At 35.0% G+C, this 71,446-nt stretch overlaps 5 protein-coding genes and 1 long non-coding RNA gene across 7 annotated transcripts; 2 read left to right on the top strand and 4 right to left on the bottom strand.

Moving 5' to 3' along the window:
- Positions 1-24,535: 24,535 nt before the first annotated feature.
- LOC136814403 (uncharacterized) lies at positions 24,536-58,128 on the bottom strand. 2 transcript variants are annotated; one of them, XM_067070954.1, is made up of 14 exons: positions 58,014-58,128; positions 57,072-57,178; positions 55,067-55,290; positions 32,876-33,242; positions 31,624-31,759; positions 31,132-31,249; positions 29,870-30,069; positions 29,404-29,525; positions 28,862-28,962; positions 28,197-28,393; positions 26,349-26,474; positions 25,464-25,607; positions 24,933-25,089; positions 24,536-24,579 (listed from the first exon to the last, which is right to left on the bottom strand). In XM_067070954.1, exons 4-14 carry the CDS (start codon positions 33,215-33,217, stop codon positions 24,555-24,557), a joined length of 1,668 nt encoding a protein of 555 aa, XP_066927055.1. In that variant the 5' UTR covers positions 33,218-33,242; positions 55,067-55,290; positions 57,072-57,178; positions 58,014-58,128; the 3' UTR covers positions 24,536-24,554. The 2 variants fall into 2 exon arrangements, with proteins under 2 accessions (XP_066927055.1, XP_066927047.1); XM_067070946.1 differs by lacking the exons at positions 55,067-55,290; positions 57,072-57,178; positions 58,014-58,128 and adding an exon at positions 48,353-48,403.
- LOC136814394 (uncharacterized) lies at positions 35,502-48,934 on the top strand. Its single transcript, XM_067070935.1, has 9 exons — positions 35,502-36,505; positions 37,676-37,905; positions 38,760-38,878; positions 39,134-39,299; positions 39,823-39,957; positions 40,476-40,601; positions 41,466-41,615; positions 42,114-42,267; positions 48,406-48,934. The coding sequence occupies exons 1-9, from the start codon at positions 35,667-35,669 to the stop codon at positions 48,425-48,427; spliced, it is 1,941 nt and encodes a 646-aa protein (XP_066927036.1). The 5' UTR covers positions 35,502-35,666; the 3' UTR covers positions 48,428-48,934.
- On the bottom strand, positions 42,677-47,108 carry LOC136814387 (uncharacterized). The gene is made up of 3 exons (XR_010847631.1): positions 46,744-47,108; positions 44,339-44,401; positions 42,677-43,785 (listed from the first exon to the last, which is right to left on the bottom strand). It is a non-coding gene; the product is annotated as an uncharacterized lncRNA (long non-coding RNA).
- On the top strand, positions 49,882-55,180 carry LOC136814419 (properdin-like). The gene is made up of 8 exons (XM_067070967.1): positions 49,882-50,138; positions 50,990-51,108; positions 51,364-51,529; positions 52,053-52,187; positions 52,726-52,851; positions 53,688-53,837; positions 54,338-54,491; positions 55,121-55,180. The coding sequence occupies exons 1-8, from the start codon at positions 49,994-49,996 to the stop codon at positions 55,140-55,142; spliced, it is 1,017 nt and encodes a 338-aa protein (XP_066927068.1). The 5' UTR covers positions 49,882-49,993; the 3' UTR covers positions 55,143-55,180.
- Positions 58,129-59,977: 1,849 nt separating the features above from the next.
- On the bottom strand, positions 59,978-66,668 carry LOC136814380 (uncharacterized). The gene is made up of 3 exons (XM_067070916.1): positions 66,067-66,668; positions 61,129-61,827; positions 59,978-60,641 (listed from the first exon to the last, which is right to left on the bottom strand). The coding sequence occupies exons 1-3, from the start codon at positions 66,473-66,475 to the stop codon at positions 60,253-60,255; spliced, it is 1,497 nt and encodes a 498-aa protein (XP_066927017.1). The 5' UTR covers positions 66,476-66,668; the 3' UTR covers positions 59,978-60,252.
- Positions 66,669-68,904: 2,236 nt separating this feature from the next.
- LOC136814370 (uncharacterized) lies at positions 68,905-70,604 on the bottom strand. The gene is made up of 2 exons (XM_067070904.1): positions 70,364-70,604; positions 68,905-70,145 (listed from the first exon to the last, which is right to left on the bottom strand). Exons 1-2 carry the CDS (start codon positions 70,432-70,434, stop codon positions 69,368-69,370), a joined length of 849 nt encoding a protein of 282 aa, XP_066927005.1. The 5' UTR covers positions 70,435-70,604; the 3' UTR covers positions 68,905-69,367.
- Between the last annotated feature and the right edge of the window lie 842 nt (positions 70,605-71,446).

The raw sequence follows: 71,446 nt of genomic DNA, 5'->3' as shown, positions 1-71,446 counted from the left end.
AACTGATGACGTTAGGCTCAGACTGGAAGCTGAGATGGTCATAATTTTCCACAACCATATATGTTCTTGGGTTACTATATTCCAGTATTTTAAAATTGGATACATGGGGTATACAGTCATTGCTATCAGACCATCACAATAGGAGAGTGAAATCAAGATGCGATCAATTTTATTATCTTTTATTCGATTTTTTCTTCGTAATGCCATACCAGAGATAACATTTCCAAAAGTTCCGGAAACAAATAATATAGTCCAAATTACAGTCATGATGACTCGTGTAGTACAAGAGGGTTCTAAAAAAGACATCTTTTAATCAATGATTAATTTCATCGTCCCATCATTCCATACTTCTATGAGATGTCAATAGAATCAAACTTCGAAAATAATCTCGGTGTAGTTAGCAATTGTTTTTTCTTTAACTTGAAAGTGACCTTGGGGCTTTATAGTCCTGGTGCAAAACAAATAATCAAATATGTTAAGCTATCATTATCTGCTGTAACTTGAGAGAGTTCTTGAAAAAGGTCTGGATCGAAGATACCTCTTGATGTTAATGCTTGTAAACAACTCATCAAGAGTTTTTCAAACTTTTTATGTGTTATCTCATATATATTAGTACATCAAAGAACGCGCAATCTTCGGGGGATGGGGGAAAGATCGTTTTAGCCTTTACAAGAAAAAGAGAGGCAAAAGACAAAACTTATTAAGAATTATTAATTTTTATAATTGACATGATATGAGGTTATCGTTAGTATTTTCACGTTTTTCGCTTACTCTTTTTTATATAGGAACGTTAATTCTTTTTAAAGCCTTAGGGTGTTCTTAACATTTTAGGTGACAAGCCAAATTCTTTTCTTATTTTCAGCATTTTGACAGTGGTTTTAAGATTACAAAAACGCTGGGTGTTTCACTTCACCGCGGGAAAGGTTAGCTTGAAATATAGTGTTACAAGAAAGAACTTCCATCTCTTTTCTGAATATCGAATAGACTGGCTATAGTTTACTTAAAGTTTATTAGGTTGCATTTAGTCTCGTGACTATTGTGGTGTTAATCTTTATTAATTTATCTTTATATTACTAATTTTTTGGTTTTAGAAAAGTAGAAAAAAATGAATTTCAGCAAAAAAATTAAAGAGCATGGAATGGAAAGTGCATTTTATTTGTAAAACTATTTGAACTGCATTTTATTTTATCGAATTCGTGACCATATCGAAAAATTTAGTTTCAATGCGTTCAAATATCGAATGGAAGTTCCATTTTATTTGTAAAACTATTTGAACTGCGTTTTATTTTGTCAAGTTCATGACCATATCGAAAGATTTAGTTTCAATGCGTTTAAAAAATCGAATAAAAAATGCATTTTATTTGTGAGAGCATCTGAATTGCATTTTTTTTAGTGAATCCGTGGTTCATATTAAAAATATAATTCTACTACGTTTAAAAAAGTTAATGGAAAATGCATTTAATTGAACCAACATTTGAATTATATTTTCTTTACTAAAGTTCAGCGTAATCTTTCATTAAATATTTTGTATGTATTTAAAGTCTAGAATTTAAATACATTTTTATTCCCAATGAATTAGAAATTCATCAAAGTTTTGAACCTAGAATTTTATTATATTTATTTATTATTCAATATTCGTTTTCAATGGAATACGAGCATTTAGTTTCCGTAAGGGTATTTTTAGTTTTATTTCCTAAAGGCCGTGATACACTGGTCAATATTAAATCAATATTCAAAAACGGTTACTATATATGGATATAAATCTAAAATTGATCGCTTCCTTACACTTATCAATAATCTAAATTATATTCAATCATAGAATATTGATCTGATATAATTTGGGCCCTTACACTTGCTCAAAATAAGGTAGTATTGCAAATAATAGGAACACTTGCCCTTTGTTCAAGAAGAGAAGTTTCTCCTCTCTCTCTTGGAGAAAAAATGAATGAAAGTATTTGTTTACATAAGCGAAATCAATAGTTTTTCCTTTCTTTCTGTTGTTACTCTAGGGGCTGAGTTAGGTCCCGTATGCGCATCGGCGTATAGTCATTTTTTCTTTTGATCATGAAAGTAGAGTCCTTAAGAGTCAGAAAACGTGTGTGGCGTTATTTGGATCAGGCTCAAATTTCCATAATGGCGGATTTTAGATTTTCAACCCTTTTCAGCCCTCTTGCTTGAAAAAAATTTTTCTTTGACTTTAAACATAGACATATTATATACCAATCGATCACAAATTTTATGCTGATTGAGAAAAAGGTCAGAATCACGGTCTGAAAATTTCGTTATCTGGAGATATGAAGCACTTTCGATTTCGATTTTTTGAAATGACTACTTTTGGTTCCAGATTTACGTGGCTGTAACATTTGATTGGCTTACTTGATTTACTTGAAATTTTCGGAGGGTCTTGCCTGCCGTTCAAATTATAAAATTCAGAAAAATTTATTTTCTACATGAATTTCGAAATCCATAATGGCGGATTCAAAACTTTCTTTCGTCACATTGGCTATTAGGCTCTGCTAGCCTAAGAAAAATATTTTTTTGAGCTTAAAACCCTGCATATTATATACCAATCGATCAGAAATTTTATGCTGATTAAGAAAAAGGTCAGAACCATGGTCTGAAAATTTCTTTATCAAGAGATACGAAGCACTTACATTTTCTAAGTTTTGAAAACGAAAGTACTTCATAGCTCGACATAGCAAAAAATATTTTTCTTAGCCTAGCAGAGCCTAAGAGCCCATGTGACAAAAGAAAATTTTGAATCCGCCATTATGGATTTCGAAATTCATGTAGAAAATAAATTTTTCTGAATTTTATTATTTGAACGGCAGGCAAGACCCTCCGAAAATTTCAAGTAAATCAAGTAAGCCAATCAAATGTTACAGCCACGTAAATCTGGAACCAAAAGTAGTAATTTCAAAAAATCGAAATCGAAAGTGCTTCATATCTCCAGATAACGAAATTTTCAGACCGTGATTCTGACCTTTTTCTCAATCAGCATAAAATTTGTGATCGATTGGTATATAATATGTCTATGTTTAAAGTCAAAGAAAAATTTTTTTCAAGCAAGAGGGCTAAAAAGGGTTGAAAATCTAAAATCCGCCATTATGGAAATCTGAGCCTGATCCAAATAACGCCACACACGTTTTCTGACTCTTCAAGGACTATACTTTCATGATCAACAGAAAAAAGACAATACGCCGATGCGCATACGGGACCTAGCTCAGCCCCTAGAGTTTGTCGAATATTGACTGGAAGGGGAATTAAATTGAAAAATTTCAATTTAAATCAACTCTCGCTCAATAATTGAACAATAGAGCACTTTCATAAATTTGAACATCATTTAAATTCAACTTTTTACCTTACATTCAGCAATATTAGCTCAATAAAATTGTTCATCTATTTATAGTAACACTTTTTGAATATTGATTTAATATTGACAAGTGTATCACGGCCTTAAGAATTTGAACGTTTCAGAGCAAAATTCTATCCAACCAATATCCAATTTATATATTTTTTTCAAAATCTGCAGTTTATTTTATTGAAATTTATGATTAAATATAAGACTGAAAGTTAACTTACTTATGTCAGACAATCAAGCTAATCGGATATTTATTTCCTTATTAAAATCTCGCAGGGAAAACCGTACTACAGTACTAGAACATTGCTCATGACATTTACTGGTTCTTATTATAAAAAAATGAGAATCGTTACTGCAGGTGACGGAAAAGTTTTTTCATTTTTAGGTTAATTAAATTTTTAAACGACATCAATTAAGGCTATTTATCAGAACAAAACAAGCAAAAAAACTGAGATTTCTTTTAAAAATTTTACCGACTCAAGTGGTCCAGGTAAACGTTTTTTATATAAGAATAACCTATCATAAGAATAACCTATCATAAGAATATCAAGCTTCCAATTTCCAAAAATTTGACAACATTCTCAGAACATTTTGATTCTCGGGTATATTCTAAAACTTAAAATTCTAAAACCAATTATTAACATAATACTTAAAATAAGAAGAGGAGGCTTGATACACAAAAAGTTAGGAATCCATTAAGTACACGTTTTTTTCATAAGAACATCTAAAATTTTTGAAGCCTTGGGATATTCTTAACTTTTTGAGTTTTAAACCTAAAAATGTTCTTAACATGTTCTTATCTTCGCCATTTTTTGAATATTTTCGTCCATTTTCTTTTGAAATCGAGTGTTTTCAGTTCCCCAAAGCCTTAAAATGTTCTTAACTTGTTCTTAACATTTTGGTCATCGAAGCTATTTGTTCTTATATAGTTTGTTCTTATATAAAAAAAACGTGTATTCAAGGCTTTTAATACTTTTAATGCTTTAATAAAAACAAGTGATACTTTTATGGACCTACCTGGTTATATACAGGTACGAGCCGGGAAGTATCTTATCCATTTGGTGGACTAACTTTCTTGGGGTTTTTCTTGTTCCTTATGGTAATAAGAATATTTTAAGCTTCTGGGCCACCTGGATTTCTCACCTGGGTATCCATAATGGCGGATTTTTAGTCATGTGACCCCCGTAGGCAAAACTGAAAATTCTTCCAACCCAAATATAGGCATATCATATATCAATCGATCGGAAATTTGATACTGATTAATTTTGAGATACAAAGTTGGGTCTGAAAACTTTCCTATCTCGAGATATAAATCACTTTCGTTTTCTCAGGTTTGCTGCAGTTGTAGGCGGACTTTCATGGAGTGAGGCAATTCTTTTAGTCATATCTCAAGAAATATGCTTTTAAACATATCAAAACTTTATGTGCTCCTAGAAAAGGCATTAAAAATTGTTTGTGCAAATTTTCAAAAATTTTGCAGTAAAAATGTGTATTTTACAGACCAGAGTACAATTTTCTTACCGTCGAAAAAAGATCTTTTTCTCTCAAAATTGGTCTTTTTGTCTGAAATGAATTAGTGAAATGATGCTTAATAAGGTTTAGAGCCACTCGATTCTTCATATTATACTCAGAGAGGTACCTGGGGAATATATAAGGGCTAAGTGTGTCTGGTCAGCACTTTATAAGTATGATTTACGGTAAGACATGATCCCGAAAACGGTGAAATTTCCAAATAATTAATGAAAAATTCTCTCATTGCATCTCAACATTTTACGCGAACCTTTTGTTCTTTAGATTGACTAATGCAAAGAATTATGAATAATGTAAATCGTTACAGTGTGTATTTTACAGACAGGATTTAAGTGCTTCTAGGAGCTTGTCTTGTTCTAAAACGCTTTAGATTACTACAGAAATACCCAAACTTGAGAATTTACTGAGTTAATCCGTCAAAATTCGCCAATTCCTTTATCTGTATTGTTCATGCATGAAACGAGATTTAGAGGGCTTAGAATCTGTGTTGTCTGTAGGACCAAAAAACATCGGCATAATATGGCTTCGAGAGGCTAGTGATGGAGCCATATTTGTGAACCTGCTTGGGGCTATTCTGGTTACTGTTACAATTATAAGAGGCGTATAATGGTCCAATGCATCATTGTGTATCCGCTTTAACTACATAAATGCAACACAAAGCCTTCAGCTAGTTGAAGAAGACAGACTGTAGAAATTTTAATTTAAAGCGCTTTAAAGAAGTTATTGCCATATAAAATAATGCTTTAAGCTACATGTCCAAAATATCCCCGTTTTCTTACAAAAATCTAAGTATAATATTAAGAAATCTTGATTTTAAAATTCTTATTTGTTTTGGACATGGCTTGCTGATGGTGATCCCATTTTCCTTTCCCCTCATGAGGTTTGAAAGTTTTAGAATAATCTGGTCTCTGTGGCTTTGTCAGAACATGAACAAACGACTGGACATCCTTCTCCTTCGTAAGCACTGCTAGCTTCGTAGCCACCTCGTTAAAACATAAAATGAAACAATAGGTTTTGATGATCTACCTTGGGAATACCTTGCTAACAACGTCAAAACTTACACAAAGTCCATGTTGTTCTACTCTTCTCCAGTCTTTTATCTATATCATAACAAAGATAACAGATGCGAAATCATCGTCATTTTTCAAAACTCCGATGAAATAATATCGAGTATACAGGGTGTCCCTAATTAAAGTATCGAGTTTGAACATGCGATTGAGTAGAAAAGTTTGTACGGTGTTATCGCTAAAATATAAGAACGTTCTCCATCACACAGGCTTATTACAAAAGGTAGTTACAATGTATAAATTAATCGTAATGACAAAGAAAAAAGAGGGAGAGCTTAAAATACAATTTTGTGAACACGCACATAAAACTTTAAAAAACTAATAGCGCGTCGTGGTGCAAACGTCACGATTATTACTTCTCTCATTTGAGATGCCTTGGAGTTTTTACAAGATACTTCACTAATTGGTCATTTAAAGTGATAGAGATGACGCTTTCTTTAGAAAAAGTAATAAGATTCTTTTATTACATCTTAACGACCAACCAAATCAAATATGAGCTTGTAAAAACTCCCGCTTGTCCCTCTCATTTGACCGAAATTCAATCCCACAATCCTTTTTTGTTTTAATTCGAGAGTCGTGAAATTTATTACTTTTTCTTTGTAACTGAGTGTAATTTGCGTGCAAGCATAATTGACGCAAAGGTTGACGGGATTGAATTTCGGTCAAACAGAAAAATCAATGTCTATTTTTAGATTCGCTACGGTACGCTATTGGAATGACAAAAGTGATTCAAAAGTATACACGCAGTTGAAATTCTCCATTTCAGCGTATAAAAAAAATTGAAAATAATTATTTTGTGACATGAGAGTAACTAGCCGTATGCGCAGCGTCGCACGCTGCGTGTCCCAATCCAGCAAATCACTATACATCTAAAAAAAACCCAACGGAAGAAAGACAGCTGCTGATTGATGATAAGATTTTGATTTTATAAAAGAAAGGAGAAAAAAGTTCAACGCCATGAAGAGGAGGCTTTGTAGAGCTTTGTTAGATTTTCGAAAACTTTTTATAAAACGTTGTAAACACACACGTTTTAGCATATTAATATATAGATTTTCAAACTATCAAGCTATCTATCAATCATTTTACCTAAGTAATTCAACGAAATAGCATTGTGACATCAACGGATTTTTTATACTAATTTAAAAATACAGGCGGCAACGAAGCTCGCTTCAAAGACACAATGTAAGATAGACGTCCAGTTATGATTTATCCCATGTGAAGGCGCAGTAGTGTACCAAGTATTGACCGTCGTCTAGGAGATCAGGACTAACTCCAACTCGGTGCTGTGGCTAGGGCCAACCCATACCATGTGATGGTCGTAGGGTGGACAGAAACTCTACAGGCCGTTCAGTGGCTGTGCGACAAATCTGTGCTAGTGTCTAGCAAGCTTGCAAGAAATAAAAACTTTGGGGCTTTGTTCTTTTTTAGGAAAATAATTCAAAGTCTGACGTCTGGCGCATATAAAGCTATCATGGCTTAGTGGTCTTAATAATATTTCAATGCTGTACATTGAAATTACGGGGAATTAGCTTTCAATGTAGTATATTGAAAATAGGTCCGATGATGGTTTGTATGTAGCTACGCCGTTCTGGAAGTTCTAAGCACTTCCCGAAGTCTCAAAGACAGGCTACACAGATTTCTCGTTACATGCACGAATATTAAAGATATAGGAATTAGAGGATCTTGACGGATTTTACTCAGTAAAATTCTCCAGAGGATTTTTCCGTGGTAAGTCTAAACATTGTAGGGCAATATAACCACCTAGAAGCACTTAATTCTGGTCTGTAACATACACACATCGATTTACATGTATTCTTGATTCTTTGCATGTGTCAAACTAAAGAATAAGGTTCAACTTTGTTTAATGTCGAGATACAATGAGAGACTTTGTCAAATATTTGAGTAATAGCTTGTAAGTTTTACCGTTTTTTGGATCAAATCTTACCAAAAAAACATGCTTGTAAAGTGCTGACCAGACACATTTAGCCCTTATATATTCCCCAGGTATCTCTCTGAGTATAATATGAGGAATCGAGTGGCTCTAAACCTTATTAAGCATCATTTCACTAATTCATTTCAGACAAAAAGACGATTTTGAGAGAAAAAGATCTTTTTTCGACGGTAAAAAAATTGTACTCTATGGTCTGTAAAATACACATTTTTACTGGAAAATTTTTGAAAATTTGCACAAACAATTTTTAATGCCTTTTCTAGGAGCACATAAAGTTTTGATATGTTTAAAAGCATATTTCTTGAGATATGACTAAAAGAATTGCCTCACTCCATGAATGCCCGCTTACAACTGCAGCCAAACCTGAGAAAACGAAAGTGATTTATATCTCGAGATAGGAAAGTTTTCAGACCCAACTTTGTATCTCAAAATTAATCAGTATCAAATTTCCGATCGATTGATATATGATATGCCTATATTTGGGTTGGAAGAATTTTCAGTTTTGCCTACGGGGGTCACATGACTAAAAATCCGCCATTATGGATACCCAGGTGAGAAATCCAGGTGGCCCAGAAGCTTAAAATATTCTTATTACCATAAGGAACAAGAAAAACCCCAAGAAAGTTAGTCCACCAAATGAATAAGATACTTCCCGGCTCGTACCTGTATATTATGCATTTAATACATATATAATTGATATCTAGGCGAGCATGACCGTTAGACAATCATTCAGAACACAAACAGTGACGATCTATTAAAATTCGTCGTTAGTTTCTTATAAAAAAACGTTTAGAAACCAAAATTTCATGCTCTTGAAATATTCGTTCATATTCAAGACTTCGTGAGCAAAAAAAACATCTATGTATCTCATAAAAAAATTGAGTATTCTTTCAATGGGCTCTGTAGTTTCATCTTCGTTTTAGTGGTAATTTTTTCAAATAGCTCAAGGAGCAGATACCTTCTCCCCGAGGTTTTATTCGAGCATCGATCCTACAGTATGTCTCGGTGAACCTGACTTAATCATAGTTTTCAGAAACCGTAATTTGACTAAGAACATTGATATATGCTTGTTAATAGTGATTCTTATAGATAAACATGCGTTTTTTGAGCCAACAAAGTTCATTCTGCGTGGGTACAAAAGTACTTTAAATTTATTAGGCTGTCAGTCTCAATGTCGTGTTGTCTACACATTTGTACGCAGCCGGTATGTAAAAAAACAGAGGAAATCCAGAATATTTCCCTTGCAACCTTGCGATGAAAAAGATTACTCTTAGGTTCCAAATAAACGAACCCCCCACTTGTTAATTTTTCAAAAATTTTCCAACCCCCCCGACCTTATTAGGACCCCCTGTTTATAAATTTTTAAGAATATTTTCAGCTGTCAAAGTGAAGGCCCCTCATATTGCTCTAAATAGCCTGATTTTAGCCTATATTTACCTTATTTTTGGGTTTTCGGAAGTACAATTTTCAACCCCCTCGGCAATTAGCCCCCCTCGTTTATTAAAATCTCGAAGATTTTCCAACCCCCCCGTTTATTTAGAACCTAAGAGTAGCCAATCCTACAGTATACTTGATGATATGTACATGGTGGTCGAAAAGATAAAATACATGGGTATACCAAGAATTCATTCTTAAAAACTTGATAGTGCAGGCAATATGGAGTAAATAGTAAGTACGTTCGTTTATTGAGGTCAGAAAATCATTTAGGGTCACAATTTATAAAGATTTTAGAAATTCGAACTAACAGCGTCGACTTTTGTACTTTGTCAGGTAGGGTTTGGAGAAAAATGTCACATTTTGCATCTAACAATTCGTTAAAATTTGGTAGGGTCAAATTTTTTCTGAAAATTTGCTTCTGCGACAGAGCCCTTTTTCAAACTCCATTGACACGTCCTTGTCCAGTTAGACATCACGAATAGTAGTTGTAAAGAGCCCCATGCTCTTGCTTTATAAGAACCAGTAAACTTAACGAAGATCGACTGTTCCCATTTATTTGACACTTTGAGCTTAAACTGTTCTTACCGTATTCTTATTTATAGGGCAAAAAAACTGAAGTGTTTTAGATTTTAAACCATTTTTAATAGATTGACCCTTAATTTTTTGCTAAAAACCATTTCATGTTTTAAATTGATCTTAAAAGAATGAGTGTTTACTTTTAAGTAGGCATTAGCTGAGAAGAGACAAGATTGTTATGCGTTTTAAGGACCCTTTAATTGTATACGTCAATGGAAAATATAACCTCAATTAATGTTTACACAAACTGCTCCTCATTTATAAGAATCCAGCTTTTGAGTTTTGAAATGAGACTGCTAAGCATTTTAGATACAAAAGTTACATACGAATGAAAATTTTCAATTTTTTTTAATGAATATATTTATACTGCTTTTATAATTTTCTATTTCACATTGTATTTATTCTCTTGTTTTTTTTTTCATGCATACACATAGGAATTAAAATTAAAATTAACCTTAAGAATATATTATATGATTATATGATGATTTCGAGTAAAAAGTTAAGAATTCTTTAGTCGTACAAACTTTGCCGAGCAGAAACTTTCGCGAGGTCGAAAAATCGCGAAATTTACGACATTCACTTTCGCGAATTCGAACAAAAAATCTTTTTCGCGAGCATAAACTTTGGCGAATGGCCCTTTCAAGAATTTTCAAATACATTTATTTACTTTCGCGAAAAGGGTTTAAATTTGCGAAAATCGCGAAAGTTTCTGCTCGCGAAAGTTTGTACGCCTAAAGTATCCACGATGAAATGAATTTACACCATTCTTATAAAAAAAGAAGCGTGTACTTCGTTACTAAAGACACTTTGTAAACCTGTGTAAACATATGAATTTGGAAATTGGATACTAAAAGGGGAAAACCATATCAAAACAGTGTTATTAAAAACATAGTATCGTTCTTTTGTATTAAACTTTGAGAGTGAAAAGAAGAGTTGATAGATAGTTTGTTATTAAAAAATGTCTAATATCGTTCCAGCAGAAGTTTCGGCTTTGAAGCCTGAACCTTTTGATAATTGGTCAGCCTAAGCTGAGCATTCAAATCCGTAAAATTCATTTCTTCCATCATCATCATAAGACGGCAAAAAAAAAATCCGATTTCCCGAAATCACTTTGATTTTTAAACTTTCTTCCGATCGGGTTAACTTTTTGGGTACTTTTAGCGTGCGTTGTTTTTACAGATCATAATGTGGTGTTTCAAGATGGCGGCTCAAGCGATAAGTCAGATGTGATAAGTCAGTGTTGTTCCGATCGGGTTAACTTTTTGGGTACTTTTAGCGTGCGTTGTTTTTACAGATCATAATGTGGTGTTTCAAGATGGCGGCTCAAGCGATAAGTCAGATGTGATAAGTCAGTGTTGTACCAAAGTATTTCCAGTGTAAATCTGTTGCAAGCTTCAATTTCTGTCATTTATTTTTTTAACTCGGCAAATCAAACACATGATTTTCATCAAGGGGATTCTTTTTCTACACCTTTTGAAGGTTTAAAGCCGTTTGCTCAAGTTTTTGTTTATGTTGAATTTTCTGATACTTTTTATTGCTGCTTTTTATTAGTTTTTTGCAATAAAAACATATTTTTCTTGTTTGCCTCTAGGTGGGATTGATGGTGTTATAATGTTATTGGAATTTGATAAAGTTTACAAAAGTACAGCTACTGTCTAAATTTGATAGAGACTGGATGCAATCGTGCTTTTTTGGACTTGGTTTGCTTGGACGTGTTTGATAAGGCGAATCGCAAAAAATTGTTTGGTTCCCGTCATTTCTACTTTAAAAAGTGGGGGTCAGTTTGTCGAAAATATTTTTCTTTCAAGAAGCAGCTATATACATCTTGTTGAAAGGGAATCCGTACCCGTGTGGACTGATCTGAATTAAGAAATTGAGAAACCGTGGATAAACTGGTTTTCGGTTTACTCTCCATTAGCATGCGGCTCGCTACTTCGATTTGAAAACTTGTAAACACAGAGCGTGCAGAGGTCGACAGTGGAAATCCAGCAAAGCAGCGGAAAAGCTTTCCGACTCTCCAACTCTACCTGCTGACCGTAAATCAGGGGCGGTCAGATGACGGGAACCAAATGATGACATCACATCTCCTATTATTGGACTTGCAAAATTATGACAAATGGTCTTTGGAGTTTGATCAATTATATTAATATTAATATATACAGTTCTTGTTGAAATTGATCAAACTATTTTTCACGCAGTTCCGGACGCAGATAGTGTTTTTCTAACATTTTTTAACCTTGGCGCACGTTTTGACTGAATGATGGAATGGAATGAATGGCGATAACAGTTTATACATATCTCTTATCAGACTTGCAGAAAGCGGACTGCAGAAAGTTATGAAAAATGGTTTCTAGAATTTAATTAATTATACCGTCAAGTTACACAACATGCACACTCTCGTCACAACTTGCACAGTCATAACAAACAGATCCATCTGGTCTTCATTTAACATTGTTTTAAAGTTTAAAAAACACTACAGTGCTTGGCACAGAAGAGAGGAATCCCAGTTGAAATTAATTGCTACTCCGTTGCCCTGTTGAATTTATTTATTATGGTCGTGTGTTTATTCCGCCAAGGCGGTAAAGCGATCGCCCAAATTCATAGACCATTCAAAAGGGAGTTTAAAGCAAAATAGGGGGAAAATGAGCTTCCCTGCATAGTTATGAATTTTAAGTTTTGCTTTTGATTATCATTTGCGACCAGCAAAGTCTTCAAGATGGTTGTGTGCATGTTGTGTAACTTGACGGTACTAAACTACAAAATTTATTTACGAAGACTGGATGTAAATTATGTTTTTCTGACCTTGCCAAATTTTGGCTTTCACTGAATAGCAGTCAGTTTTTACGTACCTCATTGGCCTTGCAGACAACTGACAAATGGTTTCTGTAATTTGACCAAGTCTACCAAAAATACAGTTCCTGTTGAAATGTTTATAAAAATGAACTACGTTTTACCAAGATTTTGATGCAAATTGTGTTTTTTCTGGAGTTTGCGCTTTGTGACTTAAAGTTTGTAGCTTGTTAGTTTAAAGTGTTATTGGAGTTTTATCAAGTAAAAACAAAAAGTACAGTTTCTATGTATATTTGATGGATATCTTTATTTTGGTTCTGACGTTTTGGCAATTTTCTTATTTTTTCTACTAGATAACACTTTGAATATCTGACATATGGATATTGTCTCCATACTTTGATCTTCTCGTGGGGGGGGGGGGGGGGGGCTTGGAGGAGCTCTCAGGCTTGTTTTGAATAATTTTAAATCAAGTTATCAAGTGTTTCACATTTTGTACATTATTCAACATTTTTAGTCTACTCTGTTTCTGTACATCTCTTACATCTGTTAACCCACTTATTAAAGCTACTTAGCTAAGCTCTATTGGCTGACCTTCCAGCCTCGGCTGGTTTATTCCAGATGTACACAACAGAAATCTTTATTTCAACAAATTACCAGGAACAGTCAAGGTGTTTTTCATCGTCAGGAAAATCAGTTTAAGAATCAGTTTAAGAAATACAACCTTGGTAATGGTTTAACAATGAACGATCCCTTTGACACAGCTGACTATCTTTTGGAAAGGGAATATGTCGAATCATTCTTGTTCGATTCACAGAATTACCAAGAGGCATTATTCATACCACCCGTGTTTAAATCAAATCAATATACCAAAGAATCGTCAGTTTCCATTCTGGATTATGATGTTGTGAAAGATGTTGAAAAAACTTTGGAAAATATGTCGACCAATTCCCCTAGACATTGGTTTGCAACTGACTTTCAAGCTTTTATACAGACGCAGAAATCTGTCAGTGGTACTACTTTGACCGAGATTAACAGTAAAGAATTTGACCAGTGGATTACAAAAAGTAAAATTAAGCATCTTGTAGTCAAGGAGCTTCAGAACGACCAGAACATCCCACAAATGACCATCGATATTGATATCTTCATTCAAAAATGTTTAATTGCACTACAACAACAGTCGAAGAATGGATCAAATCTCGAAATATTTCTTCAACAATGCAGCGTCAAAGTCAAACTACCGCGAGGCAGAAATAAAGTTAAAGCAGACGTTAACAACAAATTGGTGAGCGAACCCAACGTTTGTGAGGATTCCAATATTAAATGGCTTTGGGATTTACAATTGAGTGACCTAGGAGAGGAGGTCGAGCATTGGTTTTTTGACCAGCTTCAATCGATTAAGGATGGAACTTTGAACGACCTGGTCATTCTACAATCTTCACAATTCATGACAAACGTTGGAAACAAGAAACATCGGGAATACGACCTTCTCATCTTGTCCCATTCGAGAAAATTGGTGATCGGTATTGAACTTAAAAGAACATCAACTGATCAGGCGCTTCTAAAAGCATGTTCACAGCTTGAAAAATATCGAACATCGTTGGAAGAGACATTGGGGACCAGTTTGGTACAGGATGGCAGTTCTTCCCGGTTATCTGTGTCCAACAAGATTCACATAACTTCAAAAGCGCACACTACATCAATACTATGACTGATATTCGAGATTGGTTATCAAATGTATGGAAGGGATTCCCTATGATCAACAACCAAACTGACTTGACCGACTCTTTGGCAAACCTTTAGAAAGTATTACGCATTATTGTGTTCGCAGTACACGTTTCTGTACCTGTTACTCACACCAACTGGGTAGATTACATTAGTCAGGCAATCAACAATGTATCCACTTCCGATAACTTGATTTTCTACTCCAACCAGCAATTAGCTGCATTCAAATCAGATGATCCAAAGTTTAAGAGAATCATTTTGCAGGGAAATTTTGGAACAGGAAAAAGCATTTTGCTTAGAGAGAAGGCTAAACAAATATGCCAGCCAGATGCATCCCTTAAAAACAGAGTTGTGTACATAACATCTAAAACAACAATTAACAGAAAAAAATGCTCCAAACATACTACCTTGAGATGGTTTTAGGACCGTTTGGTGTTGTTGTTGAAGAATTTGATTCAGAATCAACAGTAAGATTTATTTCTTTAAAAAAAATTGTATTTCACAGTTTCTGGGGTTTCTTTTAACGGTCATGGTCACAAGTACTCAAATAAACGTTTCCTGTCTAACGTAGGACTATCACTGACATGAAAATGAAAACTATAGATTTAGTAGATCAAAGCTTATTTTTTCAATCGCAAATTTAGTCACTAAAATTTGATTCGGCTATCAAATATGTTATAATCATACTTAAAGTTAATAAATATATTGAGAAGTCTTTACTTATTTTCTTTTCTAATACTCTAGGATTCACTTGAATCAATCATTAGAATAACCAATGCGAAAGCTCTCTTTTTGGATGAATGGAGTGTAAATAGCTCCCATCAATTATTTGATGACGACACACTCAAGTTATGCGATGTGGTCTGGATTGCACAGAAGACTGAAGAGTACAATCAAGATAAATCATTAAATTTGCTAGCTGGATTTACAAATGTTGAACTCGGATTAAACCTTCGAAATAGCAGAGAAATTGTTTCTGCACTAGATGAGAATGAAATTGTTCTGAAAAATTTACCTTATGTATCGTTTCCTCCGATCAACTTCCCTTGTGGAGGTCCAGTGATTAGAGTGGATTCACTGAAAGAAGCCATATCGAAAGCACGTTGTTTGACGTCTGATGGGATTCTCGCTCTATCGGAAATTTCTTTTAATTATTACGACAATGATATAAGAGATATTATATCAGCGATGAGAAGTTATACAGACGAAAAATGGAAGCTCTACAAACTTATCAAGGAAAATGAAAACGGATATAAACTTCTTAATGAAGGGGCCCCCCCAGCGGTTTGCGTGAATGCGTGAATGGGCTTTTTTGGTTGCGTGAATGCGTGAAAATCGAAAAAAAATTGCATGAATGCGTGAATTGAAAAAACTTGCGTGAACGTGAAAATCCATATTTCTATTGCGTGAATGCGTGAATGCGTGAATCTGCCCTGTTTTTTTGCGTGAACGCGTGAATTTTTCCTTTTCAGTTTGTAGAAAACCCCAAGCTGCACATCTATCCCAAATTCAAAGGATGACAGGTGAAGGTGCACAAAAAAATCAGCAACTTTCAAATTCTCTATTTTATAAAACGATTCATGATTTAGATGCGCTTTCTTGCAATCTAGACACCTTAAATTTCCAGATTTTTTCGCTCGGGCCAAACATGTATTGGCCCTCGAATCTTAAATAACTCTAATTTGCCCCCTTGAAAGTGTTTGTTTAAGATAAAACCATGGTTATGCATGACGAATGATCCAGGGCCAGGGCCAGCCGGGGCCAGAGCCACTGGGGGCAGGAGGCGGCCATGACTTCATCACGTTTTTGCAAATAAAAAGAAACTTATTTTAAAGAAATTTTTACCCATGATGTAGACTTTCGATAACCTGATTTCTTGGCAAAATTAGTCTGAAATGGAGTCGCATTTAAGCACATCAGAGGGTTAAAATATAAATTTTCTCCTGTCGGCGCAAAACATGGTTGCGCCTCCTTAGTCACTATGTTTTCGGCCCCTCCACGTTAGGAAATTAATTCGCGAGCCCTGATTAAAACCTTTCTTTTTAATTTTTTTTGATCGCTTCGCTCGCAACAAATGTTCATTCTTTTACCTCATTTTACAAGCTATCAAGGGATCGTACTTTGCCTTTAACGAATTTAGACTACATTCTTTTTCAATGGTGTTAAAGAGAGCATTTTTAGCCAAACGCGAGTGACAGAAATGCAAAAATTTCCTCTCTGCGTAAACCATGGTTGCGCCTCCTTACCTCTGAGCCAAGCATCATGGTGTCATACTCTAGTTTGTTTGACCTATTTTTGATAATGTTTAAGCTATTTTTTGTACAAAAATTTGCCTGCGGCGCATATCTTTTCACTTACTATCGCGATCCGTTAACTGCAGAAGTTTCACCTTTTCTAAACGATCGTGACAAATTAGAAGAATCAAATATTTTGCGTGATGGCATGTGATTAAAGTTGAAAAATTACGTAACGCTTTCTATTTGGGGGCTTCTTATGACACTACCAAATACGGTGTTTTATAGTCAGGTCTACAGGAAAAAATCACTACTGAGTTAAGTTTTCCTCAAAGTGCATGACCAGATCCGGTCGAATAATATCTCCAGTACAGTCATACTTTTTTATGCAAATCGAACGTTTTATTTTACTCCATAATGGCGGAAATTACGTAAATTACGTAACTTAGCGAAATGGTCAAGACCGCTGTTTTTGACATTTTCCCCGATTTTTCCGAAAATGTCCCCTATTTCCCAAAAAATTGGGTTTGCGTGAACTTCGAGAAAAACTTGCGTGAATGCGTGAATTGCGAAAAACTTTTGCGTGAATGCGTGAAATTTGGGTCCGCTGGGGGGGCCTCATGAAGGTCACATTTTGTTCGCTGATTGCTCTGACGTGGTTGGGTTCGAATGGCCTACGGTTATCTTCAAGGAAATGCACAAGTCACAAGTCGGCGCTTACACCTATTTCTCCAATATTAGCTTATAGGAGATGCACGACCAATTTGATAGTTTGCAAATAAGGAAAAGATCCACAATACACGCTATTTTTTATAAGGATGGTGTTTTTTCATTTCATCATGGACATTCTTAACTTTTTTGGCGAAAATCATCCTTTTATATTCTTACGGTATTCTTAGGTTAAGTTCGAGATTTAACCTAGATTTAAAATGTAATACACGCCTGGAGAATATTGAGCGTTACTGGGGTATTATTGGCAATTTACAAGTGAAAATGCTTTAAAAATGGCCTTCTTAGGTTCAGTTGCTAAATTCCATGATGGTGATATTCTTAGCATATTCTTAATTTTTCGGCCATTTTCATAATGGACATTCTTATAAAGTGTATTCGTGTACAAAGCAAATAAGTTTCTTTTATTATTGATTATATTTAACTTGAACTTTGTGAATATTTAGGAACAATAAATATCTGAGCAATTTTTAATATGTTAGGATCCAATTTTGATTTTGAACACGCTATTTTCGTTTTTCGTTTGAGGTATTCCACAGATAAAGTGATTTTCAAGTGACTTTTGAAATTTTTTGAGGTATTTATCGTATGGAAATAAACAAGCTGCATAGTGAATTGACCTACCTGAAGGCCGGGGGGGGCACTTGATTTCTTAACGACGGCATGTGTTGCTAAGAAATTTGATCTCAAAGTCGGACCCTTACAAGTGCAGCTTTGAGCAATGGAAAGGTACCTTTACAATGCATTCCAATGAAAGTTTCTCACCCTGAATTTATTTATGGTTCTGAAAGACATGTCAAGAGAAAGTCGTTCTGTAGATTACTAATTTGATGATAAGAAATGGTAGCTATATTCCGAACTCATCGCATGTCTTTCAAGCTCTCTAGTATATTCTCAATGTTTCCTTTTTCCTTTTTTCTTACTATTCTTGAGAAAGGATAATTTTTTTGCTGCTTTCACGGAGGGTGCGTCAAGAGTTTTTTATATTTTACGCTGTGAGAATGCAGCAGAAATTTATATCAATTTTATGCTGTGAGGGTGCAGCAATAGTAGAGTAATATATTTTATGCTGTGAGGGTGCAGCAATAGTAGAGTAATATATTTTAGGCTGTGGGGGTGCAGCAAGTAGAGTAATATATTTTATGCTGTGAGGGTGAAGCAAGTAGAGTAATATATTTTATGCTGTGAGGGTGCAGCAAGTAGAGTAATATATTTTATCAAGGTGTGTAATCTTTGTAGAATTAGGTTATATTTTTTATCGTGTTCCAGGTTGCCATGGGCCTATTTCCCACGAGAGCCTTGAAACGGTTGATTACTAAACTAAATAAAAGGGTACAAGCCTGTCTCAACAAATTATCTCGTTTTCACTTTTCTTTATTTCCTTAGTTTTTGCTTTCAAAGCCTTTAAACAGTACTTGCATTTTTCTGAAGGATTAGTAAATAAATAAGGTTATTTTCGGTTCAACGATTAGAAAATAAGTGTAATTTGATTACATACAGTATCTTATTGGCCCAGCGCTAGCGAAGGGGCCTTTCAAGAGGAACTTTCCGTGTGTCTGTCCTGTCCTGTCTGTCCGCAGTCCGTGCCGTGTTCTGTTTTTCTGTCCTCTCTCACTCCTGTCCGTGCCATGGTTGCTCTTTTGTGCGATTCAATCGGGGGCATTCGCATAAAATTTAATCGATTTGCTCGGGTCGTCTTAGGCTGCGTGCTGTAAAGAATATCGATTCTACTGCGGCCGTGGGTTTATTTGCTCCGAACGGAATCCAAGATGGCGCCTGAGAATCACATTTTGGTTGTCGGTCAATGTTTTGATTTCTTTATGGACCTTGAGACTTATAAAGGAAAGTTTACTGTTTCAAATGTTTTTCAATTAGTTAAGTGTAGCTCTGACTTGCACCCACAGAAGTGGATGCTCATACTTATTGACCTAAAAGCTTTTAAAGACTATTTTGAAAGTTGCATTTTTTACACTGATTTTGCTTGAGGGTTTTCATCGATGTTTTCTCATTATTGTTCAAAATGAAGGTTCAAACACCAACCAGATTATTACAGGTATGTTCTCTTATGTAATGTTTACTACTCTCTTGCTATCTCCTTGATGATTAAGAGGAATCAGGCATTTTATCAGAATAATTATTAACTTAACGTGTGCGAAATGTTCATTGTTCAGGCTTTTATATTCGACAAAAAAATTTATTCAAACAGCAAGAGGTTGACTAGAATAGCCTCTATTTAGTATTGTTGGATATTTTGATACTTTTTCTGCATACAATTATGGTGAAATTTTATATTTGTTGAGCTTTTTTAAAGGAGTCTCGATCATGCTCAGTTTTTTTAGTTTACATCACCAGACGGTGTCAATCGAACGAATCGAACGCAATTGAACATTACCCAGGATTTGCTGTTCGATTGCTTTGATTACGTTCGATTGTATTCAATTACGTTCGATTGATTCAATTGTATTAGATGTTATTTGCTTTAGTATGGTACTTAAGCGCTCGGCCGCCCACGCTAAGAAGCTCTAACAGAGTGATCCAATTTAATTTAATTTAATCGCAATCAAACTCATCGTACATTATCGTAATCGAACGAAATCGAAGATTAATCCAATGTAATTGACAATCAATCGAACCAATCGAACATAGTCAACAATCAATCGAACCAATCTAACCTTACTTGAACGCAATCGAATATTACCCAGGAATCGGCCGTTCGATTGAGATTCGATTACGTTCGACAATCGAATCGCAATTATTCGATCGCGTTCGATTACGTTCGATTGGTTCGATTGCGATTTTTGTTCGAAGTTGTTCGATTGACACCGTCTGGACATCAGTACATACCAGACGACATAATTAATCGAAATTTTCAAAGGTTGCTGCACTAAAATTGTGAGTATTCGATTAAGTTCCACTTAAACTTTAACAACAGGAAATGTTCGACAAATTCGACCAAAACTCTGTTCAACAAAGTTTGACAACAAGAAATGTTTGACAAATTCGACAAAAAGTCCGTTCAACAAAGTTGAAAACCAAACAAATTCTTTCAACGGTCACACTCTTTAAGAGAAAACGCAAGTTCAGAAATATAGTTTTTATTTTAGTAAGTGAGGACAGCGATAAATTCAAATTTCCCACAGTAAATTTTTTGTACAATATACCGTGAAGTCGGGTAACTTGCATCAGTGGAGGCTAACATGCATAGCAAAGTGAAATCAAAACAAAAATGGTAGAGTAGAGCTGCGAGCGAAGCTGCGTAGTTCATTTGTTTTGAAATTTTGCTGCTTTGATTGGTCAGTCATTTGAGGGCTATGCATGACCATGTTAGCCTTCACTGATGCAAGTTACCCGATCTCACGGTAGGGGTAGGAGTTTGTAATTTCAAATTTTTGCAGCGGCTTGGTAGCACATGCCGGGCTCAGAATCACTAACAAATAACTTTGGTGGTTCGAGCCGGGCTCAAATCTACTGTTTTGAAAAAGTTGTCACAAGGCATTTTGAGCATTCTCCATGTTGCAGCTTGTATTGCGGTTTTGTCTGATTTTGCAAGTTTCTTTTGCCTGTTTCTCCTGGTAAAATTGAACTAAAAAGCTCAAATTTTGTACACAATTTCAGCATATCATAATGATTAAAAAAATAAACAATAAGGACATTTTAGATACATTTATCTAAGAAAATTAAGCCATTCCAGTCCAAAACGGTCAAAAGGGCTTATCGGCACCACCCTGTCAGACACCATCTTGAAATAGCCTCATTTTGGGGAAAACACTTACTGAATTATGATCTGCATCTGAAAGTGAGTCACTGTACAAAATTTCAGCCAATAACTCCAAATTGTTCAGTTTTTATGGACATTTTTATATACAAATTTTGCATTTTTTGAGTGCTGCTGTTGAGGTTGCAGCCGCTGTGGTTGCAGGAAAAAATTTTCGAGGCTAGTTTCTTTTTAATTTTACTTTTTATCATTTGTTTTTGCTCCCTTTAGTTAGAGCTTTAACACAATCATGTTTGTTAAAGATTTTTCAGAAGTTTTATTTTTACATAAATAAGTGTTCCCGTTTCATGTTAGACACATGTTTCATATCAGTTTGTTATATTGTGCTAAATATAAGCAAAAAAATGTTTTTCTCTTCCTCTTTCTGACCAATCTTGCTCCACATTCGTGCCAATTCAATATAAAAAAGCTTGTAAATTAAAATTGATGATTTTAAGCAAACTTTATCACTCTTATTTAGAAACAAAACTTTTAATGCTGGGCCTTCATGCCCTTGGGCTTCTTGTTTAGCTTAAAGACAACCCTTGTAGTGCATATTGTCGCACACGGAGATTTATGTGTGGAACTCCCTGGATTTCACCAGACAGTTTCACTAAACCCCGAGGCGCAGTGTACCCTGAAAGAGTACAATTTAAGAAGATAGTAACTGGACGATTGTAACTTCGATCGAATGAATTTTATATTTACATAAAAGTGATCACTAATATTTCAATAACTCCAAATAACTGTTCCTTAATATAGTTGTCTAAAAAGTCGATAACACGATAATATCTGCAATTGATGTTATGGAAGGTTCCAGATCTAAATCAGTAACAAGTCTCTTTACTAATAGTACGGTTCGTAACTCTCTAGCTTTCCAGCATGTTTCGACTTTCCAGCACGCTTCCGACTCTCAGCACGCTCTCCGACTCCTCTAATGATTTTGTGATTCCGGTATTTATAGTTTTTAGTTCTATGAGTATTTAGAGGACTGGATTTAGAGCCTGGGATCAATAGTCACGTTGGTTTAGTTGTCCGCGTCCATTCATTTGGTTGGGATTGCTTCCTCGATCCCAGCTCATAAATCTTTCAGTGTTGTGCGTAGATTGATTCAGTCTCTTGGTTTTGTTCTCGATTATCTTAGTGTGTCAGTGGTATGTAAGATATTAGTCACGCTTGGGCTAACGGGGTTGCAGTCCGTTTTCCTCGATGATCCTCATGCGTAAATCTATTCAACGTGAATGGTATATGATGATTTTCCATTGACTGAATGCTGGTAGCTAGAGAAGGTCTTTTCATGGTCTATTCCTCCGTAAGCACGTTGGACTTGAATGGATAATGTAGATTGTTTATTTTGGGATGAGTGATGTTTTCTCAAAATATCTCTACTGTCACAATATCAAAAGTACACCCTTACAGTGCGTTTCAAGGGTCTCGAAAAACCTACCCTTATGGGGGGCACATGCTGTGGGTCGGACAATATGAGTCCCCCCTGGGCCTGACGGAACATACCATAAACGACTGGACATCCATCTCCTTTGTATTTTTGAAGATAACACTGCTAGCTTCGTTGCCGCCTCGTTAAAATCATCAAAAGAAACAATAAATTTTGATGATATACCTCTTGGGAATGCTCTTGCTAACGTCAAATTTTCGAAAAGGAGGCTAAGGCGAGGCCAATTTAATTTGTTGTTTTACGGGCAGATCTTTAGCAAAATATGGGTCGGTCGGTCGGTAAAATAAAAATAAATTTTTCATTTTCATTCAGGGTTGTTAAAGTACCGAAAATGTTTTCCAAAAAATATCTGGTTCAAAATTTCACTTTTTTTTATCTTTGATGAAGATCATGATTAAATCTTAGTTTATAGAATATGCTTGATTTTCTAAATTTTTCAATTTCTTGAATTAATTTTCAGATTTATTCAAATAATTCTTACAAATAACTAGTGTGTAAAATATATTGTAGTGGAAATTCAATATTATTATTATTTTTGATTTTAGCAAAAATAGGGTCGGTCGGGCCCGTAGAACAACAAATTAAATTGGTCTCGCCTAATACAGCAGAATTAGGTCAAAACTTCGACAAAAGTCTCTGTTGTTCAACTCTTCTTAAGTCTTTTATTTATATATCATGACAAAAAATAACAGAGGCACAATCATCGTCAGCTTGTTAAAATTCCGACTAACATTTTTAAATTTGGACTCAAAAGTATGGAATAATTTTAGAGAGTATGGGATTTGAATTATGATGTTCTTATGACATGGGCACTCAACTTTGGCATACTATTTTTTTCATGTCATAAAAAATGAGTGAAAAAAGTAATTTAAAAGTATGTAAACACGCATTTGAAATTCTGAATTTCTGCGTTGAAAAATGTTGATAAAATATGTTGCAAACTTATGAAAAAATTTAGAATAATTCTTTTGTGAATTACGAATAATGTTCAAGCTTTATCAATCATTTTACCTAATTCAAAGAAATAAAATTGTGACGGAATATTGTCGAATTTTTTTTATACCAATTTTGAAATACAGGCGGCAACGAAGCTCGCTTCAAAGGGACAATGGAAGATAGCCGTCCAGTCCTATATATGTTCATGGTTTAATAAAATAAAACCTCACGCCATTTAAAATATTAACAGACCCAAACCAAATAAAAGATATATACTAATTATTTTTATCACTAAATCGCGATATATTTAAATTTTTGTAACTACGTACATTTAAGATATTTAGAGAAGATATTTTCGGATCCTTTCATGGACCCTCCGTCAAAACTTTTAAATTTTGAAGGCTCGTCCTTTTTTTCTTGTCATTATATTTTGAAATTTCCGCTTGAAAACAATAGTACAGTATAGTCTTTATAACTCGAACCTCTATAAATAGAATGCCTTATCTTCAGACAACAAACCCTTATAAAAAAAATTACTACATCATGAGATTTTCATAACTCGAAGAAACTTTGATTTCTCGTACGTATCCGAGTTACGTAGAGTTAATCTTCTAACTCAAAAAAGTCTCAAAAAGATTACCTTTACCTATAGTAATTAAACTTTTAAGGTACATTTCTGAGATATTTTCGGCCCAAAGGATATTCAAATGTCGGACGTGGTTTCTGCACTGACTCAACTTCAGTATTCTTATTACTTCTGTCTATAGGCAAAATTGCAAAATCAATATACTTAGATTTTAGCTTCATCTCGCCAAGACTCATCCCAAGTTCCAAATAATAAATATTTGAAGAAAAAAATCATGTGAATTCACCCAAGTGTAGATGGTCCAAAAAAAAAAAAAAACGGTCCACTAGAAGACCTGCAAAAGAATTGCCAGATTTATATATTCCCAATTAAAGTAAAACAGAATGAAAAACATACCTTTTCTTAATTGTAACATGCTCTTTTCGTTATGGAGGTCTTGTACCGTTAACCCTGTTAAGCATTCGAAGAATTAATAATTTAGGTTTGCTTGCATTCATTCACTCATTCACTCATTTACTTTTCCAAAGGTATTTGGTTGGTATTTTACAGACTAGAATGTCAAAAAAGGCTAAAAGACTGTATTTGGTTAATTGTTAACAATATAGCTTTTTTACCACTTTGATTACCAAAGGTGATTTTTCAAAATCTTGAGAAGATTTGTGTTTCGCGGAATTTGCTTTCACGGATATTGTTAAAAAACCACGAAATTAAATTCCGCAAAAATTTGTTGCGAGCGAAAATTTCTTCCCTATGTCAGAATAAAGTGTTTCGTTTAAACCCACAATAAAAAAAGTTTAACATACTTGTCAATGTTGGTTTCAAAGTTTTTGGGATCAAAACAATAGTTGCATGTACCAGCACACGAGCCTGCCATCCAGAGATTGATACCCTGGTCTTTAGATGTACAGTAGTGGTAATCTTCCTTCAATTGCTGGCAATATGGGTTCGCGTCATGACATGCTGCAAAAACGATTAATATTAATCCTATCATGACGTAATGATAAAACGCCGCTAAAGGTTGATAGGTACTACCCTTACCGACAGATGGGGGGGTAGTACTGCTGAGGTTTTTGTTAAATTTTGCTAAAATTTGCGAAGAAAGTGACCCTGAATGAGATTAAAATTCCATATTTTTTTCTTCCAAATTTCACTAAAAAGGTACCCTACGAGGGACTGATTTTCTTTTTTTGCGTTTTTACGACACTACCTGCAACTCATGGAGGTGAAAGAGGTAACCTGAACAGCGGCTCATCCCCGTACCCCTTTTTGCACAAGTACCTCCCCCTGCCGACATCAGTCTTTGAAACAGTACAATGTTAGCAGTGTAGACTCACCAGTGCAGAAACTGCAGCTCTCCTTACAAGCGCCAGACATGAATTCCGCATACTCGTCCGACCGGCAATAATTCAATTCGAAAGCCCATTTCGTACAATCGTATGTCAAATCATAACAATCAGTTTCTTCATATACCGTTTGATCTTAAAAAAACAAAAAAAACATGTAGACTATAACTTATCGAAGAATCTGGCCATGTTGCCACAACGTCTGTTCAGCTGAAATTGACTGGGGATATGTTCGAACTATTTGGTTACCCAAATTTTGGTGATCTTCCCAGGTAACCTATATCTTCCCAGGTATAAAGGTAGACTGTTTAAGAGTATGTTCCTGTTTCACTGCTTTTCGGCCATTGGTTTAAATTCAAATGAACTTATTTTCGTTGGGCAAGAGAATAATGACATGGGTGGGGTTTTATCGAAAAGATTAAAAAGAATAATATGCCATTTGCCAGTAGGCTTAGAAATCGATTTCCGTTGATAAAACTTACTACAGCAGATTAAATTTATGGAATCTGAATAGAGTTTGGTAGATATACCCTCTGATGCATCGTCCTACCCACGATGAAGTAGGAATCACAGCGCAGGCAGACATTGCACCCCTGCAAATGCGAGCTGCCAAGTCATGGTGTATACCCACGACACTCGAACTACACGGGAGAACGGATGTCCTCGAAGGTGTAGAACCTCTTAAGTGTCTCGGCACACCACAGAGTTATGGTTCCCAATTCCCCTCACATCGCATGGGTTGATCCGGGCGAAGGAGTATTCACTTGCCAAGTGAATCGTGGTCAAGAAGTCAAGCACGATAACCACTACGCCTTAGAGTAGAGAATAGAGTTCGAAAAGATGAAAACTCTTTGAAACTCAAAAAAGAACACTTACTCATATTACAGTAGGCACAAGACTTTGGACATTTCCATTCCATCCATGGGCTATACTCATTGTCGGTACAATAACTGTAAGGTGGAACTGAGTAAGCTGGACAATCTTTGTGGTAATTCACACAAGCTGTAAATGATAATAAAATCAAACAGTATAAGGTTTGTGGTGAAATTGCCAGATGCAATCTTGGTCGAAATATATTGAGATTTTTATGTATCTCATAGACTGGAGTCGTTGCGTGTACTACAGTAGTATAGGCGTTATATGATAATACGATTATTGTTACGGGATTTAGTTTGTATAAACTAAAATTGTTCCCTCCATTACTTTTTGCTTTATTTCTATTATGTCTGAATTAGTCGTCTAGGCTATCTTAACGTTTTTCAGAGTTTAGAGTAAGACAAGAATTGCGATTTTAGTATTTCCATTTTATTTCATTGAATATTTCGATTTTGGAGGGGCTTCCGTGGCTTCTAGGCTATATTCCCAGCTTTATTTAAACTTTAGCGAGCTTTCCTGAGTTCTTAAGTCTCAAGCTAAAACTCAAATCGCCTACTATATGTCTTAAATATTTCTGTCCAAGATTGTGGCACGACAACGATGTTTCAACGTTAATGTAACGCGAAATGAACATTAGATGGACATTGAAATAACATTGCGTGTGCCCCGGGGGGGGGGGGGTACTTAGGCAAATGGGGGGTACGGTATGTGCCGCCCTTAAGGATACCTTTTTTGGATTTCCAAAGTCCCGCTAAGGGTCGGAAAAATCAGAAAATTAAATTTCAGTCCCACTAAGGGTCAGAAAAATATGAAAATTTCAAATCTTCCCCCCGGAAAGATAGAAATTTGGTCAAAATTGGTCATATTTGTCCCGCTAAGGGTCGTAAAATTCCCAAAATTTTCCTTTGTTTTCTCCTTTTTAGTCACGGTAAGGGTCAAAGGTCGGGCGGCACCCCCGTCAGCTCACAACCCTAGTACCCCCGGGCGAGTGCCAGCTTCTCTGAGCAATAAATTCGAATAGCTTCGTTATTCGCCGTCTCAATATGTCTATCACTCTCTTTATTTGAAATTCATAGATACAAACCCGGTAGAGGACATCGGGCATTACCGCCCTTAAAGAACAAATGAGTGTCGATAATTTTTCAGACTCATCCATGATATTGCTCGCTGGTTGCAATAGGTTAATTTTATTAAATTGGGCTATTCCAGAAATAGTCTGTACCCTCAATGTCGAGGAGGTGTGACGTCCAGGGCGATGTGAAAAAGAAATAATCCAGGGGGTCAGTAAAATGAGGTGGAAAGTCCAGGGTATGAGGTCGAAAGTCCAGGGTATGAGGTCGAAAATCAACGGTGGTCCAAGAAATAAGAAAAAATTCCGAGGGGGTCCTGAAAATTGAAATGAAATTCCCCAAAAAGACCTCCTCAACATAGGGGATATAAAATTTGTTCTGGAATAGCTCATTGTACAAGTGATCAATAAAGTTTAACAATCATATAGGAGCAAGGGGGTAGGGTCTTCCTGAGTAGAGGTAGATGTGGGAGTTTCGACCAGTTCCAAAACACGATGTCATCGCAAGTAAAAATGACCAACTTATTTACAAATATAAATGGGATTTTCACATTGCAGAAGATGTAGTACACGTTCTTTATAAGAACAAACTATATAAGAACAAGAACACTTCGATGGTTAAAATATTAAGAACCGCTTAAGAGAATTTTTATGGCTTTAAGGACTCTAAAACACCCAATCTCTTCGGAAATTGGACAATAAGTACTCACAAAATGGTGAAATTATGGACTTTTTCAGGCTTTTTACAAAGTTTTGGATGTTCTTATAAAAAAACTTACGTTTACAAAACATGCATGTCTTTTTACAATTATTCGTCATAAACGTTCCATTGTTTTCTTGTCGACACTCCATTCGTCCACCCAATGGGACAACGCTCGATTGACATTTGTCCGGGAATAAATCATTGCATTCTCCATCTTTCTCATTTGGATCTTGATCCATCGGACAGGGTAATTGTTTAGCACATTCAGCAACCCTTGGGGTAAAGGATATACATATACTGTTTGATGACAGAAAATCTCACTTTTCCACAAAGCCCCTTCTCACAGAACTGGTACGATATTCTCAGGGGTAAAGATAACGGACTGAAACTCAAATTAAATTCCATTCCAATTGGAGTATGATTTTCCACTTTTCGACGATATTTTGGCCATTTCTTACAAAGAGAAGGGGTCCCATCGGGTCTGTGAGAAGGGGATCTTTTCACACATTCGCACACATTAGGTTTCATCTCCTCGCAGTGTCGAGGCATTTCTTCCCTTTTGTGATGATAAAGCTTGACTGCAAATCTCCAAAGGAGTTAATAAAGAGTTCCGAAGAGAAATTCCCTTCTGTCCTCTATTTGTCTCACTTTTTTGACCTGATTCGGTCAGAAAAAGGTCCAAAATACATTTGCTGCTGAACAGAATTTTTTTTACACGTTTTTATAAGAACATCAATTTACCTGTATCTATCTCCTTCGCCGCACGTCTTGGGTTCTTCGGTACCGGCTGTCACGTCAATACAATACCTTCGTTCCAAATATTGTCCTCTACCACAGGTTGTCTGCGAAAAAAAGAAATCGCATTTAATTTATTGTTAAAGAAGACGTAGAAGGGTTCAATTAGGCAGGGATGTTCTGATATTCCGATGGCGGATTTGGTGATCGCCCACGATAAAGCTCTTAACGACTTCCGTCGGAGAGGAATGATAGTCGACCTTTGATGTGCTGGATCCTTAGTCGTGCTCAACGGCTCCTGAAAATATTTTGGCTGGACCTGATAATCCCTAAAAACGAGGAACGAGGGCTGGGGTTCAGGCCTCCCATTGTAAAATTCTTGACGCGGTCTTGCGAAATTTCGTAATCTAAACCTTCAATATGTAACAGATTTTCCCGAACTTCAGGGCTTTAGCGTGTCGGAAGAAAGCTTTCACATCTGGTGCCAGATTAGAGTAAATATGACAAATTTTGATTTATAGATGAAAATCGAATAAGGGTCTACTTACACTACATTTAGTGACAGGTACCCATTCAGACCATCCACCTTCGTCAGAGATGAACAATCTCTCAACGATAGGTTCAGGTGTTGGTTGAATGGTCAGTGATGGAATTGTGATTTCTGGCGAGTCTGAATATAGGCAAGAAAAGTAAAAAGTTTGAGAAATAATAAAAAAGTGTGACAAAACTTTTGAAAAATCGAATTACAGAGATATTGGATGGTACAGACATGTTCTATAGTTAGAAGAAAATAGATCGGCCGTATTATGAGGTAAATCATCCAAAAAGGATTCAACTCCCAGCCTGGTCATACCAAAGACTTCGTTCTTAGTACAAAATGGTACTTAATGTCCCTCTGCTTGATTCTCAGCAACTAAAAAATCTCCCAAGATGTTGCAATCTACTTTTCAGTCGTAGTTTCGTAAACAAAAAAAAGTATAGAAGTAAACTCATAAGGAAGACAAAATGGAGTACCTGCAAGAGGTTCTGGTGTTTCAGCAATCTTACTGCTTTGCGATCCTTCAAGATAACGCGCCACTATGAACGATTCCTCCACGTTTTCAGCACAAGCAATTCCAACACCAAAGTATTTCGTATCTTTATAAACCAATTGATAGAAATGACCGATAGCTGAACTGTACCGTGGGTTCGACCATTCGAAATTTCGAATCTCACTGCGAGAAAAAATAAATATTGATTTTACTGAACATTATTAACTATGCATCGCTTTAAGAAATAATAAAAAATTACTCAAGACTTTATTGGCGATATTGAGGGTGTTGGTAGCAAGAAAAAGTTGTATGGAGTTTTTGAGGATTTCAGATGTCCGGGGGATGTACAGTAGTCCCAAATGCGGACAAACTTTTACATAAAGTAAAAGCCTTATGCCAATTTTAATGAACTTATATATTAAATATTGGGACACACTGTTTACCCAACAAAAGGGATAGATATCTAGGGGGCTTGTAAAACACAAGGTCATTTTTTGTAAAAAATTTGGGTATCAAGGGGTCAAAAAAATTGTAACATAAATGATGAAATATCTTTGAGTTATAACTTTTCTTGAGGATGTGACGTGCAAAGTTTAATTTAAACTTTCCAACGCGCAACATTTATTGAAAAATGTGAAAATTTCAAACTTTTTCCTTTTGAAAACCAAAATTCCAAAATAGCGTTAAAGCTTGTACCTTGAGAGTGGTTATGTAGGAGTAATAGCCTTAAGTCTGGGACTCAGTTTATGGCAAATTCAAACCGTGTATACACGTCTCCCGGGTTTGAAGGGTTAAGGTCTATGTAAAATAAACGTCAAAGTAGCCGTTACAAATCGAAGCGAGGTCTGCTCGTCAGTGGAAATTTGTGAATGGGACTTTTGGTGAGTGTCCGTTACACCTTTCTTTATAAGAACGAGCTTTACAAGAGCGTATGGCTTCGGTGGCCAAAAAATAAGAACATGTTAACAACATTTATAAGGCCACGCAGACTTCAAAACATACATTAGGAAGTTACTCAAAAACACTGTGAAAGTCAAGAACATTTTGAAAACAAATCTAGAAAGAGTTAAGAACACCCAATAACTTTAAAAAGTTTTGATATTGTTTTTAAAGTTGGGACGTGAGTATAATTTGGACTGAAAACAAATAATTTTCATAAGTTAAGATATATAGTATTAATCAAATTATGAAGCCAAATTTTGTGACGAACTAGAAATATAAGAGATACATCAACTAAGTTCTCACCTGTACCAAGCATAGACAGCTTCACTGCAATTATGTCCATAAACACTACCCATACCATAGAAGAGATTCTCTCCATAGTAGATCCCATTGCGATTGGATGGCTGTTTAGAGTGAATCACTATGAAAGAGTGTTATAATAGTCAATTTGCGTACCATGGCAACATATACCCTACTATAATCTCATTCATTTTTGCGCACCTCTTAAAATAGGGCTTTCGCGCATCTTTTAATTGTCACGCATCTCGTAATTTCATGGACATTCATGAAAATATAGGTAGAAAGCTCAAAAAGAAAGATTTAACTCACATTCGGTGTACATTTCAGCCAGATTAAACATCTCAGAAGCATATTTAACCTGAATACGGGACTCGTTTTAAGAAAAGAGCCTGGCTTAGTAGGCTAGAATGGGCCTTTTTTGGCGACTTGGACAGTCTCGTTAAACCTAGTCAATAAAGAATTTAAAACATAGCCATACACTTAAAAACTACTTACAACCAGCGGAGCGCGAGGCCAAAATGAGAGCCCATTCCTCCGCATTATATGACAATTCGGGATCCCACAGTAAGTTAGGTAAGCCATGCTTTCGACGCACTTGATTATGAGCATATACACATTCTGCCACGGTGACCTATGGGGAGAAAACAGTTTTCAAATCATCGGGACTCTTTGTAACTAATGTTTTTATTTCGATTTTTCGAATATACAGTACATAGATACATTACTTTATAAGAATGACAGATCATCCATCCTGCGCAATACCACGCTCTGCTCTAAAGGGATATGGCAAGTAACGATATGAGCTGGTTCTTCAGGGAAAACATTAGAACAAGCTTTTAGCTTGAAAACGAAAGCAAAAGGACGATGATTGATAGTTGATTTTGGTGCAATTATTTTGCTTTAGCCAATTTAACTTTTAGCGCGCTTAACAATTTATTATCCATCCGAAATTTGGATGAAAAAAATCAAAGCAGTGCGCCACCCTTGGTAGATTCTCTTACGAAGCCATGACCTTTAGAGGGAGTATATGCCATGCGCGGAAGTATCAGAATCTGCTTGGAGATTAGGCAAGTGAAGACTCGCAACGTTTTTATAACGTTAATCTAACGTTTTGTGAATGTTAGTAACATTAGATTGACGCTTTTATGACGTTCTGTGCTAGTTTGCGAGATTTTTCCATGCGAAAAATCCTTTCTGGTCGAGAGATTTTTACAAAAGTGCCAAAGTTCGCCCCAACTTATATTTTACCCGACGAAAAGTTTTACACAAGTTCCTCTTTACTACAGCTTTAGCTACCGTACCTTTCAAAATTTAGCATCTAAACAATTCAAGGGAAATTATTAGAAAAGTCAACTCGTGATAAAAGAATTAAGAAAAAGTAGGGTGCAAGACTTACCTTTTTTTACAAATTAAACTCCACAAAGTTTACTCGGTTCTTAACAACCCTTAGCTTCAACTAACTAAAAGGCCTAACCTTAAGTGAAGCACAGTCGGCTAATTTCGGCGCCCCTTTGCTCCTTTACACCTCAGATATGGCAGTTTTCGGCGAAAATACCCCAAAATTTTCGTGCTCCCTCGCTCGCGTAATTTTTACAAAGTCATTTACTTTTTTTAGGAGGCACCAAAATCAAAATTTACCAAAATTACCTCCCCAGTTTGCTCGAATTTTAGTAGTCCCACCACGCTACTGTACAAGACACGCAAGAGTAAAATATCACGAAACAAAATGAAATCACAAAGTCTATACCTTCAAAAACATGTAATTTTTCTTAATTTCGAAGGGTTTCTCATCCAGTTTCGACTGTGGTCTCCCATGGCGTGCAACTTCTGTTTGTTTCTTATATTTGCTGAGGTCAGCATCTTTTCCTTTTTTCCCATTCTTCGATTTTAAAACGTCAGTGTAATTCAAGCCTAAAGAACGTTTAGTTCGGCTTGTAGTCAGTAAAGGAGGCGGTACTTTGATTTCATTTTCATTCCATTGTTGTGCTAAGTATTGATAGCTTTGAGTGGTGTCTGCTGACCAGAGAATGGCCATGTGGGTTAATATGTGAATGGTAGAAAATTGAAAGTAAGAGATAATACCAGGCATGTTTGAGTCCCAGATTACTGAAGATCTAAAATAAATAAATTATAGAGCTTTAAAGTAACATGTATTAATCTGCCTTAAGAAATTTGTTATAAGAACAAACTATATAAGAACATAAGGCTTTGATGTGGCAAAAATGTTCAGAACATTTTGTGGCAAAAATGTTCAGAACATTTTAAGGCTTTAAAGGCTCTAAGAGATTCAATTTCTTAGGAAATTACGACAAAAATACTAAGAACATTTCAAGAACATTTTTTTAGCTTGAACCTTTTCTTCTTCAACTGAGGATTGTTTGAATAAGACATGAAAGTGTCAGTATTGAAACAATAATTTTCATTACTTCAATTCTATGATAAGCTTGAACCTCAAAAATTAAAAAACATCCGAAGGCTTCAAAAATTTGAAAAACAAAATTATAAACCAGGTCTTTTTTCTCCAAAAACCAAGATTAGCACGACAAAAAAAAAGAAAGCAAGACACAAGAGCCATGGACAAGATATCCGGTGTAAATAGATGAAGAATGAAATAAGATTATTTTACATACACAGTAAACGTGCTTTATGATGGCATACTCAATACTTAACAATGCCCAAAGGTAGGTGGCGGTGAACGTGAAATAAAACAAAAGAGAACAGAAACAGTGTTTGTTTACAAAAAACAAAACACATTACTTCGCGTGCACTTTATAAGAATGTCCATGATGAAAATGGCCAAAAAACTAAGAATAATGTTAAGAATATCACCATCATGGAATTTGGCTACTCAAGCTAAGAATTATAAATTATAAATTGCAAATTACCCCCAAAGTAAGGCTCACTCCTTTCATAAAAATGCCATTTTATGCTTTAGACGTATGCACTACAAATGTTAAATCTAGTCTGAATTAGGATCCTAACCTAAGAATGTTGTAAGAATACTTTAGGATGATTTTCCCAAAAAGTTAAGAATATCCATGATGAAATGGATTTACACCATTCTTATAAAAAAAAGCGTGTAAATAAAGAAGACGGAAATTTAAGGGAATGAAGAGTATGGAAGTAATATCTATCATCTTTCAAATTTCAAATATCTTTTTTTAATTTTCAAAGTTACAATTACAAACAAATTATCTCAAGGATTGGGCCCTTAGTCGGTATTTAGGTGTAATATTTCGTGATTTCTTGTGATTTTGTTCGGAACGTTTAGCTTCAAACACAGTCCGTATAAGAAAACCCCAGTCTGGAAGCTTTTTGTTTCTTTCTATTGTTGCGAACTTGAACTTGCGTTGAGAAATTTTCTTGTTTTGCTCATATTTTGATCATGTAATTAACTTTTGAACCAATCCCAAGAGGAGTATTTGGTAACGTGATCAAAAACTGAGCAAATCGATTTTTATAATCGTTATTAACTAAGGAAAAAGTTAACAAAAAGGTTACAACAATAGGCTTCCAGACCAGGGTTTTTTTATACGGACTATGCTTCAAAGAAATTACCACGCTCAAAAGCATATTCATCTAAAATCTAGATTTAAAAAATGTCTTGCTACGGCTACGGCCTTTTAAGGGAATGCGTAACGCCGTGAGCGGAGTAAACAGGGTCTGGTCGAAGATTGAGTAGAAAAAAAACTGCAGAAGCATTATTCGAGACCTAATGTGCGCATGTGTTAAAACATAATAATTCTGAACAATATCAATGAAACAAAAACAAAACAAATACAACAATAACGCATGTTTAATTTCCGGTCTTTTTCTTCTTCAAATTCTCAAACAGTGTTGTTGTATTATAGAGACGTAAAATGGTGCGACATGCTGTGAAGAATGACAGTTAATCTGTTTCTTAAGTTTGCTGATACACGTTTTTTTATAAGAACATCCAAAAAAATTGAAAGCTTTCTATAATATTTTGAGTTTAAAGCCTCGAAATGTTCTTAGATAGTTCTTATTTTCATCATTTTGAGAGTATTTTTGTGAATTTTCGTAAGAAATTGGGTATTTTAGAGTCTTTAGAGTCTTAAAATGTTCTTAACTTAACATTTTTGACATCGAAGCCTCATGTTCTTATGTAGTTTGTTCTTATAGAAAACGTGTACTTTAAAAAATTGGTTCTCGAGAGAACGCTTAAAATGTTAATGTTTGAAATTACGGATTGTTAATTTTCTTTGGGCTACGAATGCTTGATATGTAACAGTAACTTGAATAATAAATAAGCTTAATACAGGGTGTCCCTAATTAAAGTATCAAGTCGAAACACAACTATGAGTAGAAAGTTTTATGTGCGTGTTCACAAAATTGTATTTTAAGCTCTCTTTTTTCTTTGTCATAACGATTAATTTATACGTTGTAACTACCTTTTGTAATAAGCCTGTGTGACGGAGAACGTATATTTTAGCGATAACACACAGAAACTTTTCTACTCAATCGCATGTTCAAACTCGATACTTTAATTAGGGACACCCTGTAGAACCAGCGCTAAAATGTATTTGCCGATCATAATTCAAATGGTCACTTTCTGGATGTCAGTTGGTGGCAACAATGAAGAAATACTTCCACAAGGTGAATTGTATAACCAGCAACGTAATATCAAGCATTACAAAAGATTTGATGAAACAGTCGGTAGCAACAATGAAGAAATACTTCCACAAGGTGAATTGTATAACCAGCAACGTAATATCAAGCATTACAAAATATTTGATGAAACAGTCGGTAGCAACAATGAAGAAATACTTCCACAAGGTGAATTGTATAACCAGCAACGTAATATCAAGCATTACAAAAGATTTGATGGAACAGTCGGCAACAACAATGGCGGAATACATCGACAAGATGGCGGCCAGCAAAGTAGTATAAAGCGTTACAAAAGGTTTGATGAAAAAACTGGTATGGATTCATACAAAGAAGCAAAAGAAGCTCATCAACAGAAAACGTTGAAATCTAGCCTGGATAAATTAAAGAATCAAGCATTAGACCCGTTTCCTATTACATGGAATTATACAGATAAATATTCTAACCGAACATTTGGTGTTACTCGAAACAGTATTGCGTTAAAGTCACAACCCACTGAATGTGTATACGCTGTCAATAAAGTGAGACGTTTACACGGACTTCCAGAATTATCTTGGGCCACAGATATCGCATATACGGCACAAGAATGGGCGCTCGCATTAGCCCAGATTGATAAAGGTTGTGAAGCTACTCACGATGATTATCCAAATTTATGGTTCAATGGAAAAGAAATAAGATTGGGTGAAAACATTTTTCTTTCAGATGATAAATTTTTTGATGATTGTGCACAATCAATTGCTGCCTGGTACAAGTAAGTTCGATCATTCTGTACGATATTGACCTACACGCTTTTTTCTTTATAAGAATGTAAATCCATTTTATCATAGATATTCCTAACTATAATCCTAAAGTATTCTTACAACATTCTTAGGTAAGGATCCTAATTCAGACTAGATTTAAACATTTAGTACATACGTCTCAAGCATAAATTGGCATTTTTGTAAAAGGAGTGAGCCTTACTTGGGGGTAATTGGTAATTTATAATTGAAAAATGGCATTCTTAGTTTGAGTAGCCAAATTCAATGATGGTGATATTCTTAGCATATTCTTAATTTTTTGGCAATTTTCATCATGGACATTCTTATAAAGTGTATTCTTATAAAAAAAAGCGTGTAGCTGGTCATTTTCACAGTTAACCTAAGTCCAAAATTATCAGTATTTAGAGCTTCTTAACTTTGGTATAAACTGCAATTATGGACAAAAATGTTGACACAAAAGCGAATTCTAAGCTGCTTCCCCCTTTCCCCCATTTACAATGTCCAATGCTTGGTGTGACGGCCGTGCGGACTGAACATTGCAGCTGGGGAAAGGGGGGAGACTTTTTTCTATATTTTTACTACAAATTCCTGTGTTTTTCTCAAACATGTTTGTCCATGATTGTTTTCTCAAATTCTAAACCATTCTCCTTTTCTCAAATTAAGAGCTAAAAGTTGTCAGTTGATAATCACGAACCTATAACCCTACACGAGAAGTGACTACAGTTGAGACCTAGTTTAGACGGCCGACTTTCTGCCTTGCCTTCCGTCGTTTATGACGAAAGTTGACAGTCAAAAGTCAATACAATGCCTTCATTTGACGTCTCTTTCAATCTTTTTCAAGCAAAGATTTGAAACTGCAAATTTACCGTCAATCTTGTGCCGTCTCTCACATCGAAAGGAGGCAAGGCAGAAAGTCGACTGTCTAAACTAGGTCTGTCTCCCGCTTATTCGAACTCGAACGGGAATGTTATTTGTTCGAGTTACAAAGAGAAAATACTTTATAGAAGGTACTAAATGGGGCTGGAAACAAGATCGAATTATAGAAAGATTCGCATAAAAGAAGCTCGAATAAGCGAATGTTTGTATATCAACTGTCAGTCATCCCCGATTAGTGGCGCCACTTACTTTTAACATGTGAAATATTTCATTCTGTTTTTTATAAGTGAACAATTCAAAGGTACCCATTACAACTACGATAAACCAGTGTACAACGTGGATCCGAACGGCCACGGTCATTTTATAACACTGATGTGGCCGACAACGAAATATTTTGGTGTGGGAATATCTTATGATTACGATATCGAATGTACCTACACTGTAGCTCGTTTTGATGGTGTTCCAAACGAAAATGATTTTTACAAAAGCAGGTACAGAATCCCGAAACCTAAAGAAAGTAAGTTCCAACCCAGCTTGGCACACAACGCTGTTTCAACGTTCATCTAACGTTATATGGACGTTGTGAACATTAGATGACGTTGAAACAACGTTTTGCACCAGCTGGGAAACTACATTTTGCAATAAACACGAACAGAGTGCTAAAGACCCCCGGCCCTAAAAATTACTAAAAAAACAAGTAACTTGGCTTACAAATATTGCCCTGAAACTAATTATGGACTGTGAAGGCAACCATAAGCAACTAAAAATAATTTTTTTTTGTTATCCCGACATTAACATTATCAAAGTCGAGGTTAAAAAGTCAATCTTGGTTAAATCCATCAGCGAAATTATAAAGGTTGATATCCTAATAATCCTGAAAATCCTTAGCAACTCCACCTCTGAAAATTGGAGCTGTTTATAAAAAATATGTACAGGCATAAATCTTCGTATCCAGCGCTAAACTCGAAAAATTTTCATCGGCCATCCAAATAAAGTTTTATTTCATACTCTAACTTAAATTAACACAATGATCTCAGACTTGTCTTAAAAGAAAAGAAAAATTGGAAGCTTAGCGAAAATTGGAAAGCTGAATAAATGATATACCGTTTAGTTGATCTCTATATTTTAATTCATGTCAGCCATTTCGTCAGCCTTTGGTGATCTTTCAGCTTACCAAGATCGAAAATATAATCAGTTTTTTATTTTAATCTTTCATCTTTTTCATCCTTAAATAAAATGACAGAGTTAAAAAAAGGCATCTGGAATTAGGACAACAATACGGTAGTTTTCTCTTATTTTCACAAGGTTTTCCAACTTTCCCTTTGTTAATGATATAATTAAATATCATCTTTAATTTATTTTATTTTTCAGAGGTGACTGTGACAGAGGCTTATTTGACACCGAAGAAGCAACCACCACCAGTCGTCTACTTTTTATACATCCCCAGTGAAGGCGGATGGACAGAATGGATTGACGTCTCAACTTGTAGTGTAAGTGGTAGCCAATAAGAATTTTAACAACGCTGATTAAAGGCCAGTGTAAAGACCAGTGTCCGGTATCGGAATTGCAATTGTTTCAATTGTTTTAAAAGTTTGTTTTGGACACGTGATTTTAATTGTTCTCTTTAATGACACGTGGTTTGCGCAATGTTATATTTTACTACTTTTATATCCCTTTAACGTTAGATGGACGTTGAAATAACGTTAGGTGTCAGCTAGGCAACCAACTTCTTTTCTCTTTTGCAGACAACTTGTGGCAAGGGATTCAAAGTTCAACGCCGTTTTTGCATCACTCCCGAATCTTTGAATGGGCATCCACCAAATTGTGGTGCGGACAAAGAGAGAATGCAAATCATAATGTGCGAACGACAGGTTGTCTGTCCAGGGGATAACGATGAAAGAAAGAAAGACGGTTAGTCACAACTTTTAAACCCTTTTAACGATTGCTATTTTCTTGCTAGGTTCTTGGAATTCCTTTTAATTTTAGTTCAGTTTAGCTTTCAAACTCGGAGCCTCAAAGATTCTGGTAGAAAGCAATATCAGTACTTTATCCATGGTAGATAATACGTTGTCAAAAAGTGAGCAAAATATAACGTCAAAGTTTCAGAATACCACTGAAAATTGCTGGGAAAATAGGTAACCCTTTCCCCCAGCAGACGACCTCCCAACGACTTTTCACCGTTCTTTTAACAACGGCACTAGGGGAAAGAGTGGGAGGGGGAGTTCAAATCATACTCTTGTATCACCATTTAAGTTCAGGATTGTACCACAATACAATTATAATCACAGTTATAAATACCTCTAAGTTAATCTAAGTTAAAACTACTTATATGTTGATTTGTCTTCTGTACGTAGCACATTCACTGTACCCGGAAAAAACGGGGCATAATTTTATATGTGCTTAAGAATTCCATATACAAATTGTTTTTTTCTAGGAATTTGCGAGGACAAGACTCCTAATTTTTGCAAGAGAAAAGTCACACCAGGCAATGGTCGTAAAGAATGCCGACAAAAAGATACGAAAGAACAAATGACGCGTGATTGCAAGAAGACATGCCGTTTTTGCGAGCGTGAGTCTGTCTGTCTGTCTGTCTGTCTGTCTGCGCTTTTGTAATATCACACCATAACACAACCAAAACTGCAACATCGTCTCCGTGTATTACAGGCTTTATTTACGTTACTGATTGACGCCAGAGAATACTATCTAGCGCTATCACTGAGCATTAAAAAAGCTGGTAATACACACGGAACGAGGTTGCCAAAACTGTTTAACAATTTCTATCCGTTTATGACATGTCCCGAGAATTGAGAATCTGTCGGTATAATATCAAATAGCAATTGTGGATCGACACAAAAAGCGTTCAAAGGGTGCAAGAATTGTCTTCAAATTTGAGAATCATCCAAATCATGGATATGGACTATGGATATCGTGCATTCTTTCTTTGCGCATCACATTTAACTAGATCTAGAGCGATAAATTTTACTTTCAATACAGCGTTTGTCTGAAAGCCACGTCGGTCACACTTCATTTCCTATCTAATAATTTCTCTCTAGCCATCTGCCTTAAACTGATTTTTTTAATTTTCAGCTTGTATGAATTACCACAGAGATTGTCCAGGTTACGCGTCCGTCAGTTATGGTTATTGCACTGATGATAAGTACAGTGCTTGGATGGAATGGAAATGTGCTAGATCATGTGGTTATTGTAACCAAAGTGAGTTAAAGAACACCCCAGTGTCACAGATCCGGTCGGACCCACGCCCCACTACAAATTTTGCCCTCGTAGTTGGTTGATTTTTTTTAGATTTCGATAGAACTTTTTTGGGAAAAAGGGATAAACTTCCCCATCAGGGTGAGACAGGGGTTTAAAAGAGGTCTGTTAAGATCTTTAGGCTTGACGAGCTTATGTTAACTTAGCAAAACTAAATCTACAATCATGATCGAAATATATTGAGAATTCCGGTTATTTTAACGTTTTCAAGATTTAAAGTTCCGGCGAGAAAGTCGATTTTGGGCTATCTCTTTAATCTAATCAAATATTTCAATTTGGGATGGGTTGGCAGACTTACAGGCTATATTCTCAGCCTTATTGGACTTTTTTTGAATTTTTGGATCCTAAGTCTTAAGTCTAGCTTTAAAACTCTACCCTTCGAACCTACTTTAGAGCACTTACAAATCGATTGTGTTTTCAAAACTTCCTGGGGAATTTCCCTTTTTTCTTAAATATTATGACCTTATTGTACCATCATGGAAAAAACATTCGATTATGACGAGACGATTCCTGATGCAAACTGAATGTTTTCTTTCATATTTGGCGAGAATTATAAGTAACTTTAGGACAAACTTACCTACGAAAATAAGGAGTAATAAATTTCTGAGCCTTAAAGCGATTTGAAGAAAGTAAGAAACAAGGCATAGTGACTCAAGAGAATGATTTCATCAAAGTGAGCAGATATCATGTAATGTTAAGATAGCCCAGCGGTACTTAAACTTGAAGAAAAAGACGCAGTCATAAATTCAAAGGTCCCTTCTAACAGTATAAAATTTCAGCCTTTTAAAAAAGCTTTCCCGATTATAGATCAAACGAAGCCGATGGGCGACGACTGTTACGATCTTTCCGACAAATGTTCCGATTATGCCGATCATTTTGATGACGATTATTGCAATCATCCGAAATACGCCAAGTGGATGTCGCAAGCATGCAAAGAAAGTTGCTTATATTGCAAAGGTAAAACACTTATTAAGTCTTTGAAAAAGCCACGTGCTACAGACCCAGTGAGACCCCCTGCCCGTCCGAAAAATATATAAAAAAATCGTCCTTTAGTAAAGAATATAACCTGAAGTTTTATCACGTACCAGTCCCAAAAGAAATACTGGTCAAGTCCTTTCTTAGGGGAACTAATTTTGACGAACAGCAAAAATCCTAAAAAGTTGTAAATTTAGCAAGGAACTTATTTTGGTGAGGTAGTATGTTTTTTAAATTCAAATTTGCCAAAGTTTTTTCTCGCCAAAAATAAGTCCCCTCTTGAGATAATCAAAAGTAGCATTCTATCACTGACCACCTTTAGGGAAAGATAGATTAACTTAGATATCAAAGGACTGACAGCTGCAAGTAGGAATTCAAGTTATCTGGGAAATTTCTAGCATCTAATGGTATTTTTGTCACGATCCTATGTCCAATATATTTTTGTGGGAAAATTTACCTGGTAGATTGTTTACTTATTAGATTGTACTGACAAAAGTCCTTATTGTGAGACGTTGAAAAAGAACGGCTTATGCGTCGCAAAGAATCGACAAGTCTATTCCTGGATGGTAATGGAATGCTCCAAATCGTGTGGTTATTGTTTCGAAAAATCTGTTTTCCAAAAAGACATTACAAAGTGAGTAACTACCTTTTATATTCAAAAGTTTCCTCACATTTTAAAGGCTACAACTTTTTTTATAAGGCATAAGGTAAATTTTTGTGAGGATTCACAGTAAAATCCTGGACTCTTAAAATAAGAAAAAAAATCTCAAAATAAGAGCACTTCTCTTAAAATAAGAGAAACACACTTGGGAGACTTTTAAGAGCACTGACACTTACCAAGTGTATAGACAAGTGCAGAAAACTTACCAAGTGCTCACTTTTTAAGTGCATATCTCTTATAATAAGTGTGATATTTCAAGTGAATTTTTCTTTGATTCCCTTAAACTAAGTGCAAAAATCTTGATTAGTTCAAAACTCTAATGTTTATTTTTTGCCTTAACGGACGTCCGAAACGTAGAACGATTAAAAGTAAACATTGTCTGTTTTGAAAGTAATGCTGTTATTCAGCAAACGTAGTCTTCTTGAAAATATAACTGTTATGAAAATTTGAAAAATTACAAGTCCTACCATTAAAAAAATCGGAAAAAGTAAATTACAATTGCTTGAAATATTCTTTTTAGTATACCATGTAAATTATAAACGGATTACAAAGTATCGAAATAATGAGTATTAAAGTCCATTTAGTGCCAAAAGGGAGAAAAACCTTTTTGAAAATCAAGATAGGAACAAAAATTAGGCGCTTACAAAGATTTCTAGGTGGAAACCGTAAAGATTTTCAAGTTTTATATTCACTGAAATATAGTTCATGCATTTATTTAGAAAAATATTATAAAACCCTGTAGTTGACAAATAACTTTTTCAAATATTCCAATTTTAGGTCAAAACGCATGAGATTGAGGACTCTAAGATTGATTTCGGTAATGTTTTTGAAAAGGTATGGGGGCAATAAAAAAGGTTTCCAAACTCTGAGGGGGGGGGGGGTGGTTAAAATTGAGTAACCAAAAGACTCATAGGACACCATGTCTCAATCTAACACAGACAACTTAATGAATTTACATCGAGGGGTAAATAACTCGAAAAAATCTTGTTCACTTGTCCAAAATAACCCAAAAAAATCTAAAAAAAACTAAATCTTAAACCTCAGAAGTTTCCAGGTAATCCCAAAAAATACCAAAAACCCTAAAAAATACCAAAAATCTTTCGATCTCTCTTAGGCTTTACTAGTCTAATCTAAAAGACTGGCTCTTATGCAGACAAATCATTACATTATTGATAAAAACAAGAAATATTCACTGCATATTGACCAAAACGACTATCAAATTGTGTCTCAAATTACACATTATTAAACCCAGATAATTATCAATTACTTAAATTCGATGTAGTGATTGTCATCATTGCTCGTGATATTTAGTGTACTGTTTTGAGTTTCATTGATTTCCAAAGGGTGTTTGTTTCATTTTCATGATTGTGTCTAGTATCTCTTGAGAACAAAATTGTGACTTAGAAATCCAGGAGAGGTTCGATAAGGATAATCATGCGTCATTTCATAGTAAAAGGTGTCTTGAGGAAAGGGTCAACCATATAGTTTTTCCTGAAAATTGAAGTAAAGCATTTATTACCTATAACTGAAACATTTTACTAACAGCCTAATGATTGGCTAGTTTATATGATTGGCGAAGTTAGGTTTAAAATGTCTTGTACAGTCATGGAAAAAAGGTTTGTAGACTTCTGCAATATTTGCAAAATACTTCAATATCGATCAAAAACAAGTTTCCAAGAGGTTCTGGGTGCTTTCCTAACCTATCAAGTCTTTCAAAGTCACCCACTGCAGTCTAACCACAAGGGCTAACCACAAGGGCTTGATTAACTGGCTTACACCAGTATCAAAACGCTGATTTTTTGCTTGTGGTTCCCTCAAAAGCAATTCAAAAGTAATGCAACGACTTCAAAAGTATTTTTCTTAACTTCCCTCCCCTTTCAGACTCATCGAAGTGTCATTTTGCTCTATTTCTCATAATTTTTCACTGAAATTTCATTTGTCTACAACCTTTTGTCCATGATTGTAGTGTACTGTACAGATGGGACATAAAATTTGACAGCCCAGATCCAAGATACAAAATAGGAAAAGTGTTTCTTTTGCTTACCATTAGTTCTTTCTGCCTGAAAGTAGAATCCATTATAGTAAGTTTTCTCTTGAGCATCCCAACCTGAAGAAATGAAATAAAAACTTGTTTTCAGATTTTTGAAATTTTGAGTAAAAATTCACATCTATATCTATACTGTCCTTTTGCTTTCTTTTTAATGCAAAGAAACAATTTCCCAAGTGGTTAGCACACACTTTAAAACAAACAGAAATGAGCCAGAAATAGATAATAAATGGATTTAAAGAAGTCATTAAATTTAATGGCAATGGAGAACCATGTTGAGTCTTTCATCTCTTACCATAACCACGGTCAGAGATAAGCAAGTACTTCCCATAAAACACGGTCAGTATTATATGCATGAGAGATCAACAATGATAGAAATCAATTTGACTTTCCTCTTAACTAATATATTTAAATATTTTGACTAAAAGTTCATAATTTTTCTTTAACTTCTGATAAAAGAGAATCATGTTGAACCTTTCATCTCTTACCATAACCACGGTCAGAGATAAGCAAGTACTTCCCATAAAACACGGTCAGTATTACATGCATGAGAGATCAACAATGATAGAAATCAATTTGATTTTCCTCTTAACTAATATATTTAAATATTTTGACTAAAAGTTCATAATTTTTCTTTAACTTCTGATAAAACAGAATCATGTTGAACCTTTCATCTCTTACCATAACCACGGTCAGAGATAAGCAAGTACTTCCCATAAAACACGGTCAGTATTATATGCATGAGAGATCAACAATGATAGAAATCAATTTGACTTTCCTCTTAACTAATATATTTAAATATTTTGACTAAAAGTTCATAATTTTTCTTTAACTTCTGATAAAAGAGAATCATGTTGAACCTTTCATCTCTTACCATAACCACGGTCAGAGATATGCAAGTACTTCCCATAAAACACGGTCAGTATTATATGCATGAGAGATCAACAATGATAGAAATTAATTTGACTTTCCTCTTAACTAATATATTTAAATATTTTGACTAAAAGTTCATAATTTTTCTTTAACTTCTGATAAAAGAGAATCATGTTGAACCTTTCATCTTTTACCATACCCATGGTCAGAGATAAGCAAGTACTTCCCATAAAACACGGTCAGTATTATATGCATGAGAGATCAACAATGATAGAAATTAATTTGACTTTCCTCTTAACTAATATATTTAAATATTTGACTAAAAGTTCATAATTTTCTTTAACTTCTGATAAAGAGAATCATGTTGAACCTTTCATCTCTTACCATAACCACGGTCAGAGATAAGCAAGTACTTCCCATAAAACACGGTCAGTATTATATGCATGAGAGATCAACAATGATAGAAATCAATTTGACTTTCCTCTTAACTAATATATTTAAATATTTTGACTAAAAGTTCATAATTTTTCTTTAACTTCTGATAAAAGAGAATCATGTTGAACCTTTCATCTCTTACCATAACCACGGTCAGAGATAAGCAAGTACTTCCCATAAAAACACGGTCAGTATTATATGCATGAGAGATCAACAATGATAGAAATTAATTTGACTTTCCTCTTAACTAATATATTTAAATATTTTGACTAAAAGTTCATAATTTTTCTTTAACATCTGATAAAAGAGAATCATGTTGAACCTTTCATCTCTTACCATAACCACGGCCAGAGATAAGCAAGTACTTCCCATAAAACACGGTCAGTATTATATGCATGAGAGATCAACAATGATAGAAATCAATTTGACTTTCCTCTTAACTAATATATTTAAATATTTTGACTAAAAGTTCATCATTTGTCTTTAACTTCTGATAAAAGAGAATCATGTTGAACCTTTCATCTCTTACCATAACCACGGTCAGAGATAAGCAAGTACTTCCCATAAAACACGGTCAGTATTATATGCATGAGAGATCAACAATGATAGAAATCAATTTGACTTTCCTCTTAACTAATATATTTAAATATTTTGACTAAAAGTTCATCATTTGTCTTTAACTTCTGATAAAAGAGAATCATGTTGAACCTAATTCATCTCTTACCATAACCACGGTCAAAAATAAGCAAATACTTCCCATAAAACACGGTCAGAGATAAGCAAATACTTCCCATAAAAACGGTCAGTATTGTTTGCAAGAAAGGATATTTTCCAAATTTAAGAAGTGGAAAAAATTAAGAATTTCATTTCCCTTCCCCCAAATACAAATAAAGACCCAAGCTGGCCTGTGCACCTCATTAGAACAGAGACTGATTTTTTTGGGGCTTTTCTTAGCTACATTCGACATAGCTTTTAAAACAAAAACAAACAGACAATAAATCTGTGAAAAACTCTTCATGACTGAAAGCATCTCAAAGCAAAAAACCTTAGAACAATAAAAGCAACAGAAAAAAAAACATTATATTTATACTTGCCTTTTAAAGTTGTTGCTTGTCAAGATTATTTATCATGGCTTCCTTCCAAGATGGCGACTGAATCTTTCCCCTCGTGTTTTTGACTTCGGTTTTCCAATGTTTGCAAGTGGCGGATAATGGGCGGGAATTTTTACATTTATTGTTTGAAAATTTAGGTCAAAAAAGCTTGCAACTTACTTCCTAGATTCAAAGTATTGTTGATTAAGATATTCAGTAAGTTTTAAAAATGTTTTTAAAGAAATTTTGCTTTTGAAATCTTTTTGTCTTCTTTCCAAACATTTCCACCCTTGCTCAAAGTTTTGCAATATATCTTTTCTCTCTCTCTTTTTCAACGGTTCAACACGAAGAGAGCAAAATTGAATTTGCTTTTTTGTTAACAAAGCTAACTTACTCAATGGGAGCAATTATGAGTAAACAAGACTCTTTGTTTCTATTGTGAGATTTTTTTATCATTATAAGAACATATCACTTAATTTAAGAGCATTTTCACTTGGTTCTTCGACTTATGCTTATATTGTACATAATCTCTTTATCTCTCCGCGTATTTTTTTTGCATAAAATGTCTTTTCCTTGTTTTAAGAAAACTTCACTTGTTTCCAGAGTGCGCAAATTTTAGTTTTTATGTCTTTTCCTGATCAAGAGTGTTTCACTTGGAATAAGAAAGTTTCTCTTGAAAACTCTTAAATCTAGATGTATTCACTTATCAAGAAAACAGGATTTTACTGTGTTCATTTTGCAAGAAAATACATTTTTTGAGCCTCGAATAAGCTTAAATGTTATGCCTATGATGTGATAATGTAATTAACATTTTAAGCATGCTTTTTTTGTACTTCAGATAATTAAAATAAAAATGCTTTGAAATTTCGTAAAATGAAGGACAGCATACATATGCTTAGGCAATGCCCCGCGGGGGGGGGGGGCACTCAAGGTAAATGACCTACCAGACGTTCGGCCCTTAAGGGTAGGTTTTTCATAGTTCAGCTAGTGCACTGTAAGGGTATGAAATTACAAGACTGCACTGAACTGCACTGTAAGGGTAGGAAATTTTGGTAAAAGGCCAATTTTTTGGTAAAATTATCACAAAATTGGTCAATTTTGGAGGAAAAATTCCACATTTTCTTGGAAAATTGCAAAAATTTTCGCCCTTACGGGCGAGAAATTTTGAAAAAGTGCACTGTAAGGGTATGATTTTTCATGGAAATTCACTGCACTGTAAGGGTCCGATTTTAGAAGCCAAATTTTGGGCCGAACGTATGGTCGATTTCAGATCGAGTGCCCCCCCCGGGGGCAATGCTTAAGTTTTTTTTAAGATTTGAGCATGGATATGCTTATAAGAGTTATGGCTATCAATAAAAAGTCGTAAAGTGTGTATTATCAACTTCAATACTTATTTCACCCGACCAAAATTTGCCACAACTTTTTTTCTAGTTCTGTTAGTGTTTATTTCGAAATATTAATCTAGTGCACTGTAACGTACAAATTCCCAATTATAGATACGATTTCTCAATATGAGGAAAAAATCCAAAAAAATTTAAATCCCTTTTTTGGCAATGTCTATAGTTGATAAAGAATTTACTGATTACCCGAGTTAGGAAAATAAAATTCTTACTGTTAATATATGCTGACGGTTTAAATCTTTAATTTACATGCGGTATTTTTTAGAGTGGCGGGACAAAGACCATAGTGCCTGTATGTGTATGTGATGGAGGGATGAACAATGCGTATATCTCAGGTGACACAAATGTCGTTTCGACGCCCATCTAACGTTCACGAGGTCCATTGACGTATATTCAACGTTCATTTGACGTCCACAGTAGTCTAGCAAGCTACACGTTTTTTTTTTTATAAGAACGTCAAAAATTTTCGAAGCCTTCGGATGTTCTTAGTTTTTTGGATTTGAAGCCTAAAAATGTTCTTAAAATGTTCTTATTTTCAGCATTTTTTGAACATTTTGATGTAATTTCTTAAGAAAATGCATGTTTTTAAGTCTCCAAAGCCTTAGAATGTTCTTAGAATGTTCTTAAATTTTTGGGCCTCGAAGCCTTATGTTCTTATATAGTTTGTTCTTATAAAAAAAAGAACGTGTAGACGACTAATTTATACATATAGTAGAAATAAAGCAAAAAGTAATGAATGGAACAATTTTAGTCGTCTAGAAACCTTTGTGCACTAACTCCAAACAAAAAAAAAAGAGTCAATTAATATCGCAATTAAAATTTTTTCCTGCTCAAAATAATTCTTGAGAAAAAAAAATATGTGTGGATTTGTGTATTGAAAGTTTTTCATTTGAGTTGATTTCGTTTTGAGAGTTTGTTGTTGCTTGATAAATTGTTTTCTCGCTACGCAAGTTTCTGCGTAGCTAGCCCCTGTATCTATAAGGCTGGAACACCGGATTCTTCCAGTCGTTTATACAAACTAAATCCCGTATTATTATTATTATTATTATTATTATTAGTATTGGTATTATTAGTATTACACGCATTATAAACGACTCCAGTCTACGTCCACAGCCATTGAATGGTTTTACCTGAAAGAAGAACATTTGAATTTGTTAAAGATTGACGTTTTTACTACTGGTATTAATAGAATTAACGTTCGACTAATACTATCTGATGGATAAATGGCTCGTTAACGAAACTCAAATGAAACCATTGCTTGGTTGTAAAAATCATCATCTACTGTAAATGAAACAAATAATGGACGGATATTGCCTTGTTTACTTAAATAGGCAGCAACGCTCATTGCAGGACGGCACTACATAGACCAAGCACGGCATTGTAGAGTTAAATATATCCTTCATCAGAGAAAGACAACAGTTATATTCCGTAATCCTTCTCCTGATTTAATTCATTAATCTGCAAATTTACCGTCAATCTTGTGCCGTCTCTCACATCGAAAGGAGGCAAGGCAGAAAGTCGACTGTCTAAACTAGGTCTGTCTCCCGCTAATTCGAACTCGAACGGGAATGTTATTCGTTCGAGTTACAAAGAGAAAATACTTTATAGAAGGTACTAAATGGGGCTGGAAACAAGATCGAATTATAGAAAGATTCGCATAAAAGAAGCTCGAATAAGCGAATGTTTGTATATCAACTGTCAGTCATCCCCGATTAGTGGCGCCACTTACTCTTAACATGTGAAATATTTCATTCTGTTTTTTTATAAGTGAACAATTCAAAGGTACCCATTACAACTACGATAAACCAGTGTACAACGTGGATGCGAACGGCCACGGTCATTTTATAGCACTAATGTGGCCGACAACAAAATATTTTGGTGTGGGAATATCTTATGATTACGATATCGAATGTACCTACACTGTAGCTCGTTTCGATGGTGTTCCAAACGAAAATGATTTTTACAAAAGCAGCTACAGAATCCCGAAACCTAAAGAAAGTAAGTTCCAACCCAGCTTGGCACACAACGCTGTTTCAACGTTCATCTAACGTTATATGGACGTTGTGAACATTAGATGACGTTGAAACAACGTTTTGCACCAGCTGGGAAGCTACATTTTGCAATAAACACGAACAGAGTGCTAAAGACCCGGCCCTAAAAATTACTAAAAATACAAGTAACTTGGCTTACAAATATTGCCCTGAAACTAATTATGGACTGTGAAGGCAACCATAAGCACCTAAAAAAAAATTTTTTGTTATCCCGACATTAACATTATCAAAGTCGAGCGTAAAAAGTCAATCTTGGTTAAATCCATCAGCGAAATTATAAAGTTTGATATCCTAATAATCCTGAAAATCCTTAGCAACTCCACCTCTGAAAATTGGAGTTGTTTATAAAAAATATGTACAGGCATAAATCTTCATATCCAGCGCTAAACTCGACAAATTTTCATCGGCCATCCAAATAAAGTTTTATTTCATACTCTAACTTAAATTAACACAATGATCTCAGACTTGTCTTAAAAGAAAAGAAAAATTGGAAGCTTAGCGAAAATTGGAAAGCTGAATAAATGATATACCGTTTAGTTGATCTCTATATTTTAATTCATGTCAGCCATTTCGTCAGCCTTTGGTGATCTTTCAGCTTACCAAGATCGAAAATATAATCAGTTTTTTATTTTAATCTTTCATCTTTTTCATCCTTAAATAAAATGACAGAGTTAAAAAAAGGCATCTGGGATTAGGACAACAATACGGTAGTTTCTCTCTTATTTTCACAAGGTTTTCCAACTTTCCCTTTGTTAATGATATAATTAAATATCATCTTTAATTTATTTTATTTTTCAGAGGTGACTGTGACAGAGGCTTATTTGACACCGAAGAAGCAACCACCACCAGTCGTCTACTTTTTATACATCCCCAGTGAAGGCGGATGGACAGAATGGATTGACGTCTCAACTTGTAGTGTAAGTGGTAGCCAATAAGAATTTTAACAACGCTGATTAAAGGCCAGTGTAAAGACCAGTGTCCGGTATCGGAATTGCAATTGTTTCAATTGTTTTAAAAGTTTGTTTTGGACACGTGATTTTAATTGTTCTCTTTAATGACACGTGGTTTGCGCAATGTTATATTTTACTACTTTTATATCCCTTTAACGTTAGATGGACGTTGAAATAACGTTAGGTGTCAGCTAGGCAACCAACTTCCTTTCTCTTTTGCAGACAACTTGTGGCAAGGGATTCAAAGTTCAACGCCGTTTTTGCATCACTCCCGAATCTTTGAATGGGCATCCACCAAATTGTGGTGCAGACAAAGAGAGAATGCAAATCATCATGTGCCAACGACAGGTTGTCTGTCCAGGGGATAACGATGAAAGAAAGAAAGACGGTTAGTCACAACTTTTTAACCCTTTTAACGATTGCTATTTTCTTGCTAGGTTCTTGGAATTCCTTTTAATTTTAGTTCAGTTTAGCTTTCAAACTCGGAGCCTCAAAGATTCTGGTAGAAAGCAATATCAGTACTTTATCCATGGTAGATAATACGTTGTCAAAAAGTGAGCAAAATATAACGTCAAAGTTTCAGAATACCACTGAAAATTGCTGGGAAAATAGGTAACCCTTTCCCCCAGCAGACGACCTCCCAACGACTTTTCACCGTTCTTTTAACAACGGCACTAGGGGAAAGAGTGGGAGGGGGAGTTCAAATCATACTCTTGTATCACCATTTAAGTTCAGGATTGTACCACAATACAATTATAATCACAGTTATAAATACCTCTAAGTTAATCTAAGTTAAAACTACTTATATGTTGATTTTTCTTCTGTACGTAGCACATTCACTGTACCCGGAAAAAACGGGGCATAATTTTATATGTGCTTAAGAATTCCATATACAAATTGTTTTTTTCTAGGAATTTGCGAGGACAAGACTCCTAATTTTTGCAAGAGAAAAGTCACACCAGGCAATGGTCGTAAAGAATGCCGACAAAAAGATACGAAAGAACAAATGACACGTGATTGCAAGAAGACATGCCGTTTTTGCGAGCGTGAGTCTGTCTGTCTGTCTGTCTGTCTGTCTGTCTGTCTGTCTGTCTGTCTGCGCTTTTGTAATATCACACCATAACACAACCAAAACTGCAACATTGTCTCCGTGTATTCCAGGCTTTATCTACGTTACTGATTGACGCCAGAGAATACTATCTAGCGCTATCACTAAGCATTGAAAATGCTGGTAATACACACGGAACGAGGTTGCCAAAACTGTTTAACAATTTCTATCCGTTTATGACATGTCCCGAGGATTGAGAATCTGTCGGTATAATATCAAATAGCAATTGTGAATCGACACAAAAAGCGTTCAAAGGGTGCAAGAATTGTCTTCAAATTTGAGAAACATCCAAATCATGGATATGGACTATGGATATCGTGCATTCTTTCTTTGCGCATCATATTTAACTAGATCTAGAGCGATAAATTTTACTTTCAATACAGCGTTTGTCTGAAAGCCACGTCGGTCACACTTCATTTCCTATCCAATAATTTCTCTCTAGCCATCTGCCTTAAACTGATTTTTTTTATTTTCAGCTTGTATGAATTACCACAGAGATTGTCCAGGTTACGCGTCCGTCAGTTATGGTTATTGCACTGATGATAAGTACAGTGCTTGGATGGAATGGAAATGTGCTAGATCATGTGGTTATTGTAACAAAAGTGAGTTAAAAAACACCCCAGTGTCACAGCATCCGGTCGTACTCACACCCCACTACAAATTTTGCCCTCGTAGTTGGTTGATTTTTTTTAGATTTCGATAGAACTTTTTTGGGAAAAAGGGATAAACTATTAGGCTTGACGAGCTTATGTAACTTAGCAAAACTAAATATACAATCATGATCGAAATATATTGAGAATTCCGGTTATTTTAACGTTTTCAAGATTTAAAGTTTCGGCGAAAAAGTCGTTTTTGGGCTATCTCTTTAATCTAATCAAATATTTCAATTTGGGATGGGTTGGCAGACTTACAGGCTATATTCTCAGCCTTATTGGACTTTTTTTGAATTTTTGGATCCTAAGTCTTAAGTCTAGCTTTAAAACTCTACCCTTCGAACCTACTTTAGAGCACTTACAAATCGATTGTGTTTTCAAAACTTCCTGGGGAATTTCCCTTTTTTCTCAAATATTATGACCTTGATTGTACCATCATGGAAAAAACATTCGATTATGACGAGACGATTCCTGATGCAAACTGAATGTTTTCTTTCATATTTGGCGAGAATTATAAGTAACTTTGGGACAAACTTACCTACGAAAATAAGGAGTAATAAATTTCTGAGCCTTAAAGCGATTTTAAGAAAGTAAGAAACAAGGCATAGTGACTCAAGAGAATGATTTCATCAAAGTGAGCAGATATCATGTAATGTTAAGATTTTTATTTGAATAAATAAGCCCAGCGGTACTTAAACTTGAAGAAAAAGACGCAGTCATAAATTCAAAGGTCCCTTCTAACAGTATAAAATTTCAGCCTTTTAAAAAAGCTTTCCCGATTATAGATCAAACGAAGCCGATGGGCGACGACTGTTACGATCTTTCCGACAAATGTCCCGATTATGCCGATCATTTTGATGACGATTATTGCAATCATCCGAAATACGCCAAGTGGATGTCGCAAGCATGCAAAGAAAGTTGCTTATATTGCAAAGGTAAAACACTTATTAAGTCTTTGAAAAAGCCACGTACTACAGACCCAGTGAGACCCCCTGCCCGTCCGAAAAATATATAAAAAAATCGTCCTTTAGTAAAGAATATAACCTGAAGTTTTATCACGTACCAGTCCCAAAAGAAATACTGGTCAAGTCCTTTCTTAGGGGAACTAATTTTGACGAACAGCAAAAATCCTAAAAAGTTGTAAATTTATCAAGGAACTTATTTTGGTGAGGTAGTATGTTTTTTAAATTCAAATTTGCCAAAGTTAGTTCTCGCCAAAAATAAGTTCCCTCTTGAGATAATCAAAAGTAGCATTCTATCACTGACCACCTTTAGAGAAAGATAGATTAACTTAGATATCAAAGGACTGACAGCTGCAAGTAGGAATTCAAGTTATCTGGGAAATTTCTAGCATCTAATGGTATTTTTGTCACGATCCTCAGTCCAATATACCTTTTTGTGGGAAAATTCACCTGGTAGATTGTTTACTTATTAGATTGTACTGACAAAAGTCCTTATTGCGAGACGTTAAAAAAGAACGGCTTGTGCGTCGCAAAGAATCGACAAGTCTATTCCTGGATGGTAATGGAATGCTCCAAATCGTGTGGTTATTGTTTCGAAAAATCTGTTTTCCAAAAAGACATTACAAAGTCAGTAACTACCTTTTATATTCAAAAGTTTCCTCACATTTTAAAGGCTACAACTTTTTTTATAAGGCATAAGGTAAATTTTTGTGAGGACTCATTTTGCAAGAAAATACATTTTTTGAGCCTCGAATAAGCTTAAATGTTATGCCTATGATGTGATAATGTACTTAACATTTTAAGCATGCTTTTTTTTGTACTTCAGATAATTAAAAATATTTTGAAATTTCGTAAAATGAAGGACAGCATACATATGCTTAGGCAATGCTTAATTTTTTTTTAAGATTTGAGCCTGGATATGCTTATAAGAGTTATGGCTATCAATAAAAAGTGTAAAGTGTGTATTATCAACTTCAATACTTATTTCACCCGACCAAATTTTACCACAACTTTTTTCTACTTCTTTTAACGGTTATTTCAAAACATTAATCTAGTGCACTGTAACGTACAAATTCCCAATTATAGATACGATTTCTCAATATGAAGTAAAAATCCAAAAAAATTTAAATTTCTTTTTTGGCAATGTCTATAGTTGATAAAGAATTTACTGATTGCCCGAGTTAGGAAAATAAAATTCTTACTGTTAATATATGCTGATATTTTAAATCTTTAATTTGCATGCGGTATTTTTTTAGAGTGACGGGACAAAGACCATAGTGCCTGTATGTGTATGCAATGGAGGGATGAACGATGCGTATATCTCCGGTGACACAAATGTCGTTTCGACGCCCATCTAACGTTCACGAGGTCCATTTGACGTATATTCAACGTTCAATTGAAGTCCACAGCCATTGAATGGTTTTACCTGAAAGAAGAACATTTGAATTTGTTAAAAATTGACGTTTTTACTACTGGTATTAATAGAATTAACGTTTGACCGATACCATCTGACGGATAAATGGCTCGTTAACGAAACTCAAATGAAACCATTGCTTGGTTGTAAAAATCATCATCTACTGTAAATGAAATAAATAATGAACGGATATTGCCTTGTTTGCTTAAATAGGCAGCAACGCTCATTGCAGGGCGGCACTACATAGACCAAGCACGGCATTGTAGAGTTAAATATATTCTTCATCAGAGAAAGACAACAGTTATATTCCGTAATCCTTCTCCTGATTTCATTATCCGCATTTTTGAAGCTCTTGTTAATACTTGTTTGAGATTTCGATTTTTTTTTACAAGAAAATTTACAATAAATTTTTGCAGCCACTGGCTGAAATCCTACCGGGACCGTGAGAAGAGGGTGTATTGAGAGTATTTGCAGGACCTGCCATGGTTGGCTCAGACGAGAATGTCTTGGAAAGGGATGTCATAAGAAGCACCTAATTCAAGGCCTTGCGGGAAGTCTTGACTTTCTCTCACTTTTAAAAAGAGCTTTACAAAATTTCCTGACTTTCCCGGGTTGGTCTAAAAAACAGGGTAGCCAATACCCCATTGGGCTAGGTTGTGGGGTAGCCGTGTATTATTATAAACCATCGAGCGTTACAGTCCTGTCAACTGTCTTTTAATGTAATTTCTTTACAAGGTGTAAGTTACCCTAGGTGTAAGGTAAATTGTCTTTTAATGTTATGAGTTATTCCATCGTTCTGATTTTCATTTTGAGTCTCTGTTAGAATGTTGGGGATTAAATTGTTGGGGAATTACACAAATTAAAACACTAAGCTTCAAATATTTGGGCAAAAAAGGTTTACCCACCAACCTAGCCCAATTGGGGTAGCCTGCATTTTAGACCAATCCGACTTCCCCTCTGGTCATTTCTTAAAAATTTCTTAAAATTCCAGTTTTTTCCAGACTACCGAGACTTTTGATTTTAAATCTCTTTAGATTTAACTTTTTAATAAACTGGACAAATCTGATTTCATACATATCGTTACACTTACGGATCCAGAGGGAACTAAAAACTCAAGCATAATTGTTTTAAACTTCCATTCCCGACGAAATTCCACTAAACCGTTAAAGTGAAAAAGATCAAGCAGTTGAATGAACTGCAAAAACCATGAATAAATGATATTTGTCGTGACTTATACAATACAAGGGTCTTTTCTTAGCTAGATACACTGTAAGGGTTTGTTTGGAGATTACTGAATTACTGAAAATCTGATGTATCGTTATAGTTTTGACTCCCACCCATTTTGATTCGTTTTGCACATTGTGTCGAAATCTCTGGATCATTTTCAGGTGGCTTCAGCAAAATAAGATATAAATTCGAACTACACTGGAAGGGTCAGAAACGTTCGGTAAAATGCGCTGTGAGGGCACCTTTTCACTGCTCAAGGACTGCACTTTAAGGGTTCGATTTTAAAAGGCATATTTTGGTGGTTTATGCCGTCGTTTAGAAATCGTGTGCTCCCTCCCGAGGAAGTAACCAAGATTTCTCCCGCCAAAGATACCCCCGACCTTTCAACAGCAGTTCAAAATCCATAGAACTCGAACTAAATTAAATATCTTTTTGATAGTCAGAGCATGAAAAATGCCATAGTACCTAGAAAAAAAAATATTTTTCGTGACAACAAAACTTGAAAAGCTTGAAATTTGAAGTTTAAACAAATAGAGAATATCAAGGAGAAGAGAAGAAATTCTTACCAGTATGCATTTTAGTCTTGCGTGTATTTGTAACTGAGTGACTGGACAGTCATCATTACCACAGATGATAAATCCATATTATTAACATTACCTTCCATTGTATCGATCTATAAGAATAAAATGAAATCTGCGCGAACAAAACCCATATGGAGAGGATCAATACACCCTTTCGAGCGTAGTCGTGCGGTCAGACACGTGCCACTTTATTATTTAATCATCCCCCTAAACTCGATCTAATCCTTTTTTACACCATTTTCTATTGTCTATAAGTGAAAAAAAGACTGGGACGACTTTAGGGAGGTAAAGCGCGGCAATTGGCGGCTACGGTCGAAAAGGTGTAAAATCAAGCGTATTTAAGATCTTCAAATCAACTGAAGTTCATTTGCTTAAAGTGTGCACTTATCTTTGTTTTTCTTGTCATTTTTCAAAGAATTCTTCATTTCTAACAAACCTTTGAGAATCATAATTAAGAGCACTATAATTTATAAGAAAAATAATTCAAAAAACTTTAAAAAGTGAAGATGAAAAATGGTACAAAGATACTTTTTGCAGCCATCTGATTTTAGATATGTAATTGTTTTCCCCTTAAAGCATCGAATGTTACAGCAAACGACAGCTCGTTTGAGTCAGAAATCCTGTTTTTGCTACTTTTTTCAGTCCAACAATCAACCTTCTTAGACCTGCTTAGACCTACAATTTTCTATGCAATGATTCTATGTGAAAAACAATTGTAGCTTCCTTTTCAAAAATTTTCCACCCAGGACGTTTTTATTAAGTTTTGAGATTTTTTCCAACTTATTCCAACCCCCCCCGGCTATTAGGTACCCGAGAGTATCTGAAATCAGGAGGCTTCAAAACTACCTCTGTACCTAAGACGGAGTTTTCTATAATAATCAAATTAAGTATTGCAATACTTGACCCCGGTAATACGAAATTCTTTACCTTCACCTCACACGACAGCCAAGACTTTGAGTGATTCTTCTCAGCATTGTGAACCACTAGCTCCAGGGCGTACATCGTTATTTTATCAGTTAACATTTTTTAATAGAAATTCTCTAAAAAAATGGATGAATTAAACGTGTATTGGGCATGGTAAAATACTTATAGTCCAACTACGACCCAGAAATAGCCCACCTGACTTGTTGCTATGCTTAAGACAGGGCATAAAGAAATAAGTTCTGAAATTATGCTAAATTTGAAGTACGTCAACACCATCGATATTTTGGCAAATGCGAAAAATTGCAATAAGTTAAAGCAAGTTTTCCGGCATACTTTTTACATACTTTTTGTAAGTTTTGTTTTTGGCTTACCTTCGACTTTTATTTGTAGAATTCATACCAAAACGAAAAAGTTTCTGCAGAAGTTCGTTTTCGGGCCGAATTACGGCCATTTCAGCTACTGATTTAGAAAGGTATGAATTTCCTTGTGATAAAATGATTTCAAAAAGCTTAAAATAGGGTTTATTATACCGATGTTTACGCCTCAAAAACACAAACCCCTTAAAACAAGCAAAAATACATTTTGGGCTCTCAGAACCTACAAAGTGAATAACTTCGCAGGGGTTTTGGTAAGTTCTTCGGAAAAATCGCGTCTTCTGACCAGGTATAAGCACTTTCGAAAAATTAAAAGATAAAAAAGTGCTTGTACCTAAAATAAAAAATTGAAGAAAGCTGAATTTTCGAAATGGCTCGACATTACAAGTTTTGGAGACTTCGTTTGCCTGAATCACAAATAGCTCTCCACGTCATACTTTAATCGTAGAAATTTTAGCGAGACTAATTTTAGCGTATACCTTAAGGCGAGAAATTTTCGCGGGTACAAATTTTCGCGAATTTCGCGAATTTTAGTCGATTTCGCAAAATTAAATACCCGCGCAATATTTCTAGGAGTCGCATTCGCGAAAATTTATACCCGCGAAATGCAATTTTTAAACTTTTAGAAAGATTATCGCTTTTTCCAAGTTGCAGACAAAAAAAAAAAGATTAATTTTTTTTCCGATTTGCAAAAATAAATACCCGCGAAATTTTCTGTTTGCATCCATTCGCGAAAATTAATACCCACGAAATGCAATTTTTTTTACCTCGCGAAAATTTCTCGCCTTAAGGTATTAGCGAGTCGTGAAAATCTTGATTTTTTTTGGATTTATTTTAGCGAATCACGATTTCAAAAAATTTCGCGTGGATAAATTTTAGCGAATACTCGTATTACATTATTGACTGAGTTCGTTTTCTAGCATTTCTTTGCACTGAAACCCTTCCTATTGATAAAAATATATCAAGGCAATATAACCAGAAATTTCGCGCGGATAAATTTTAGCGATCTGTCGATTCGGCGTGTTTTAGCGAGATTTATTTTAGCGAAAATAGGGAAAACTCGCTAAAACGCTAAAATTAGTCTCCCTAAAATTTCTACGATTAAAGTAATTATTTCAGTTGAAATTTGTATGAATGATACCACAGTTACGTGGACACTTCACCTTTTTGATAATTTCTCAGCACGCATTTATGCTATTTTAAAAAAGCTATAAACCTTTGGAAAGATAATTCTAATAACAATAATGTGATGGACCAATAAGTTTTTGAAATTTGAAAAATGAAAATATAATCTAAAAAAATAATCTTTTAGATTATCTTCTTAAATATCTTTCCAATGGTGTATAGATTTAAAACAGTATCAATAAAGCTGAAAAAGTAAAGTGTGCACGTACTTTTGAGACAGACGTTAAGACATTCCTAAAAATGGTAGACGAAGGAAACGATCAGAGACGTTTACGAACGCTCTCCGGAGGTCTTAAAACGTCCCTGAAGGTCGCTTGTGATAAAAAAATGAACGTAAAAAAGGATGGGATTGAAAGTCGTCCCTAAACTATTTTTACCCACATAGCACCACCATGCAAAAAATACTAGTTAGAAAATTCAGAAACAAATCTTTTCAGCTTTTCATCCTTTCACTACAAAATTGTCTGACACTTCTGACACTATGCTAAAAAATAATGGATTAAGAACAGGTCTATTAAAATTGGGGGAAAATTGGGGAGGCAAATCTTGAGTTGAAAGTTGGGATTTTGGCGTAACCGCCCCCTGCCACGACGCTACTGCTTACGAACGTTTTACTTCGTATTATTTTACATGTAATAAATATCAGGTGATGAATATCTTGGTGTTGTAATTTTGTAGCGCGATTATCTTCTGCTCGCTCTTGACATATATATGTCTAAAATGACATTCATCTCGTCTTGTATTTTGTCCAATAAATTATCAAAATCTTTTTGCAAAAGGTACCACAAACGATTTTGTGCAACTAGTTTTATTGTTTCCAAATTCAAACGGTATAATTCTTTGATCAATCGAAGTTTGGAGAACCTTGTCAATCCTCGGCCAATTTGATTGAGAATGTTGAACTTTGAAACACTAGAGAGTCTCAACATACACACCAATTTGAGATACTTCAACTGAACTTTAGGTTTATCTTCATGGACATTCTCCAAAAACAGTCGAATTTTGTCTTTTAACAGGGTCATTTCAAATTCATCAATAAGGCTTGCCAGTGCCAGCAAATCGGTATTGTTCACTATAAGAACAAAAGAAAATAGGTCTTCGAAAGTATGCCAAATTGGACGATAAACTTAATAGACTTTTGATCTGAAAGACAGAAATGGAAAAATCTGAATAAATATTTAAAATCAACGTGGTTCAAAGTTAGAGAAAAGTGTAAAATCAAGTGTCTTCATTTTTCTTCTTTTCTTCCATCTCTATTTTTAACATTTTAGAAAATCATTCGAGGCTTTATACCAATCATCTTTCAAACGAGGTATTACTTTCAGCAATTAACCAATTCTTTTTTATTATCTCCTAAAGTAAAATGTTTTTAAGATAGTCCAACCATGACAAACCATAGCCCTTGACCCAATAAGCAAATATATGGTATAATCAGGGGTGGTCAGATCAAATTTCTCAAAAGTAACCCTAGCCCTGACCCCTGACCCAAAAATTTGAGTTGCTTATAAAAAAATGTGTAAAAGACTTAATAAAAGGAGAGCACATAAAACGGATAGTACCTTCAATTTCTCTTGGTTCAGACAAGAATGTTAGTAGATGAGCAATTTGGTTGACATCTTTGCCAGGCATTGCCAACACTTTCTTTCCACTTTCATCTCGGAAAGCTGTTTCGAGCATTTCTTCAAACACCGGAGAATTATCAACTAAAATGTACGAATCGACATAGAGTTTTATTCCTTCGATGATCAAAACTACAAATCTCTTGTCTGCCGGTTCTGCTAGAAAACAATCTTTCTCTTTTGGATCGTATTCAAAGCAAGGTTCCTCCTGAAATGATTTCTTTGCTGAAATGTCGGGTGTTCTTTTCTCGTAAAGAAGGACATCGTAGAAATTGAAAATGTCATCTACTTCAGAAATGATTGACTGGCCTTTTCTTTGAAAAAGATGAATAACTGAATTCCTTAACAACTCGTATCTCGTTAACATTGGAAGATCTTGGAATGCTTGATTGTCTTTCATTGATCCCAAATCGATGCGTGGAGTCGGGGACATCGTTTCATGATATAAAGTCTTTATATCAAATTTGGTTGCCAACTTGATAAGCTTCAACTGATCTTTGTTTAAAGTGTAATTAAAACTTGAATTTGAAGGACGGTTTGGATGTTTAGTGCAAAGATAATCCTCTAAATATGCTCTTAGTTTATGGAGGTTCCACTTCCTGCATACTTCAAGTATTCCATCGAAATCTGTAGATAATGCTATGGTAGAAATCATAATTAAAAAATATATAATCTTGAAAGCATTTCGAGGTACCGTATTACTTCGAATAAACGCTCCCTTCTTTTAAACGCCGCTCCTTTAAGGGAAATTTCTAAAGAACTCAGGGGGAATAAACGCCCCCTTTGAATAAACGCTTTCTCTCTAGGAGGGGCGTTTATTTGAAACAAGTAGTTGTAAGGAAGTATATATGAAACAAGTGATACTTTTATGGACCTACCTGGTTATGCATTTAACACATTTATAATTGATATCTACGCGACGTGACCATTTAACAATCATTCAGAACACAAATAGTGACGATCTATTAAAATTAGTCGTTTGTTTCTTATAAAAAAACGTTTAGAAACCAAAATTTCATGCTCTTGAAATATTCTTTCATATTCAAGACTTTGTGAGCAAAAACAAACATCTATCTCATCAAAAAATTGGGTAATTTGGCTAAGAACATTGATGTATGCTTATTAATAGTGATTCTTATAGATAAAGATGCGTTTTTTGAGCTGAAAAATTCTTCTTTTACAAAAATCTGCTTCAGCCATCTTTTACCTACTTTCATGCAAAAAATCAGAAAAAATTAATGATCCAATATTTCACAAAGTCCAAAAAACCCTTTTTTTAGCCGTTTTTTGGCCCAAATTTGCCCAAAACATTTTCTTTCGAAAATCGGGCTCCGTTACATTCGAGGGTTTATAGTTATGCATGTTTGTACAATAAATCATAAAGAATGAAAGAGCCAATCTCGAGAAAATCTAATACCTAAGTAATTGATAATGTACTTATAAAAAATATCGAATTTGGCCAGTTTTTTTAAAAAAACACGCCAAGCAACCAAAATTTCATGTCTAAACACACATATTCTTCAACAGTAAGGCCTCATGAGCAAAAAAAAAACATCTTTCTCATATAAAAAGTGAGTAATTTGACTAAGAACATTGATGTATGCTTATTACAAGTGATTCTTATAGATAAACATGCGTTTTTTGAGCCAACAAAATTTTTTTGCAAAAATCTGCTTAAGCCATCTTTTACCTATGATGGTACCCTACTTTCATGCAAAAAATCAGAAAAAATTAATGATCCAATTTTTCACAAAGTCCAAAAAAACCCCGTTTTTAGCTGTTTTTTGGCCCAAATTTGCCCAAAAAAATTTTTTTTAGAAAATCGGGCTCCGTCACATTTTGCCCACCACCATTTTGCACCTTTGTACCAAAAATCAAAAGATTCCTATGATTCAACCCCGAGAAAAGTTGGTAACAGACGGACGGACGGACGGACGGACGGACGGACGGACGGACGGACGAACACAGGTTAATTTATAGGACCTCCAAGTAGGTCCAATAAAAATTAGATAATATACGATAATACTTGTATTCTTTTTTGTATTCGCACTGGTTTTGACCTAGACTAGTAAACCACGTCGTTGTATTTCGCTGCAGATTAAACTTTCAATGGGATCTATTTTTTTATATGTTTTCTGAATACAACGACTAGTTCCAAAAGGCGCTCTTTACTAAATAAACGGTGGAGTGCTTTTTCTACCGCGGCGGAGTGCTCACTCAAAACAGCGCACTCACTCTCACGGATTAGAATAAAAAAGTAAACAAAACTCGGTACTTTTTTTACACTTTATTATTATGTTTTTTTTAATGAGACTCTTGAATTGCTGAACTAAATTAACAGCGTTTTTGAAAACTTGGTTTTTATTTTGTTAAATGAGAGGTGTTTTATCATCTTATGTGCAACATTTTGATATACAATTCAATTCACTCAAATCAAAACAAACTCACATCATGATTATTTTTTGATTTTAATGTATTATATAAAAGAAGGTGAGTACAATGGAATATCAGTCAATTTAGAAGCTTTTTTATGTTTTATTTTGTTAAATGAGAGGTGTTTTATCATCTTATGTGCAACATTTTGATATACAATTCAATTCACTCAAATCAAAACAAACTCACATCCTGATTATTTTTTGATTTTGATGTATTATATAAAAGAAGGTGAGTACAATGGAATATCAGTCAATTTAGAAGCTATCTTATTTTGAAAAAATTGAAAGTACTTGAAAGTACTTGAAACAAGATACCAACAACAAGACAAGGAGTTAAATAAAACTATTCACAAAAAATATGATTTGTGAAATGAATGAAAAGAATATAAACCGAACTGTACCTACCAGCTAGGTACTCCAAAACAAAAATATTCATGTAAGGGGAAAAATCTCTTTCAAAAGAAAAAGATGAACATTTTGTTAAAAAAACGACATCAAGAATATAAAAGATCAGGGGATCAAGGGCCATTGCAGGCATAAGAAAACTTTTTTTTTATAAAAGCCAAAAAGAAAAAAAGCAACAGCTTTTACAAAACATAAAATTATATGTATTTGTACCTATTGACCTCCAATTTTGCTATAAAAATTATATATAGTATCTACATAAAACTACTTCCAAATCCAAGTGGTTGTTTTTAAATTGGCAAAAGTCCAATCCAAATTTTCATAAATTTTATAAGCATATAAGCATAGTATAAGTTTTGAAAGACTTTCACAGTAGGTATAAATTTCAGTCTGAACGTGTTCAACAACACCAGGGGACAACAAAAAATTACAAGGTAGAAGTATGCTCCGGGGGAGGGGGGGGCACCAACCTTGACGACCGACGGGGATGTGCCCTGCGCTGGAGTTTGAAAAGTGGACCCTGTGAGATATGAATGTTTGGTAAATTTGGGACCATTTCAGAACGATAAATGATTCAATCGAAAAAAATCTGTAAAGTGGCAAAAATGACTTTAGATGAAAAATTCAAATATTTTCTAATATTTCTAATATTCTCACTGTAAAAATTGTCTAAAATGACCAAAAATCGACCCAGTCAGGGTTACTATCTTGAAAATTAGTACAAATTTGACACCCTATCATATATCTCTAGAGTCTGAAAAAGGGAACCTGATCAGCGGCATGTCCCCATACTTAATTTTGCCTAAGTGCCCCCTGGAAGTCTGCCAGTAGTGAAAACCCAAAACATCCTCGTACATCTGGTACATCTAACAATTTCAAGTAAGTGAAATCCAGCTAAACAACGGCCGGGCATCCGAAAACCCAGAAAACCAGTCATCTCAATGTAAAATGTTGTTATTTTCATTCACAGCTTGTCAGAATATTGTATACGTATAAAAAGCATTCAATTTTTAAATTCCAAATTACCACTTTCACTTTTCATCATTTCCACACCATGTATCGCACCACCAAAAATGTTATATAAATACCATACTTTCCATCTTAATTTTTGAGGATTTCTGTAGCCATTTCAGAGTTACATTCTCTGGGATAAGGTTATCAAGTTTAACTTGTACTATAGAAAAAGCAGTGATCTGCTACCCAATGAATGTGAGCATAAACATATTGAACATTCCCTGCAAAAAATCCTGCATGCAGTCATGGAATCTGTGTTCAGCTGTGTCATATTGTCATAAATACTGCACTTGTACTATAGATTTACCAACGTACCAAGCCAACAAAATTTCAAAGATACCAGTGTTAAAACATGTCATGAATGTTTATAACCATACATAATCAAAAAATCTTTCAATCACAACAATCACATGAAAAAGTGAAAGTATAATCCATATAAAAGTTTGTTTGTTTTTTGAATATATCAACGTCCCAACCAAGCCAAAAACAATGTATGAATAAAGTATCTCAGATAGAGGATGCCAAGACAGTTTAAATCTGTGTTTATAAACATTCAAAAGCATTAAAAATCTTCTCTTCTCAGTTTAGCAAAGAAGTTGGAGAAGTCCTCGCCACGTTTTTCTGTTTGTGTTTATATTTTTTTCTCATCCATAACTCCGAGAAACTCAAATATTGCGATGAGAACAGAAGAAAAAATAAGCCGTGTCCATTCATTTTATCTTCCCTCTTTTTCGAGGGAACGTTGCCTGAGATTAGATTGAAGCAAAATCCCGTATTGCACCGTTTGGAACTAGTCTGTCTTTCCAATCCACTCCCCCGCGGCAATTTCTATATTTCATAAGAACTCTTTATTATATAAGCACTATTCCCGCATTCCTGTGTCCAAGGAAAGACAGACGCTTGCTAGTCTAGTTTTGACCCATTTCTACACCACTAAATTGACATATTTGTACTCGAATGATAATGAAAAGGCAAAATAACGTTTTGTCAAAAGTCAATTTAGAAGTTTTTTTTAATTACTCACCATCAACGTCGACACTGAATTGAAGTGGTTGATAAAATGATAGTGCAAATTCGATGTTTTTGCTTTCAATGTTTTCCGCCTCCAAGTCTATCTTGTACTTTACAGGTTTGACTTCTTCCAAGATACCATCCACATTTCCATCACGATTCTCATTGTGATTATTAGTTGCTGATGCTAAAATTTCATTGAAACGGTCACCAAAAACATACTGCAAAAAGGTTGATTTAACAAAAATGACTTTATCCTTGGTTGATATCGCCACATCACAATTTTCTTCTTCCAAACCAAACAGAACAAGCTGCTTCTTAACATCTGCAATTTCATTTTCATCTTCATTCTCAGAATCCTTGGTCTCGGTTTCCTCCACATTAATAATTTCCTTCTCTTCGTTGACATTAGACACCGACATTTTTATAATAAAGTTTTTAATTCTCGACTGTAAAAAAGTTAACCGTGATATTTTCTCTCCTTGCCTTTTCTACAACAAAAAGTAATATTCGAAGTACTGTACGCTGTAAACATACAAATGCTATACAAACAGAAAATAACACACACAAAAACACTAAAACGAAAGTCATATACATTATTTGTGTATTTCGTCATTTCTCAGAATTCTATTCATTTTGCAGGTCTTTTATAAGAACTAATTTGAAAAAAAAATCACTATGATGGAGTTATAATCTATGTTTTTATTTAAATCAAAGAAGCACCAAGGAGGTTGTATTGTTGTATTAAAGTAAAACAAACACAATAATATAACAATACCTTTTCTTCTTTTAGTCAAAACAATAATTTATCTTTGAAGTCAATGAACGTAACCAATGGCTGAGGAGACATTAGAAGTGACATTTGAGGATATTTCATTGCCCTCTTGAACTAATGGTTGTTCTGTTTCTGGCCACATTGAGCTCAAAAGTTCGGTGTATAGTTCTTTCATTACATAACCAAATCGACTGTTCGGTTGATTTATTATCAATCTCGTAGTTCTGATATTTCTTAGCTTAAAATTGTGAAACGATGAAGAATTAGAATTTACCAATGCAATGTAAGAGAAGAGTTGAAATAAGACTGACCTTGACGACCAACGGGGGGGGACGTACTGCTGGAGTTTGAAAAATGAACCCTGTCAGATAAGAATATTTGGCAAATTTGGGACCCTGTCAGAAAGAAAAATCGAAAATTTTTCTCATTTTTACCCTTAAAAGTGGCCAAAACGACTAAAAAACGACTAAAAGTCGACCCTATAAGATACACATCTTGAAAATTAGTAAATTTGAGATCCTTTCAGATATCTTCAGAGCCTAAAAAAGGGACCCTGACCAGTGGCACGTCACCGTACCCAATTTTGCCTAATTGTCCCCCTCCCCGGGGAGTGGTTTTTAGAATTTCTTTAATTTCTTACAAAAATTTACCAAATGATATGTCCATTTTATAGGGCATTTTTAATGTCTTAGGAATAGCCTACTTATTGTGTAATGTAACTTAACTTTAGCGGAAGTGATTTGGAGGAGAGTGGGAAATAGATGTTTTTCACGTTGAAATCTATTGGATCTTTAAATTCAAAATGGTTTTTTATAAGCATTGCGCTTATAAGCATATTTAGGCTCATATATGGCAAAAATTTAAGCATATACTAAACATTACTTTGAGCCTTCATTTTCAGAATTTGTTTGTTTTTGGCTGGACTTTCGAAATTTCTCTAAATTCTTGCTTAGGATATAAGCATCCCTCAAAGCATTTTTCAGCTTTGTAAATCTCTCGATCTAAGCATTTCCGAGCCAGCTTTTGGATTTTTGTATGCTTATAAAAAAAACATGTACTGACAACTAGACCTCAACCAAAACTTCAAAAGAAGAAGTTGAACAGATTGATTTTTAATGTTCAAAATTAGGGGTCAGTCGAAAACCTGATCTACCCCTATGGCTCGGTCATATGGCCTAACCTATGACCTACCTTATGGCCCACCTAAAAACTCTAAAAAATTATTCGATTGTTATCATTCTGAAAATGCGAAAACAAATTCTAATGCTGGACTAAAATAAACAAACAAAATAAATAAGTTTCGAGTCTTTATAGTCTTTATCTTTGACACTTTGATTACAAGTAATTCGATTGACACGTGCAAAACCATGAAAGCACCGAACATTGTCAAGCCATGGATGTTCTGCATTGTCTGGCCAGGACAGTGCTTAGATGGGGGGCCGCCTGGGTACTTTCGGTTTCGTGGAGCACAGCGATAAAATTTTCTCAGTCAAGAACCACTGGAGCCTCTGTTCTGTTGGCGAATACCTTTGGCCAAGTCCCCATAATACTCTTAAGGGTCCCTTTTGAGCTCGGTGGCAAGCCATGGACACCCCTGAAATAATTCCCCAGCGCTTCACCAAAAGTCAGTCAGTTTGCATTTAGCCTCCATGCACTATGAGGTCCAGAGTTCGAATCTGGTCCAGGTCAAAAAATTTTCACCAAGTTTTGTGTTTTTTGGGTGCAGAATCGAAAAAAGAGAGATCCAAAGGTCTGAGGCCGTCTGAATTGTATTGTATGGGCCATAAGGAAGGTCATAGGGTAGGCCATATGGCCGGACCACAGAGGAAGGTCAGGTTTTCGACTGACCCCAAAATTAGTTATTAAATTAGAATAAATAGCTTTTTAAAAAAGTTATTATTATTTTAAATATTTACAAAATTAGATATGATAAAAATCAAAGGAGAAGGAAAAATATTATTTGAATTAAATTTCCGGGTAAATTCCAGATTCGTATGTACTGTATGTACTTTTACGAATCACGTTGCACCGTGTGGATTTAATACGGTGAAAAGTCTAAAAATTGACGAATTGTTGTTTAGAGTAGTTTTGGCAAAGAAAACATGATTCCGGCGTAGATTTGTATTCATGAAAAAAATATAATCAATCTCCTTCTCATTTTCTATCAAACAAATAATAATCTATTCAGTAAGCAAATTCTACCAATAAATATTCTTTAGCGTGCTTTTGAAATTGTACTTGATATTTTTCCTATTACGTATTTCGCACGTTATGGTTATGACCAGTAACGGATGGATGAGCATCCAGCATCTATAGAAGTCTCCATCAAAGTTTTGAATCTGTTTTACCAAGAAACAAGCCAGGGAGCACCACCTTCTAATAATTGGTTCACAAAGACAGAAAAGATCCGACTTTTTATCCAACATTCTTCAAATCCATAACACCTATTTCAACGTAACCTCCATTCATTAACACCAGGCACAAGATGCATATTTATTGCATCTAAATTTTTATCAAACTCATGGTGTATATATTTTCATCAATTCTCTTTGTTCCTACCAAACAAATAGGAAAACATTTTCATTAATGTACTTCGTTTATCATAAGGACATTGCGCCTGGTAGCAAACAGGTAGTTGACAGGGCGGACAACATGGTGGATAGGGTGTACATGGTGGTAAGCAGGGTGGGGTGCAAGGCGGACAAGGGGAACAGGTGGTATACCATGGGTAAGGCGTAGTGTATCCACCCGAGGGCGTGGTGGTACTTCCCTTTGTGGTAGTAATGGTTGTGGAGGAAGGGGTGGTTAGTTGAGGTGTAGTTTCCCCAGACGGGGTGGTTAGTTTAGGTGTAGTTTCCCCAGACGGTGTGGTAGGGGGTGAATTAGGTGGACAAGGGCATGTACAATTAGGGCATACAACTTGAATAATAGTGGTCGAGTTTTGACAAGGGCATGGTCCAGTACCGTTACCGGTATTATAATCATTAGGTGACATTTTAGTATTCTGTGGAGGTGTAGTTGGTGGGAATGTCATTGGTTTCTGTTGCTTCGTTTCAACTTTAGTGTTCGTTTTTGCATTCGCATATGTTTTGACTTTGGCGGCCGCATTGGCTCCGCTTCGTGCGTTTGACGATGTAGCGATCCGAGTGTTGACTTTCGTGTTTGTAAATGTTTGAGATTCGGAGGATGAATCGGAAGCGGCAGCAGCGCCAGCGGCTGATTTAGCGCCACCTCCTGCTTTTCCTTTGGAGTCAGCTCGTACGTTTCCTGTTACCGTGTTTGTAATGATTGACGAGTCAGTGTTTGGATGCGATTGGCTGGAAATATTGTATATAGAGGTAACGGAAGGTTATATTCAAGAATACACATTTTAAAGCTTAAACGACGCCATGATAAATAAATCATCTATCGGTGACAAATCGATTGGGGGGGGCAGGGGCAATTTGGTGAAGCACGAAGATCTAATGGTGAAAATAATTTACAGCCCAAATTCTCTTCACTGAATAAATTCGAAGCTGAAAGCATAGTTACTCACCTTTGTGCAAATGTCAAATGAAAACATAACATCAGTATTATCTTGCATGCTATTATCGTGAGACGAGCCATTATTTCAAAAAAAAAAAATGCAGGATTATCCTGACTATCTCAAAAAGACTTGAAATACATCGAAACTAAGGAAAGTAGTACCAAAACAATAGACAGGTTATAAAAAATCTTGCATAAATAATTTCTACTTATTTGCAGAGACCTGGATGATTGCAGAATCTGGTAACAGCTAGATATACCAGATTTGATTTTGCTCACATTCTGTATTTATCTGTTCTTTTCTTTTAAACCGCAGCTTTCTGTATGAATTGGAATTAGATTTTTCGATAAAATCTTCGGTTCGAAAAAGTTCTGCTCTGTTTGAAAGTGTTTAGACTGTTTGTTAAGAATTTCTTACAAAGAAGAACAAAGTATATGAGATAGAATGTGAGGCTTCGAGGAAAGATTTAAAAAGAACATTATATGAATTTAAGGCTTTGCAGACACTAAAACATGCAATTGCATACGAAAATAAACCAGAACACACGCAAAATGCTGAAACTATTCCATGGTCATCATTTAGGTGGATAGCCAGGTTTTTGGTCATTTGGAAGATTTCTATGTTTCGTACGGGAATTTAAAATGTTGAGTTATTTAGAGATGTTTACTTTAACTAACAAATTTAATATACATACATATAAAATACAAAAATATAATAATTTTTTTTGCTTGAAAAAAAAGAAGTTATTTATTAAACAACAGTTTAAAATGTTAAACTTTTAGACCCCACCCTATTTGAATATAGACTAGCATTCTGACTTAAATAAACATTTGATAATCCTCTAACCTCTTGAGAAATAATAACAAACCCTAAAGTTAAGTATTTTGGCAAAGCAATTGATATTATTTTTAAAGCACTTTTCATCGTGTCATGAAAATCTGGTTATACACGTTTTTTTTAATAAGAACATGAGGCTTCGGTGGCCAAAATCTTAAGAACAAGTTAAGAAAATTTTAAGGCTTTGTGGGCTCTAAAACACCTGTTTTCTTAGGAAGATGGACAAAAATGCTGAAAATGAGAAAAAAAATTTTT

This window comes from Clytia hemisphaerica, unplaced genomic scaffold (genome assembly GCF_902728285.1).
Source record: "Clytia hemisphaerica strain Z4C2 unplaced genomic scaffold, Clytia hemisphaerica genome assembly, whole genome shotgun sequence".
Lineage (NCBI taxonomy): Eukaryota > Metazoa > Cnidaria > Hydrozoa > Leptothecata > Clytiidae > Clytia > Clytia hemisphaerica.
Note: the sequence above shows the minus strand (reverse complement) of the source record. Positions and strands in the feature narration are given on the sequence as shown.

Coding starts and splice junctions, on each gene's coding strand:
- LOC136814394 (XM_067070935.1), top strand. CDS start 35,667: ATGTATTTGCCGATCATAATTCAAATGGTCACTTTCTGGATGTCAGTT. Junction 38,879..39,133: donor TTGACGTCTCAACTTGTAGT/GTAAGTGGTAGC, acceptor TCTCTTTTGCAG/ACAACTTGTGGCAAGGGATT. Junction 41,616..42,113: donor AAGTTGCTTATATTGCAAAG/GTAAAACACTTA, acceptor TTTACTTATTAG/ATTGTACTGACAAAAGTCCT.
- LOC136814403 (XM_067070954.1), bottom strand. CDS start 33,217: ATGCCTGGTATTATCTCTTACTTTCAATTTTCTACCATTCACATATTA. Junction 31,250..31,623: donor GGCCTCGCGCTCCGCTGGTT/GTAAGTAGTTTT, acceptor ACTCTTTCATAG/TGATTCACTCTAAACAGCCA. Junction 25,090..25,463: donor GAGCTGCAGTTTCTGCACTG/GTGAGTCTACAC, acceptor TCGTTTTTGCAG/CATGTCATGACGCGAACCCA.
- LOC136814419 (XM_067070967.1), top strand. CDS start 49,994: ATGTGGCCGACAACAAAATATTTTGGTGTGGGAATATCTTATGATTAC. Junction 50,139..50,989: donor AATCCCGAAACCTAAAGAAA/GTAAGTTCCAAC, acceptor TTTATTTTTCAG/AGGTGACTGTGACAGAGGCT. Junction 54,492..55,120: donor TTCCAAAAAGACATTACAAA/GTCAGTAACTAC, acceptor GTATTTTTTTAG/AGTGACGGGACAAAGACCAT.
- LOC136814370 (XM_067070904.1), bottom strand. CDS start 70,434: ATGGCTCGTCTCACGATAATAGCATGCAAGATAATACTGATGTTATGT. Junction 70,146..70,363: donor CATTTGACATTTGCACAAAG/GTGAGTAACTAT, acceptor CAATATTTCCAG/CCAATCGCATCCAAACACTG.
- LOC136814380 (XM_067070916.1), bottom strand. CDS start 66,475: ATGTCGGTGTCTAATGTCAACGAAGAGAAGGAAATTATTAATGTGGAG. Junction 61,828..66,066: donor ATTCAGTGTCGACGTTGATG/GTGAGTAATTAA, acceptor TTTCTACCATAG/CATTATCTACAGATTTCGAT. Junction 60,642..61,128: donor TGAACCAAGAGAAATTGAAG/GTACTATCCGTT, acceptor TTGTTCTTATAG/TGAACAATACCGATTTGCTG.